The sequence below is a fragment of the Salvia splendens genome, chromosome 16 (genome assembly GCF_004379255.2).
Source record: "Salvia splendens isolate huo1 chromosome 16, SspV2, whole genome shotgun sequence".
In the NCBI taxonomy this organism is placed as follows: Eukaryota; Viridiplantae; Streptophyta; class Magnoliopsida; order Lamiales; family Lamiaceae; genus Salvia; species Salvia splendens.
The window spans coordinates 22,427,462-22,499,550 of NC_056047.1; the positions used below are offsets into that span (position 1 = coordinate 22,427,462).

Genomic DNA, 72,089 nt, shown 5'->3' on the forward strand with positions numbered 1-72,089 from the left:
ACTTGTTTTGAGCGATAAACCGATCAAGTAGTGTACATTTTACCCTTAAACCAATGCATGAAATGAGCCTTATCAAACTGCTCACACTTAAAACATACTTGTCCTCAAGTATAAAGAAAAAGAAAAGAAAAAGATAAGGCAAATTTCAGGCACGGTTTACTTATTTCACAAGTAAAAGAAAAAAAAACGAAAAGAAAAAAATAACAAGACCTCAAGATAAAAACACGTATTCACATATATATGCATTAAACCGAATAATTTTCCAACAATCATACCCGAGGTCGAGGTAAATCCATTTGTCAGTAGCTTGTGTTCCTTCTCTTTCGCCTTTGCTTGATCAATGTGTCAGCTTGTCAAGATTGCTCAATTTAAAAACCACTGTTGGATTCACTCAGTCACTCATTTCTCACAGAGATGTTAGGACTGTTCACTCGTTGTTTCCATAAATTTAATACCTTGAATCGGACTGCACAAGATAGTTCCTTAAGGTCTTTGTTTTGGGTTGTAACAGGGCTCAAGGGTAGTAACGTATTAGGGTAGGGTCCTAGGGGTTCTAAGTTCAAATATAAAATTTTAAAGAAAAATCACATGAGTCAAAAAGCCAAAGATTTGACTAAACTCGCTGGATCAGAATTGGGATATTTATTTCTTCCTCTTCTTGATGCTCCTTCTCGATCAAATTTCGACCTTTAGCCTTATAACTTTCGGCTTATTTGTTTACTTTTGATTTTCTGGGTCAGGTTACAACTATTTCCTGCCCTTTTCTTTTTCTCAACCTTTTCATCATTTTTTATATGATCAACCCGATTGTCTAACTTGATCAACCCGACTACCATTTATTTCGATCATTCTATTGTTATCCCCTTTTGTTTCCCTTGACAAACTTCATCTCTTCGACCCTCTTTTCTCGTGTGATATGAAACTTGTATTTGGTCTTAAGGCTTCAAAGAATGGGTAAGGGTGTTTGGGCTCAAAGTGGTTAACTAAGGGGTGCCTTGATTAATGAGGCGGGGTTGTGGAATCGAAGGAAGAAAACGGCTCAAAAGGCTAAGTCCTAGAGCCTTTAGTCCTTACTACTTGTGTAATTTTCATCTCAATATTAAAAGTCAGCCTCTCGTAAATTTTTTCTTTTGTAAAAATAGTAGAAAGTGTTCTACATTTGGCTTATAACTCACATATAGAGAGGCTTCACAATTGGTTTAGAAATTGAGCGTTTCCATCATACTTGCGTCGTTCAAATTGATCAAGTTTTTGCAATCAAGTTTTACATGTGAGCATACTGAATCCTTTTTCTAACTCTCCCAAAAAGTAATCAAGTCTTCCATTTATCCAATTTCATGCATATTGCCTATCTCATTACTATCTGGAATTTGTTATTTTTAAAATTTTTTTAGCATGTATGATTCTACTGTAACTAACCCGTCCCCCCTCCCCACTATATATGAACTCGTCCTCGAGGGACTGGATACAGTGGAAAAAAGGGTTAGGCACAGACGACGACACAACAAGGGAAACTTCTCACACTTAGACCTGATACTGGGTTAAGTGTGAGACAGTGCCAGCAATCAACACATGCTAATATAGAAAAAACATAACACATAGGCAAAACAGACAATAACTTCCATAAACTTCTCACACTTAGTCCAGACACAGGACTAAGTATGAGAACGAAGTCAAAAACACAATTTACACAAAGAAACAGGGTTAAGGGTGATACTACTGCCCTCTAGATTGTTGAATCAGGGGAATGTTGTGCGCCTTCCTTATCGCCTCCATTACACAGGCCTTCCTTATTGCCTCTAAGGTTTCGCGTTTATCAGAGCTCCTCCTCCTTGGTATTTTTATTCTTTTTCTCCTTCGTGGGGAGAAGCATGCTGGCAGCGTTAGTAAGCCCCATACCTTGGTTGGTATGGTGGCCCATTTTAGGGGAAGGAAGGATACTTTCTTCCCCCTTCCTCTTGCTCCCTTCCTCTGCTCTCACCTGGTTGCTCTCCACAGTCTTGCTTGCTTCAATGACTGCTCCGGTCCCTTGGTTTTCTTCTCATCCGCTTGCTGCCTTGAACCATCAGCTTCAGGAAGCAGCTGGTTCATTGTCTGGTGGCGTGTCCTTCTCGGGATGGAGTCTTGCTCTATAGTCGAAGAAAGGTTAAATTCTGCCTCCTTTCGTTGTAGAAGGAAATTACTGGAATGAGGCAACCCTTATGTTGGTGGTGGCGGAGCAGGGTCCTTAGACCGAGAAATTCTTAGGCGAGCTTTTAGGGCAGTGTAAATCTCCACGGGGTCAGCGCCGGTGGGAAAACGTCTAAGTACGAAGTCCACACGCCTTATGTCAGCCGGGTCCACATGGTGGAGCGGGCCGATGAATCTAGGAGGCAATAATGGGGTTCTGGTGGTTGGTGGACTGGATGGTAACAAGGACCACTGATTATCACTGTTGATGCCGGCTCCTGAAGAAAACGAGGATGTATTGGATGTCTCGAGTTGATTGCCCAACATTTCTTTCTGATTATGTTTGCTGGTGATTTGAATTTGGAGAGAATTAGATGAGGATAGCACAAAGGTTCTGAAGGTAGTTGATGGAAAGTGATATCCGGAAGACCCTTTTTATATTGCAGCCCCGACTGTTGAGATTTCTGCCTGTTTGAGATCTCTGCGTTTGTTCAGATTTGTGCGACTCTTCACGTGCAGGCGCACCTTTTTAGAGTGCCAGATGGTAAAGCTTCTCCGATACGCTTCCTTCCTCTCTCCAGGACGTCCTTTCATTTCAACAGTCGGCGCCGCCTGACACCTCTCAAATTACTGCGCACGTCTTATCTTCACCTGTTCTTATCAACTCAATCACTGCACCACCAATTAAATTCAAATTGCACTGATCACGTGGACCATTAAATCCCGATGAGAACTCACATAATTCCACTTGATCAGTTTCTTTCCTCCACGTCCGACTTTTGATTAACTAAGAAAAACTTAACACACTAAAAAAACTATTTACACTAACAAGGATTTGACCGGGTTCCCTTGGAATGTCACTTGATCAGATTAAGAGATTTAGAATTTGTCGCTTGATCAAGCAGACTATCCATGAACACCCGATCACTCCTTCTACCTGTTTACTGGCGTGAGCTAGGCATTGGTAGTGAAATATCGTTCACTACAAACGCCTCCATTCCGTTCCTACCGGGTAACTCGCTTTCCTCCAAACTGTCGGTCATTCCTGCGAACTTTGCCCTTTTAGGTGCAAGTTGCTCCCAGCTTCTCTATTTACTTTGATCAATCCTTCTTTCCTGGCAGATCCGCTGTCCCTCAGACTTCGACTTGATCAGATGCAGGTGCCCTTCAGGGAACTTGTCTGGAATCGCTTCCCTATTTTCTTTTTGCAGAATTCGGCGCAGGTGACCGCCTCTATGTTTTCACATCCTTTCCTATCAACTGCTTCCCACTCAAACTCCTGTAGAAGGAGTAACCATCTGATCAAATGCGGGTTTGATCTCCTCTTCGACGATAGGTATTTGATGGTCGCATGGTTTGTATACACCATCACTTTGGAACCAAGTAGGTGCTGTCTGAACTCCCCAAATGCAAAGACTACTGATAGCATTTCTTTTTCGGTCACATCATAGCTCCTTTGTGCCTGACCCAATGTTTTTGATGCGTAGAGGACAACATAACTTTTCCCCTGGATTTTCTGACTTAGTATTGCTCTCACAGCACAGTTACTAGTCTCACACATTACCTCAAAGGAGTGATTCCAGTCAGGGCCGCGTATTATAGAATAACTCATCAATCGATCTTTCAGAAATGGGAACGCGGCCTTGCAGACATCAGAAAATTTAAACTTTACGTCATCCTGGGGAAGCTTCGTCAGAATCTGGGCTCTTCCGGCGAAATCCTTGATGAGTCCTCCATGGGCATCAGCGTGCCTTAACAAGGCTCTGATCTCCTCCTGGTTAATAGGGTACGGAAGTTTTGCCACATGTGTGTGCCTTGCCATGACTGTTCGAGGGTCCGACCAGTTTGAACTTCGTTTCTTGGACATCAGCTGGGGTTGATGTTGGAAGAGTAGTTCTTCCTGTTTCTGCAATCTTGGTTCGACTGGTTTGTGATATGTCTGGCTGGACAGGTTCTTGAAAGCCATCGGCGATGCTGGTACGGAAAGTAGTTGCCTTGTAAATGAGGGATCCTTCTTCAGCATTCCTTTTAATGGGGCGGCTTGGTCAGGTGTTTTCTCGACCCTTCTTGGTAGAGTAATCTCTCTTGCCTCGGCTGGTTGTGACGGCTGGCAAAATTCCATAATTGCCCTTCTAATGGCTTGTTCATTCATTGCTCCAGTCATTGTCGTATCAAACCATTCTGCTGCATCTCTCTTGAGCTGTTCACCTTCAGCGGAACCAGAGGGTGGCTCTTTGAAGGATTCCTTTTTCGAATACTTCTGTTTCCGAGGGCTGATAGCGTCTACTGTTTGTATGCTCTCTCTGTCCTGCGGCCTTCTTGCAGCTTTATTAATGCCGACTGTAAGTCGCTCTCCTTTAAACTCCAGATTAATTGTCCCATGGCGGACGTCAATGACTGTGTTGGCGGTGGATAGGAAAGGTCTCCCCAAAAGGATTCCAATAGACTCCTCCGCTCATGGTTCCGTCATTTTTATAACAAAGAAGTCGGCGGGATACATAAATCTGTTCACCTTGACGATTTCATCTTCTAGAACTCCCTCTGGGTAAATGCAAGAACCGTCTGCTAGCTATATTTCCATATTGGTTTTGACGAGCTTAGCATTCTCCAGTTTCTTGTATATAGAATATGGCATAATATTGATGGAAGCCCCTAGGTCGCACATTGCGTGCTCTATTTGAACGTTTCTGATGGAAATTGGGAGCGTAAATACCCCTGGGTCAGTTCTCTTGGGAGGGGGGGGGGGGAGATCACCAGATTGGATCATACCGGTCACTTTTTCTGCTTCGACCCTCCTCCTCTTTTCAGCACCTTGTTCACAAATGTTAGACTCTTCTTTCGCTGTGACTTGATCAAGGGCGCTGGATTCAAGGCTTTTATTAAGACTGGTCCTTGGTGCTGGAAAACTTGCAGTCGAGCTCTGATAAACTCCTTCTGATTTCAGAGAGACTGTGTTGACATTCTCTCGATCTGCTGGAGGTTGCACTGTAGCCGGAATCTTTCCTTCATTACCTATCAGCTCGCCCAGTGACATGTCGACCTGAGATAACTGCTTTGTAAGCATTTCCAATGCAGCTCTCTGTTCTCTCTGGGCTTCCTGTATTTCTCGCACAGCATCATGGGGCTGGTGTGGGATCATCATATCCCCTGGACCTTCATTTTGCTGCCTGTTATTTCTCTGATTAAATCAGCCTCCCCCATGGCCTTGCTGGTAGAAACCGGAGGGTCCATACTGTCCTGGTTGGTCTTGGAAAAGATGATTTTGTTGGTTTCCTTGGAAATACTGTGGGTTCCCTTGATTTTGCTGGTTTCCTCTGTGGTACTGCGGAACATAACTCACCATTTAATTACTTGGTTGCCTTCCCTGGTTGCTATACTGAGGAGCTTGGTGTTGGTACCCCCATTCTCCTTCCTGTTGTCGTCTTGACCAGCTAGGCTGTTCTCCACTTGACCAGTTCCCTTGAGGTCCACTTGACCAACCTACTTGACCTCCCTGCATTCTATTCCCTCCAGTGTTTGGTCTATCCAGGATTCGAGCTGGCCAGTTGGACTGCCCTTCAGAGGGTTGTACCTGTTGTATCGCGGTTAGTTGTGGTTGGCTTTGATTCTGATCAGTCCATCTGAAGTTGGGGTGGTCCCTCCACGGAGCATCTCTCTGCTTCCCCTGGATCCAGTTGCCATTTGAGTTCCAGTGGCCCACGACATTTACTTGCTCCACATCAGGGGAAAACTCGCAATAGTAGTAGTGATGCTCTTCTGGTAGGGATGAATGCGGCACATACTGCGTTTCCTTTGGTGCAGGTGGTGGAGGTGGTCTGACCTTCTCTACTGCCTCCAGCAGCTTCTTCTCCACCTGCTTAAATCGAGCCTCCAATTTTTCATCGTTACGTGCCTCCGCCACGTGCACTGCCCCTCTTCTATACTGGCCTCGAGATGTCTCATACGACCGCTTAGCCTCGATCAGCCTCTCTAGTATATTTTTAGCTTGGCTAAACGGGGTTCTCGAGAAATCCCCTTGAGCTGCGAGGTTAAGGTCGTTTTTGCTGTCCACCGTAAGTCCGCTATAGAATATCGAGTAGATCTCCTGCTCCCCCAGCTTGTGGTTGGGGCATGCTTGAAGCAGCCCTTGGAATCTGTCCCAGTATTGACCGAGGGGCTCATCGTACTCCTGTCTGGCTTCGGTAATCTCCCGTTTGAGGGCCCTCGTCTTTGATGCTGGAAAGAAGCGGTCGAGGAATATCATGCGGAATTCAGCCCAGGTTCTAATGGATCCTTCTGGCAGCCTTGACAGCCAAACACCCGCATCGGCCTTCAAAACGAAGGAAATAGCCTTGAGCCTATACTCTTCGGATGTGGATCCAGCCGGCACATGCTGAATATCACAGTATCGGCAGAATTCCTCCAGAAAAGCGTATGGACATTCCTTCGAAAGACCGTAGAAGTGGGACAAAACTGCTAGTACACCCGATTTAATCCCGATGGTCCACATCCCCGGAGTAGCGGCAATGGCATGTGTGGGCTCCTTTTCATCATGAGCATGCAGAGATCCGATACCGGAGTCGTTAGCGACAAGGGCCATCTCTGCTTCTGTTCGTTCTGATGGTGGTGGTGGTGCGTTCTGTTCAGCAGCTGCTGCGGCTTCTAATGTTGCTCTGTAACGAGTGGTGACAACGCCGCCTTCCTAGACTCTCCAATGAGCGTTAGTCTCTCTGTATAGAAAGGGGTGATTCCAGTGTCCACCGCGTTGGTGCCTTCTCATCAACGGTGAAAAACAAAAATATGAAAACAAGGAAATAAGACTATATACACCTACGCACTACGCACAAACATAAAGTAACACCATGCTTCCCCGACAACGGCGCCATTTTGGTGAGCTCGAGATCGACGGATTGGAATTGGATCAAGTTATATGGATGATAACCGAGACGGTCGGATCAGTTAGCAAATTGTCATTGCCACTTAATCAAATCAATCCTCAAACCGACTCACGCATGAAAATATTTATAACTCTCAATTTTACACAACTTTAACAGTAAAACGGCAAGTTCGGGGTCGATCCCACTGATAAGTTGGTGTGTCGAGTGTGTGAGTAGTGAATAGGGGGGTTGGCTGCTGCCACGCTTTAACTTGGGAGTTTTTAACTATTGTCTTTACTGTAGGCAGAATTTAACTAGCTAGCTTGATCAATGGAACTTTAATTACTGGGTCAAGTGAATTGCAGTTAACAGCAGAAAAGTAAATGCGAGAATGTAAACGAAAATAACTTTGATTAAACTAAAAACTGAGTACAGCGTGAAAATTAAACTAAGCTAACACTTTGGAAGCTAAGAAAGCGGTAAGAACTGAGAAGAATCTCAGCGGGAAACTTAAGATAACGCTAACAGAAATGAGTATTCTGCAGCGCTCCCTTCGGTCGCCCTTTTAACTAAGCTATCTAAGCTAAGCTAGAGAACTGAACTAAACTAAGCTAGAGAGCTGAACTAAACTAAGCTAGAGAGCTGAACTACGCTAGATAACTAAGCTAAGCTAAACTAGACGGAAAGTAAAGTGTCGGATCCCCCTTCTTGTGGTGGCACATCATCTATTTATAAACTCGATTCGACTCCCAGCTGGATAACGATCTTGACAGGGAATATTCGCTCATTCTGAGAGTGAGCGACTCATTGATTGCTACGTGCTGTTCTTCTAGAATGACGATGCTTTTTGGTAACAGATTCGTATAACAGCTTCGTCCTTGCGTTCTCATATTCCGGCACATGTCCCCTTCTAGAACGTCGTCCTTGATAACAGAATGGTGCGCTATATCCAGCTCATTTCCTCACGTGTTCTTCTTCTAGAAGCCAGCGGTCCCCACCTAACTGCTTGATCGCCCCCCCCTTGATCAACTCCCCCGATTCTTGGCCCTTTTTCGCCTTTTGTACTTGCTTGATCAGTTCGGCCTTGCTGCCTTGGTCAAGTAGCATTTTTGCACATTTTAACACTTGTTTTGCCCGATAAACCGATCAAGTAGTATACATTTTACCCTTAAACCAGCATAAAATGAGCCTTATCATTAAGCGATGATGAACGCAGTGGGTGTTAAGTGGAGCCTCTGAAGTCTATTCGTGGCTATTGTACCGAATGAGTCGTGTCTTCATACATTATTTTCTCTTGAATGTTTCCGTTAAGACAAATGTTTTGAACTTGTGTTTCATTGATACTCTGATTACTCAAACTTCTGCATGTTCACATGACACTTAGATTGTAATGAGTTATTTCCCTTTATTTTAGTATGTCCAAGTATGACATTGCTTTGTTTCCTCTTTCTTCCTCACTTCTTTTATTAACCGTGCTTTCTATCCTTAGAAAGTACGGGCGTGACAATGTGTCGTGTATGCATGTGTTGATGTGTGTGTATATATGTGTTGGTGTTGGTGTGGTGTTGTGTGTGTACGTGTGGTGGTATGTGTGTACATGTGTGGTGGTGTGTGTACGTCTGTGGTGGTGGCGCGGAGCAGTCCGAGTTCAAACCCATTTTTCCGGTGATTCTAAAGTCTGATCAGGGCGTGCTACGTACCATTCTCTTCTTCTTTGGAAGAGCATCGTGTTGGTACCTAGATCATCTCAATCAATATTCTGTGAAGAAAGTTATGGCCATTCTATGAAAGTCGCGCAATGATGTCAAAGTGCTGAATTTAGGCTGAAATTCAGGGAGAGAAATAAACTATTACCTTGTGAATCCAAATCTTTTCCTTAACCTATGAAGCACGAAATTTCCAACTTGGAGGACTATTTTTTTTTACCAAGTTTTAAATCTTTTTCAAGCCATATACCCCATAGCCTAATTCATATTATTCACACATTCATAACCTCCAAAATTGGAGAGCCCCCAAGGCTTCTCCTCCAACCCTAATCCTTCATCTATCATTCCATCCACCATTCTTGGAGATTGGAGCAAGGCAAGAGAAGACTAAAGATTGCACAACAATTCAGCCTTGAGTTTTGTTTGCTTTTTTTCTTTATGTTTTGTACTTTAATTTGTAATTTTTGCTATTTGTCTATAAGTAGTTAAACTATAAGAATTCTTGGGATGTGTTAGACTATCTCCAACAGTACTGCTAAACTTAAAATGCAGTAGAATAATCCTTCCAACAGTACTGTAAAACCAATCCCATTATAGAGGTTTTTTTTTAAAAATACCTATCTTTAGGTTTGCACTAAAACTATATTAAAAAATCGAGGATGGGAACAATTTGAATCTCAAGGTTAGTGAGCTTCGACTCGGTAGTTTTGATCACTTCTGTCACACACCAACCCTTCTGATGAAAGTATTTATATTAAATAAATCCCTCATCATAAAAGCAATGAATACGCAAGTCTAATTCATAGAACACCTATATTATACAAGTTCAAACCAACACTTATCCGATACATATTTCAAAATATCCTGTAAAGTAGTGAAACCTTTTCACCACTCTATATACTATACATTTATCTACATGCAAAAAGACGAGGAGGAGAAGGTTGCCAATATGCGTCAGTCGCCGAACCTGATAACACATGGAGTTCCTATGACCCACGTCACTCAAAACTTTACTGTTATCTTATTCCTAAAAAATTTAGTGATTTATATGAGCCACAACTCAGTATATATAAATTTCCACCTTTAATCTCACATGATACAAACATCAAGCACATTCTTTTATTAATACATAAAATCAGAAACAATATATAACATAATTTAAAAACAAACCATTTCATATTCATATGCATATGCCACTCTATTCAATTTATTATTCTGCAACAGTCAAGCCTTGTATCTGCCCGGGATTCCTCTATGACCCGAAGGTCCCTCGTATTTGACCCGAATGCCTCTCTATAATTGGACTCATAGGTCCCTCTAAAATTTCAAATCCAATACAAGGCTGTCACAGATCCTCTTTAATCCAATGATTCACATAATCGGTATCATAAACATATTCTTTGCACCAATAACATATCCATATCATATTCCATCAAATTATCCAATATATCTAAACAAACATGTCCATTTCAGCAATCAAATATTCATATCATATTTGACCATCAAAATCAAATAATTCATAATCATATCAATTTCATACCATATAATCCAATAATTAACTCCAATTCAACATATAACAATCAACCATATAACACATGTAAAACTAAAAGTGTGATTTATACACACCTGGATACGATATGTTCTCTAATTGAGCTTATGATTCCATCTACTAATTTCTACTGATCTTGTTTCCATTTCCATTTCCATTTCCATTTCCATTTCCATTTCCATTTCCATTTCCATTTCCATTTCCATTTCCATTTCCATTTCCATTTGTTATAGCTCTCGTTCGTCCCTTTTTCTTCTAAGAACTTTTATTTCTGTCCTCCACCAAAATATATCACTCACATATATGTATAAAGTAAGTTTCTCTTCTGCCGACTTAATCTATGACTAAGCAGTATATATAAAAAAACTTCGACAATCATGTTGTGCATGATAATACATGCGTACATTATATCGGCAATGCAGTCGATATGCCACAAACGCGTTGGACCCCTAATTGCCGCCCATCGAGATTGGAGCACACCAAATGCGCGCTCCACGTCCTTACGCGCCGACTCCTGCCGTTCCGCAAAGTAGGCCTTCCTCTCATCGGATGCGCATCTTATCATCTTCACAAAGACGGGCCACCTAGGGTATATCCCATTCGCCAAGTAGTAGCCCATATCATGTCGGTTGTCATTGGCGACAAAACTGATGACCGGACCGACGCCCTGACACTGCTCGTTGAAAAGGGGCGACGAGTTGAGGACGTTGAGGTCGTTGTTCGACCCGGCTACCCCAAAATACGCATGCCAAATCCACAACCGATAATCAGCTACGGCCTCGAGGATCATCGTGGGATTCTTTCCCTTGTAGCCGGTCGTGTAGAACCCCTTCCAGGTAGTAGGACAGTTCTTCCACTCCCAATGCATACAATCTATGCTGCCTAACATACCCGGGGACCCATGCTTCTCCCCGTGCATTTGCATCAACTCCTGGCAGTCTTCGGGGGTAGGGCTTCGAAGGTACTGATCACGGAATATTTCAATCACGCCCTGACAGAAATACTTCATACATTCAAGGGCAGTCGTCTCACCGATGTGGAGGTACTCGTCCCACATGTCTGCCGCGCCTCCGTAGGCCAACTGCCTGATTGCCGCAGTGCACTTTTGAATAGGTGTGTGGCAGGGTCTGCCAGCCGCATCGTGCCTGAAGCGGAAATACAGATATCGACGCTCCAAAGCCTCAACAATACGCATAAACAGGGCCATGCTCATCCTAAAACGCCGCCTGAAAAGGTTGGCGTTAAACTACGGCTCCGGTGTGAAGTAGTCTTCATATAGCCCCTGATGTGCAGCTACGTGATCCCGCTCAATCACTGCTCGGCTGTGGACAACGGGTCGAGGTCGAGGTACCACCGGCTGCAAGGCCCTCTGTAATAGCCGGTCTATCTCACGGGACGTATTGGCCTCTAACGCTTCATTCATTCGCCGTTCGTACTCCTCAACATCCCCACCACTACTACCATCCGTGCTACTCATTTCGCGTTGTTGCCCTTGTACAGAAATTAAGATAGAGAGAATACTCTTTAAAACAAGCGGTGCAAATGAAAATGGCGTGCAAATCGAGTATACATAGTGTTTCGAAAATTAAATAATAATAATAAAAAAAATTCGCTCGCCGATCGCTCGCCGATCCGCAGCCTGCAATGGCGGCTAGCGGATCGGCGAGCGCATCGGCCAGCGCTCGCCGATTTTTTCGTCGAAATTCGGCTAGCCGGTCCGCTCGCCGCCATTGTGGATGCTCTTAGATTCAATATGCATTAGAGGGTACATAAGGAATGTACTGATGTACAAAATATTTTGGGTAAATTTGGATATACATTTAAGGAATGTACTGATGTACAAAATATTTTGGGTAAATTTGGATTTACACTGGAAGGAATCTGATCAAATACAAACTCTAAATATTGTACAAACTCCAAACTATGACCAGGACCGTTAGAAAATATCAACAGATGATAAAATAATAGCAATAAAAAATGTCAACACAATGTCAACAGTTGATGTTGTGTTGACATTGTATTGACATTGTATTGACATCAAAATCTTGAAATTTTACAATGTGTTGACCTTGTGTTGACGTTGTGTTGATACTATACTGAAAAGTTTGGAGTTTGTATAATATATGAGTTTGCATTTTATCACTACCCTACATTGGATAGTTTCCAAGTCTAGTTGGAATATGATTTTTCGGAATACCATGTGTTAAAATTTATTTATTAGATACATCAACTCATGATGTCATTTGGATGTCTAGACTATGGAAATGTTTTCTCAAAAAGATACGCTTCCCTTCCTTTTTAATTTGTCCCAAATAAGATGATAAATTTCTATTTTAGATAATTTTCTCTCTCCAATTAATACACATATACTTTTTCTCTATCTAATCAAAATATTCAACTCTCTTTCTCTCTTCAACTAAATACGTTAACCAACAACTCATAAAATCTCGTACCGACAAAGAAATGTACTCTCTTTGTCCCATTGAAAACGAAATGTTTCCTATAATGGAAATAACATCATCTCTATTTTTCCATCTCTCTTACTTAATTCTCTCTTCATTAACTCACAAAACAACACTATATAAAATCATGTGTCGAAAAACAAATGTTTCATTTCTAATAGGACGGAGGAAGTATCAGCTTAACCCGGATAGAAGGAGTATAAATAGTATCTGATTCAATACAACACAGATCGTCGTTTGATTTTTTTTCCCTCTTATAAATTTCAACAATTTCAACAAATGTTTCATTTCTAATAGGACGGAGGAAATATCATCTTAACCCGGATAGAAGGAGTATAAATAGTATCTGATTCAATACAACACAGATCGTCGTTTGATTATTTTTTTCCCTTTTCTTCACATTTGTGTTGTCTGTATCACAGTTTACTGTGCTAATTGCATCATTGGATTTAAAAAAATTGTTGTGTGAAACAGCAGCCCCTGCTGTGCTTGGAGCCACAGCAGGGGATCCAATTCCTTGATCCAAATATTGTTGTCAGTCGAATTAACTTAAGCTCCATCCATGAATCTTTCTATGTCTACCTACCAATATGCATCAGTTTTTAGAGAATTGGAGCACTTAAATTCTAGTTTGATTGCTAGTTCAATTATTTTGCTAAACATGTCTGTGATTTTATTCTAGTTGCATTTTTTTCATAATTAGGGGTGAAAAATCGTGCGGATTAGGTTGTTATCGAGTCAAGCTAATAACGACCCAACTCCATAGAGTCTCACCTAAACACGAACTCAACCTGCTATCCTTAAGTCCGAACACGAAATGAACCCATTAACAACATGATATAATATGGGTTGACACGACACGATAATGATCTGAACCCGATATTACAGATTAAACATAATATTACACGATTAAACCTAGTTTTACTTGATTTACATAATAAAAAATCATTTTTCAATATTTAAACCTGATTTACAAAAAATTAAATAACTAAAGTAAATAATTATTTAAAATAATAATAATAATACTCCTTCTGTACGCTATTAAGAGTCCCATTTCTTACCGGCACGGGTTTTAAGAAAAAATGTTAAAAAAAGTGTGTGAAAAAAAGTTATAGTGGAATTGGGATCCCACTTGTATATATTAGTTTTAATGAAATGTGAGTAGAGTGAGTTAGTGGAAAGTGAGACCATATTACCATTTATGGTAAAAGTAAACCGGGATTCCTATTCGCGGATGGGGAGAGTATTTCTTAGTGGGTTATCCGCATCCCTTCCGAACCCAACCTGGGCTCTTAACGGCCCAACCAACCCAATAAGGGACAATAGATCCAATAAGACAGGACCCAAACCCATTACTCCCTTCGTCCCATAGAAATAGGTCATATTTCATTTTTTCGTCCGTCCCATACAATTAGTCCATATCCATTTATGTCAATACTTTTCTCCTTCTCTTTTACTTTATCATTTATGGGTCTCACCATCCACTACACAATTTCAACTATTTTTTCTCCATCTCTCTTTCTTTACCAAATTATACATTAAAACTCGTGTCAACCCTAAATGACATATTTCTATGGGACGGAGGGAGTATTTTTATACGGATATTTGTGTTGGGTCAAAAATTATCAGCCCTAATGCTACTATGAATATATTTTCAATGCTACTATGAATATATTTTCACTGCAGAGTCTAACATTCAACATTTCTATCAAGGGACGCTTTCTGTAAATCTAGGACCGGTATGTGGTGTTTTGGGAGAGGGAGAAGAGATTCTTTTAACAAGAAAGTTGAAAAAAGGAGCATACGTGTGATAAATTCTTGGTTGGTTGGCAGAGTTTGCTTCATATTTTGTGAATCTTTGATGTTAGATTATTAGGAGAGTAGTCCCACTCTTCCAATAATTTGATATTTTGAATTCATTGACGTGCGAAATGTAATTCCAACCTTGATTTTTATATGTCTTTTTTATTGATTACTTGCAGTGTTATAATTCAAGTAGTTATACGAGATTGGATTTTGAATTATGTCGTGGGTAAGCTCCATCGATGGATCTAGTAACTATTCTTTATGTTAATTTGTAAGCATCTTGAATGGTAGGATAGCCGACTTAAGAATGTAAAGCTGTTCTATAGTTAAGAGTAAAACATGAGTGATGGACTCCATCATCACTTATTATGTCTATGGGTGTAGCAAGAGATGAGGTTGATCTATTGCGAGTTAAAAGGCTCCTACCCATTTGGTTTTTCGCTTTCTAATAAATTTTAAGTTAATAAAAACACTTTAGTGTAGTATCATTTGGTGTCAATGTGTCATGATGTGTTGAATACACTTTTTGAATAGTAATATTTTATGCAAAACATTCCATTTTCACGTTGAAGTCGAATCAACTAATACAGTTTTCAATTTTATCACCGACTACAAACTCTTTTAAAAATTACTACTAGTAGTGCATGGGCTTTGTGCACTTCGTGATGTCCAAACTTTCCATGTCCGATGTTTTTTTTTTCTTTTTCTTTAAGGCGTGCAACGAGCACTGGTCAACTTTCCATGCCCGATGTTTTATACCAATGCAATTCAGGTGATCTAGTGATTGAACAAGAAATATTTTACCAATTAAATTATGTACCTACAGTAGACCAGAGTAGGATTTATTTGTTAACCGGGAAATATTTTACATATTAAATTACGTGTTATTGTTAGTGTAGCTAAGAGCATAATATGTGTGATTGCCATATTTGTCAAATACTTGCAATTTAGCATAAGTGAGCTAAATCAAATGGAATCGAAACGTCGATACGCATACTTGATACATATGCCAAGTATCATTAGTTTGCCAAATTCGTTTCTGCATTCACCATTCCTAACTTGATTATGTCACAAATCATGTTTCATCTATAATCTTATTACAAAATAATAATCGATTTAACATTACCACACTGAGTTTGTAAACAAAATAAAAAGGAAACTAAAAATTAAAAAACAATTCGTAGAAGAAAGTGTAGTATACATGGGGTGTAAATGTAATGCGTTGTGGAGAAAGTGTGGAAAGGCAAAAAGAGGTGCCAGCTTGTTTGAAAGGGCAATGGGTGTCACGTTGGCAAAATTGTTATATTAATGTGCAAAATTGTTATACTTAAAATAGATTGTGGAGCGAAAATTCCTCCTAACCTTCACCCAAAATTGTGATGTTTAACCCAAAACAGAGACATATTTTTGAGTTTGATTGTTGTTGATCTGTCCCATGTGAATCTTGAAAGAAAGGAGAGATCAGAGATGTTGCAGAGAGCTGCGAACCATGCTTATTCCTGGTGGTGGGCCAGCCACATTCGCACCAAGCAATCCAAATGGCTCGAACAGAGCCTTCAAGGTCACACCCCTTACAATTTTATTACTATTGCATTTTGTTGATCATGATCAAGATAAATAGGATTTGTCGTTGTGGGGTTATAATCGTTGTCGAACTAATTTCTAGTGCTGAACTGTCGAGTCCGTCATTGTTAGTTTGTTTTAGGTCATTTTATAAAATCCTACTGATGTTATTGTTGCATCATTTTAGACCTAAAAACAAACTAAGAAGGGCCTTTGTTCTGTGTTATGCAATAAGATTGAGTTTTGCGTATATGTTGTTGCGCATGTGCAGACATGGAAGAGAAGGTGCACGGCATGCTCCAGCTGATCGAAGGCGACGGTGACTCGTTCGCGAAGAGGGCGGAGATGTACTACCGCAGGCGGCCCGAGCTCATCTGCGCCGTTGAGGAGTCCTACAAAGTCTTCCGCGCCCTGGCCGACCGCTACGACCTCTTGTCGAAAGATTTCCAAAATGCCAACCACACCATCGCGACTGTCTTCCCGGAGCAGGTCCAGTTTGGCATGGCGGACGACGACGACGTCCTCCCCAACATGCCGGACAACTTCGTCGTCCCGGAGATGAACATGTCCAAGATCCCCCAAGTCCCCAAGGCTCCCGTCAGAGACCTCAAGACGATCATCTCCAGGGCCTCCAAGCAGGTCCAGGCTAGGAAGATGAAGGCGGCTCACACGCGCCAGAAGCCGGCTGTCGAGTCCGGCCTCACCAAGGAGGAGGCTCTAGAGGAGATCAACAAGCTGCAGAAGGAAATCCTATCTTTGCAGACTTTGAAGGAGTTTGTGAAGAGCTCTTATGAGAGTGGGATTGGTAAGTATTGGGGGATTGAGAGCCAAGTGATGGAGATGCAGCAAAGGATTTTGAAGCTACAAGATGAGTTCAGTATGGATATCGTGATCGAGGATGATGAGGCTCGGACGCTAATGGCTGAGGCCGCTCTCAAGTCGTGTCAAGAGACCTTGGCCATCCTGCAGGAGAAGCAGGAGAAGATAGCTTTCGAAGCGATGGATGAGTACGAAAGGATTGAGGCCGCCTGTGAGCGGTTACAGTCACTTCGCGATAAGTACAGCCTTGAGCAAATAGATGGTGCACGGGATACATCACGTGAGTTCAGTAAAGACGTGGCTGCCTTGCTGCAGGAGACAAAAGAGCTCGAGGAGCTGCCCGAGAAGCTGGAGGAGACCTTGGACACGGCCTCGTTGGCTAGTCTCTCTGCCACTCAGCTAGCGGAAAAGATTGATGTTTTGGTGAATAAGGTGATCACGTTAGAGACGGCTGTGTCGTCTCAGACGGTTCTTGTGAACACGCTGAGGGCCGAGAACGACGACCTCAACACGCAGATCCGGAGCCTGGAGGAGGAGAACGAGAGCCTCGGCGGGGACACGCAGGGGCTGAGCTCCAAGGTCATCCATATGGAGGAGAAGCTGAACAAGGTGCAAGACTTAAATAAGAATGTAGAGAGCCGCAACACTACTCTTCAAACCAATTTCGCCAAGGCGAAAACCAGCATCAATACTCTTGCGGAGAAGCTCACCAGTTTCAACCCTGACGATGATCCCGAGCCTTCTCCTTCCGATGTTGTGACAAATGTCGATGATAATCTGTCAGGCAGTGTAGAGGATAAGAAACCGGCCGAGGATGAGATTCCCGACACTCTGAAGGGAGACGAGGAGGCCGGTGCAGATGCTGCCCGCGCCTCCTCAAGAGAATTTAGCAGTGCAGAGGATGATGGCGGTCACGCCTCAGAGACAAAACAAGGTAGTCTAAAAGAAGAAGCAAAAGAATTTAAAGATGTAAGAGAAGTAGCGAGCAAAGAAGAGGGAGAAGAAGAGGAAGAAGAAGAAAATACGAAGAAGATGCGAAGAAGTTTGACATCCGTCGCGCAAGAGAAGGAAAACAAGGAGAATGCGGTAAGAAAGACATCATCGTTCTCAGGGCGAAAAACGATGCAGAAGATACTCGAGGAGGAATACGAAAACTCTCCAAGAAACAAAGCTAGGGCGGAGACTAAAGATAAAGAAGAGGACGACTACAGCTGGCAACAGATCCTCCTCAGCGGAATGGAGGATCGAGAGAAGATCCTCCTAAAGGAATACACCACAATATTGAGAAACTACAAAGAGGTGAAGAAGAGACTGAACGAGGTGGAAATGAAGGAAAGGGACAGCCACTTCGACACCACCATACAACTGAGGGAGCTCAGGAAGGCCATCTCGAGACGAGACCAGGAAATCACGAACCTCCGCAAAAGGCTCAACGAAGACATCCCCGAACAGGACAAATTAGACAACGAGAACGAGAAGCGCGAGACAGCGATGGTGCACATGGCAAAGGGCCACTCGCAGTCGCTGGTGGAGAAGAAGCTTAGGACAGACATCGACGCCATCCTGGACGAGAACTTAGACTTCTGGTTCAGGTTCAGCACCGCGTTCCAACAGATACAGAAGTTCAAGACAGAAGTAAGGGACCTGGACGAGGAGATGGCCAAACTGCGCAGGACAGACCAGATGCAGGAGCTGAAATCAGAAGTGGTGCCAATTTTCAAGCATTTAAGGGATATACAGAGAGAGCTGACGGTGTGGCTGGAGCAGAGCGTGCCACTGAAGGAGGAGCTGAGGAGCCGATTCTCGTCGCTGTGCAGGATTCAGGAGGAGATCACGAAGGCGCTGAGGGAGGGCGTGGAGTGGGACGAGATCCGGTTCAGCAGCCACCAGGCGGCGAAGCTGCAAGGGGAAGTGCTGAACATGAAGCAGGAGAACGAGAAGGTGAGGGAGGAGCTCGAGGCCGGGCTCGACCACGTGAGCATGCTGCAGCTGCAGATAGACAAGACGCTGGGGCTGCTGGATCAGGAGTTTGAGATATCGAAGGAGCGGTCGGAGAGGAAGAGTAAGTTGCCACTTAGTTCATTCATTTTTGGGAATAAGTCTCAGTCGAAGAAAGCTAGGACTTCGATCTTCTCGTGCATGCATCCGAGTAGGAAATACCAGGTTCTTAGAGCTGGGATTCGGTTTTCGTCGAGTAATAACTCTTCTTCTTCTTCTTCTTGACTCTCCTTTTTTGTTTTCCTTCTCTACTCTACTTTGCTCTCTTGAACAAGAAATTCAATTTGTGTGTTTTACTTGACAAAACAAAAGTGCTGCCTACTTTTTATTTCTCTTCTCTGTGTGTTTACATAGTTCAATGGTAACTAATTCAAGTGTTTGCGAGTAATGTGGTAATATCTGAAACAAAAGTTTGGATTCGAGTTTATTGACCTTCAAATATATATTCCGTTCGTCTTTAAAAAATAGACTAGTGTTTTTTTGGGTCGTCCATAAAATTAGACTAAGAGTGTGTTCACCTTTAAAGAAATGGCAAAAATAGGGTGAAATCTGATCATTTCAAAGAGTATCCACTATGGAGTGGACATGGCTGGTGGCACCGCCACCAAAACTTATCCACAACCACAAATCACAATATTTTATCAATTGTTGGTATATTTTTGTTAAATTCGATTAAAAATTATCGGACGATAATAATTAGAAATTTCACATAAAACCAAATTTAAAACCAAATTTTCGTTGTATTATAAAAAGATGAAAATTATACAACGAAAATTATCGACATCACAAAGACAACACTGCATCAAACGCCGGATGTGCCCCATCCCCTACGTGCCCAGATCTCTTCAACCAAATCAGTCTGCAGTGTCGTATGTGCTATTTCCCTCCGCATATCGGTGAACCGTTGGATCAAGTATTCATTACTACGTGGTACACCCATCTGTATCGGCGCGGTGGCAACACCGTGACTTGAACTAGTACCCTCGTCCGATGTCTAGCGCTCTGCAACAAATACTTTATCATCTATTATCATGTTATGCAATATGATACATGCATACATGATATCGGCGACATCATTTTCGTGCCAAACTCGTGTCATGCACCGTATGATGACCCATCGCGCTTGGAGCACACCAAAAGCTCGCTCAACAGCTAGCAGCCTCTTGACGTTTTGCGAAATAAGATTTTTTCGACTATTTAGGAGAAAAAATGAAAAAAAATTAAAAAATTGTCCGAGGTTGCAGTTGTCGGGCCCTGCTATAGGTCGTCGCAGTTAAAGCCACGTCCTCCACCCCATTGCCCCGTCCCCACCACCTACCCGGCGCGGATGCGCCCACCCCCACCCGCCCTGTCTGCCCTCGTCCTCCACTATGAGGAGGCGCAGCCGTGCCACTTCCCTCGGCGTCCGCCGTGTCCACCCATAGACCTGTTCACATGAATTAGAGGTGAATTATTTCTTTAATAAAGGCTAAGACTTGCTATCTGCATTGAAAATTCTACCAAGAATTGATGCTGAAATTCCAAAGTCACCCTTAACTTTCCATCTCTTCTTCCTCTTACCCGTAGTGAATTTTGGAGAATTTTGGAAGGGGCTAACTCCGTCCTTCCACTTTGAAAATTAATTCAAGAACCCAAAAAGTAGATATTGTTTGGCCAATAATTCAACTCAAAACTAGCTAACCCAACAAAGGTGCCAAGATTTAATATGTGGGCCACAGTACTCCATTTCTTGACGAATTCATTTCTTGGATTTATTAGAATTGGGAAATTGGAAATGTGAATAGTCTAAATATTGAAAGTTTTCAACAAATAATAATCCTACATATAATTTATGATGTTAATTCTACAATCCACTAACACTTATTATACTACCTTTTCCCATGTTTTTGTTAATTTATAAATTGCACATTAAAGCTCGCATTATTTATAAGTTTGTTTATTTTTTTGAGAATGGGGGAGTTTTTATTGGCTATAAAAAAACTATAATTCATGAATCATAATAAAACTTTTTTTTTTGCATTGTATTATTTTAATTTTTATTTATTTAATAAAATTATTATTGCACTTTCTCTGCCCGTATTCGTGTCGAAATTTTAATTCCGTAATTGCTTATTTGCGAATTTGTGAATTTTTATTATTGTACTTGTCCGCTGAGAGGTCCTAGTGTTGTCCACTATTATGTAGTGGGATATCCTAGTGATGTGGCAGTGGGGTGGAAATTCCTAATGACGTGGAAGGTGTTTTTGGGAAGTCCTAGTGCTAGTATGTGGGGAAGTCCTTCATACTAAGGATGGTATTAGTACTCCCTATTAAACTTGTTTGATTAGAAATAAGATTTAATTTGGATTGGTAAAACGTTAATTACCATTGCTCATTGATTGGATTTATTTAAGCTAAGAAGAGTATTCATGTCAAATAAGGGCAATAATGTCAATTTAGGTATTGCTAATGATACGATTATAGATTGAGTCGTGCCCTTGCAATTGAGGTACAACTCTCAGACGAAATCAAGGTACAACTCGACGAAGACTGCAACTGAACCATGTGCTACGGCAACGAACGACCGCCGACGAGAGATGACCTCTTCGAGGCGCCGCCGCCGCAGGAGAACGAAGACAGGGTGATGGCGGTGGAGAATCTGAGGGATCGTCTGGCGGAGACGGAGGCACGGCTGGAGCGAGCTAGGGCGCGGGAAGCGGAGCTCAGCTGCTGCCTCGATGAGATGAAAAAGTTCGTCCGCGTTATGGAGATCCTCGAATCCTACCTCCGCCGCCAGTACGCTGAGCAGCAGGATCGCCTCGCGCGCTTATACTCTTCTTCTTCTTCTTCTTCTTCTTCTTCTTCTTCGCTTTTGGTACCTTCGAAATAGCTGTTTTTTGCTTATTATTATGCAAAGAAATTAGGGATTTTTATCATAGTGGAACTAGTTTGGCTATGTATATTTCGGATATGGTGTTTAATTTGATGTGAATATCTGTTTCATTGATGGTGTTTGCTAAGCTTAGAAGATTGAAATTGGAATTAGTTTTTTTTGTTTGTTTACAATAGGGCATTCGTTGATTTGGGGATTTCATGTGGCTTTGACATAATTCTTGTTTCTTTTCGTTTGCATTTGTGGAGAAAGAATCAAACTTGCTTGTATTACTGACAGAATTTGAAGTATGGATTAGTTTACTCTTCAAGAAGAAGCTCATTGTTACATTTTTGTGGCCTCTTTGAGATTTCTCAGTGTTAGTATTAGCAGTTTATATTTTCCCAGCTTCGTATATAGCTATGCCAATTCTGCTGAGGCCTCCTCTTATACGTGTGTAGTGGAAATGTTTCGAGCATTTGTGAAAGATATTTTGAGTAATTGAATTCGACTTGCCTGGACGAGATGTTGAAAAAATGATGGTTTGATGTGTTTTTAGTGGAAAATGCATTGCATTGATGTTGCTATTCTGGAAATAATGCACACTGATCTCCTCTGATGATCCAAGGACATTCAATCACAGTGACAGATTACACAAAAATGGATTACTTCATTCTGTTGAAGTGTTTGTGGTTCCTATTTAAAATTATAAGAGATCTAGCTTCTAACTTCTACTATATAAGTTCAAGTGATGAATGTCATGCTTCAAATATAATGCTTGTTGTGGGATCCAGAAAAGAAGAAAAAGATATATCATGCCTAACTCTGTTCTCTCCGTTTTGCGTGTTCCTTCGTTGTTTGTCTAATATACATGTAGGGGTTTTTGCCTAGCTCCCATCAAGGCATATATCTTTTGTTTCTCCAGTCCTCAATGAGAGACCGCAGAGTGTGATTTGGAACTAGGAGCTTGTGCTTCAGCTTTAAGTTAGTCATCGGTAATGTATCATGTCCTGTTTTCAGCCACTCCTCAATGGCTTCCAATTCATAGGAAAATCCATCTGCAGCAAGATGTGGATTCTGCATCACTTCCTGCAAATGAGAAGCAGTGAGAATAATGAAAGAGTATGGATTCTATCAAAGTGTCCGATTAGTTAATGGCATATTTTACCCGATAGATCGGACAAAAGAAGGCTTCAGAGACATCGCACGAGTCCTCTGCTCCAGCAGCCTTTTCACAAGGCACAAATGACTCACCGTTGCCGACTAGCTGGTCAGCTCTTCTCTTTACATCATTCATATCTGTTACCAACATTGTTGTGATGAATTCTTCAGCTATGCAGTTCATAGACAAACACCTCGTTGCGATGCTGGAAAGTTCAATAGCCAAATCCATCGGCCATTCTCCAGCTGTACGATCCAAATTTTCAAAGGCTGCAGCCGGTTCCCCTATGACACTCCGGTAATTACCTGTCAGAAGTTGCAACACCAAATTCCCAAAAGCCCGGATGTCTAATGTGATATCAGCTTTGTTGTACGACCAAGGATACTTTAGGCCGTATATTTTTGCAACATCAAACCTATCCAGGAGAATCTTGGAGGGTTTCAAGTTACCATGGGCAATTGGATTAGGCTTGACCTTGTGAAGGAAACCTATAGCCGAGCAGATTTCGGCTGCAATACGTACCCGAGCATGCCAGGCTAGAGTCTGGTGGTGCTTTCGTTTCCAGCTTCTTCCAGTTGAAAACAATGCATCATGTAAGGTACCATTGTGCATGTACTCATAAACAATGCAGCTCCGCTGAGAGCAGAAGCCGATCATAGCTACTATATTTGGGTGCTGTACTTGACTATGAAGTTTCACCTGCGATTCGAAGTTAATCGTTAGCGTCATTCCCATGAAGTAATTTCTTTTATATAATTCTGCAACTCTGCTCTTTTATATGTCACCTTGTTTGTGAAATCTTCCAGGGACCGCTCGTCTGCTGGATCATGCAATTTAACAGCGACCGCTAATTGATTGATTCGTCCCCTATACACATTCTTCCCACGACATACAGAGAAGTCTTCAGTGGCAGCTATTATTTCTTCAGCAGAAAACTCTCTGAACCCGAATCCAGGGCCATTCGATCTTGATACTTTTGCTATTGCATCCTTTTCTATGCAGAACTCAATCCTGCGCTGTAAGACATTCTTCTGCTTTCTGAGCTCCTCGATTTCTGTAACCATTTGAGCTCTTATTTCGACTGCATTCTCTAGCTGAAGGTCAGCACCTGCTCTAGCAGATGATGACTGATGATGCTTCAGGGAGAGTTCCTTCTGAAGCTCAACATTCGAGCTGAGCTTGCTTCTTTTCTCGTGCAGTTCGCTCTCAAGTTCCAGTATTTCCTCCCTCGTGCTGCCGAGTGTTTTGTTGAACTCAACCTTGTTTACGATTTCTGCCTGGATGCAGGTCTGAAGCTCCTCAGCCTGTGGAAAACATAGTAGTTTTGGTTCTGAATGATGGAGTTACAAGTACGATTTGGAAGCGCAATTTTACCTGTGCATTGCATACGATAATCGCCCTTTTCGCTTTCTCGCGCCTCACTTTCGCATTATTTGCTATCTTTCTGTTCAGCTGGATCGTGCCTTGTGCATCCCGCATTGTGCGTTCGAGAAGCTCGATTCTCGCTGCAGCGTCCTACATAATTTTTAAAATATGATTTTTATAAATGTGATAATGAGATACCAGAATTATGAATACCTAACCACACACAAGGGTCAAAAAAGGAAAAAGAGATTGAAGGTACAAAGTCAAAAAGAGGATAGATCTAAAATTATTACCATATTTTGTGGTATGCTTAGTTGTGTTAAACAACCTACATCCATCTCTCCTTCAACTTGATGCAGAAACACCAATTCATGTGCATACTGCTGCATTTCATCCCTGCAGTTTTCCCACCGGGCCGGGGCAGACGTGTCTGTAAACCTCCTCGTAACACCCTTGTCATCTTCCTCATCTCTCAAAACGACTCTCTGGCCTTGGCATATCACAAACACCTCGCACGATCTAGGCTTATTGTGAAGGACATAGAACGTCCCACTTATTGCCCCCCTCGACTTCCTACATACAACGCGACGCGCCACCTATAAACACACAAAAAAAAAGACGAAGAAGAGAGAGCGAGCGAGAGTGTTTTACGGTGAGGAAGCCTTGATGAAGGCCAATGAGAGGACTAGTTTGGATATCCCAAGGCTTGAAATGGCTTCCACTATTTGCTTGTGCAAAGGCTTCTCATCATGTATCTCCATTTTCATCACTTCTGCCTCAACCTACCACTTCAAATAATCACTTCAAAATATATTTGTAGAAGAAAAAAAAAAGAGGAAATTAAATGGAACCTTGCCGCAGAAGGCTATGTATTGAGCAAGGATTGCATCCGTCTTGGCTTCCTCGGTTTTGTCGAGAAGCTTCAACTTGTCCTCGCTGACTGAGGTGCTCCGGAGCTTCCCAACTGCGAAGGGGAACGGGGATTATGGTTAAGGAAGAGATGAAGAATGAGTAAAGTATATCATACATGGCGTGCAGACGTAGTTTTTGTAAGAGGCGTTTGGTGCATGAAGGATGAGTATTCGGATCCGATGATTGGCCCATCGGCACAGCGCCCACTGCAGCGTCGAGAAGCCGTCCAACGCATCCGTTCCGATCGCAACACACACTTTCTCCATCTCCACCTCAATCTAATCTAACATTGGCCTAATGAAAATCATTTGTGTAAAAAGATAAGGAAAGGGTGGACTTTTTTATTAGTACTTGTTTGATTTTAACTTTTGTTAGTGTCGTAAGTTAATCAAATACCCACATACGGCATCAATTCGTGTTTAGAAATTGGAGATATGACTTGATCACGGGGATTTTCTTGGTATATTCTCTGACTTGGAAATATTATAACAAACCAAAGTTATACATTTGTTCAAAGGAATGTACGAATTTACACAATACTATTCCTTGCCTTTATGATAAGCTTTTAATATGTACTTGGAGGGATGTATTCATATCCTAACTCTAAATATATGTAAAACATAAAATACTTGTCAGTATATTTGATCTTGTAATATAACGGTTAGATTAATGTCACATGTCATCTAATAATGTAGCTCGTCTAATAATGTTTTTAGTCTAATAGTGTAGATTTTTAGTTTAATAATGTAGGTCGGCTAATAATGCAGGATTTTAGTCTAATAATATAGTTCGGCTATTATCATCATAATCATCCAATTCAAGGATCGTGATTTGTGCTATGTTTTACACTAACAAGGTGTGAGGACCCTAAGGGTGTCCACTATAAGGCGGACACCCCAATAGCCCCGCTCCAGTTTTTTTGTCCATAGCCCCAAAATTTTGTTTCCGCCACTATGGTGGACACTTCCAATAGCACCTAAAATTTATAATCAATTTTCATTTTAAAATGTTTTTAGTTTCAATCAAGTAAAATTAAAATCATCGCAATATAAATAATTAGAAAACGAGGTAATTGGAGCCGAATATTCGTTGTATTTCAAAAGGGTAAAATTATACAACGAATATTTAAAATAAAATACAACTAAAAACTCCGCCACCGTCTACTCGGTGTCGGAGTCAACTTCCTCGTCTTCTTCTTCTCCTCCCCCTCCTCCTCCTCCCTCGCTGCTGCCGGACGCGGTTTCCCCAGGAGCATCATCAGCCAACCCTAGCTGACGCTCATACCGAGTGATGAGCTTCTTGTAGATGTTCCTAACGTACGGGTCATCGGTGGCTAAGTATTTGCTGCATACGTCCTGCAGTTGTTGCATCAACTTCACATCTATGTTATTCCCCAGGACCTCGTGGGGACCTTGCACCATGTGCTGTGGGATTGGGGCGGGCTGGGGGATGCGAGATCCAGACGCGGCCGACGTTAGGTGGGAGGCACTTCTAGCCCCTCTGGCGCTGCGGATAGAGGCCTGTTGTCCCGGGGGCCGTCCTCGCCTAGTGTGTGTAGCGGTTGGCTCTTCGACTTGCTCGTCGGGCTGCTCGAACGAGTGCGAGCCGCTTCCGCTGCTGTAGTCCCCGACAAGGTTGTGCCTTGTATGCTTCGGCCCAGGAGCTGTATTGACCTCTTGCACGCAGATGGCCTTGAATTTTGGACAATCTGCGAGGACTAGATACTCCTCCCACATTGTGAACTTCGACCAGCCATCCGTGTTGTATTGGCCCATCGACAAGGCCATCACGTCTGTCTCGCTTCGACCACTCTCAGCGTGGAGAAGGTTGTTCTGGTATATGCACGCGAACCGCTTGGTAGGCAGCAGACAGAATCCTACCCCACTTTTTGCGGATCTATTCTGGGTCGCGCTTATCGGCGCCGTCGGGTTTGAACTCGTCGTATGCCATCATGATGCCCCTCCAAAATCTCCCCTCGATCTGATCGGTTCCCACTATGGGTCTGATGTGATGGCATCCGACACCCTCGCCACGGCAATTGACTCCGCTTTGGTGTAGAGCTTGCCCCGTTTGGAGCCAGAGCCACCGCTACTAGGGGTGGGTCGATACGAGATATCGTATCGAAAACGTTGTATCGTATATCTATCAAAAATATCGATATGAAAAAATTTCATATCGTTATCGTATTGAAAGTTTTGATATATCGAACTTTCGATATGGATAATATCAATATCGATATCGTATCGAATACCTGTATATCGAAAATTACAATTTCAAAACTTAAAATTCACACAAAAATTAATAAAACTTCAACATAATAAAATTAATAGTGTTCTTATCTCCATAATCAAAATACAACACAACCAAGTACAATTAAATGGATTTATATATATTTATAATTTTAAATTTTAATATGTATTGAATTTCAATATGTTTCGATATATACGATATATATCGTATATTCGATATAAAACGATATATCGCGATATAAGGAAATTCATATCATTATCGTATCAAAAACTTACGATACGGTATCGTATCGTATCGAAAATTCGATAATTTTTCGATATTTTTCAATACGATACGAGCGATATATCATTTTTTCGATATTTTTCCCCAGCCCTAACCGCTACCGCCGACGCCACTACCCTTGCCACCGCCGCTGCCCGAGCGGCCACCGACGCTGCTCGAGCCACGGCTGCCGCCCCTACCGCCACCACAGCCGCCACTGCCAGAGCCTCGGGTCGGAACGGGCGTTTCCACCCTTGCTGCCGGCGTATCCGGGACGCCGGAAGTGAGCAGACCCATCATAGTATCCAGTGCGTCTTGATCTGCTTCGGTGAAAGGAGATTGGCTGGATTGGAAAGGGGACTCCGGACGCGGCTGGTTAAGGGCGTCGAGGTTGGGTCTGTAATCTCCAAATGCGGAGCGACTCAGATTCCACTGAAAAGGTGGGGGCGTTGGAGAAGACCTCCACGACTGAGATGGAGGAAGGTTTGGACTCGATGCCCACGGCAGGGGAGATTGACTCCAAATCCACGGCTGGGACGGAGCCCCGCCATATCTCGACGGCTGAGAAGGATAGCCGCCATATCCCGATGGCTGTGAAGAATTGCAGCCATAGCTCGATTCCTGCGAGCCGGGTGATTCGTCGTCGCCACCGTGCATTTTTAGAGAGTGAAAGTGTAGATAGTGAATGGAGGGATTGTATGAAAATGGTGAAAAAATAGGTGGTGGAGAGTGGTATTTATAGAGGTAAAAAAAAAAATTTGCACCGATGACCTCCGGCGTGCCTACCGCCGGGCACTATGTCCTCGCCCTCCTTTCGCCTGATGCTCGTCCGCCGCCTACCGCCCCACTGTTCCTCGTCCGCCCCGGGGGCGGACATCGCCGTCACTATAGACCACCCCGAGACCGCCCCAGCCGGGGCTATAGGCGTGGCGGTCCCATAGTGGACACTCTAATATACCAGTATTTACAGAGTTGGATATAATCACCAACTATTATCACCAAAAGAATGGCTAAATCCAAATACTACTCCCTCCATCTACCATTATAGTCTTGTTTTAACTCGGCATGAGTTTTAATAAATATGATAAATTTTATTAAATGGAACAATTGATAGTTTTTGAAACTTATTTGTCATTCAAATTTTGAAAAGCGTGGAAAAAACTATAATTAGATTGCAATTCGTATTTCTATGAGCAATTAACATTTTTAAAATATTATTTTCGAAAATATTAAGTAAAGGTAGTAGTTAGCATATTCTTGATGTCGCTTTCGCATGGGATTCAAAATATCACACCAGTTGATTAAGATATGATAGAAAATTCTGTTGTGATCGCTCACCAAATTCTTTTTAGAAATTAGTTATTACTCCCTCCATTCCCAAAAAAATATGCACCGTTTCCTTTTTAATCCGTCACACAAGAATATGCACTATTTTCTTTTTAATCCGTCCCACAAGAATATGCACTATCTAATTTTGGAAAGTCTTTTCCCTCTAATAAGATAAGACTCATTCTCCACTAACACTACTTTATTTACTTTTTCTCTCTACCTCTCTCTTACTTTATCAATTTTACATTGAAACTCGTGTTGACTCCAGAGTGCATATTCTTTGGAGATGGAAGGAGTAGTTTTCAACACCTACTCTTAACTTTAAGTAATTAGTAAACGGTACACAAAATATGAAAAATATAGATTTTCCATTCTCTTGCCACGGATTTTTGCTTTCGCATGCACGGGCATGAATAAATATAGTAGTACTATGAGACAATCATTTAAAAAAAAAATACTCCTAATAGATACTCCCTTCTTAGAAATATAGGTTAACGCTTTTTAGCACAGATTAAAAAAATACAGAGTATTACTTGAAAAGTTAATAAAATATGTGTCATGTATTAATTTATTATGAAATATAAATTTAATGAATTAATGTAATATAGGTCATATTTAAAAATTTACAATAAAAGAAAAAAAAAATATTGATAGACATATTAAAAAATAAATAAAACATTTATTGAAGAGAGTAGTATAAACTAAAGCACTGTTTGGTAGTTATATTACAACTAGATAATGAAATCTATCCGGATTTAGTTATGTGTTTGGTAGCTACTATGTTACAAATCTGCATGACTCGTGCTTTGTATCCTGCTCGGACGAAGCCGACTCAAAAGCATGTGTTTCAATAGCAATGTAACTACCTCATTTCCTAAGTTACAAATCTAAACTACCTAATTAGTTTTTGAAAAAAAATACAATTTTACCCATCAATTTAATACACAGCCATATATTGGGAGATGATCAAAGTATAACTAATATTAAGTGTATAACGGCAGAACAAATCTCAGCCATTAGATCAAAATGATCTAGTTCACTACATAGGTGATTTAGTTCAGTATATAGGTGATTTAGTTCACTACAGGAAGGAGTGAACCAAAACACCATTATAGTGAAGGATTTAGTTCACTGTAAAGGCGTTTTGGTTCACTCCTTCCTGTAGTGAACTAAATCACTCTTATAGTGAACTACATCGTTCTTATAGTGAACTAAATTCGTGTTTTCTAGTTATGCATTTAAGTATTGGTTTCTCTAGATCACTACTCGCCATATACTAGTATATATTTATATACACTATATTTTATACACATAAATACTTTAATTATATTTCAATATGATAAATAATAGTTAATGATGATCCATAATATAATAAAACAAGAACTAAATTATATAATTATCCATATAATTAATGTAAGCTGAGAAATGTTGTTTCCATAAGAATGACACGAATTTTAATAAAAAATTGATAATTTAAGTAATAAAGAAAAAAGTAATTAAAATAATTATTTTATTAATAGTGTAATGTGATGAAATCAATTTTTAAAATAAAAAGTAAATTAGTTTTTTAATGAAGGGCTAAGATTGTAAAAAGAGAATATATTTGGGAACGGCATGAGTATATCTTTTTGTTGCGAATATGTAAAAGCACATCCCATAATTTGATTAGGCTTTTAACTTGAATTCAGGTGGTAGCCCAGTTCAAGCCCAATGTTTTTTTACTTAATAAATGCTCTTTTCGTGAAATTACAAAATATGGAGTAAATAGTTTTGTCATTTGTGTTTTATTTGTGTCAAAGAACAGATATATTCAATATATGCAATGCGCATAATATGAGATTTAATATAATACTGCAACATAAAATAAAATCATGATTAGATAAACGCGTTTTAATCAAATTTCATGGTTTGTTGGATGAGGATGATAATTGACTAATTTTGATTTAAACAAATAGAGAAGTATTGTTGAAAGATTGGATTAAAAAAACAAAAGAGTAACTTCCCATATTTCGTTATATTTGGTGTGTATAAAAGTACTCCATTTAGTATGAAAAATGTTGGCAATACTAGAGTTAACTTAGTATTTTAAAAATAGCAACTCTTTCCAATTTAGTCTATCTCTTAAAAATAAAAACTTTCAAACTTTCTATTTTGGGAAATCTTTAAACTCTTATAATAATCCGGAGGTATCAAAACCAAAAAATTCGAGTACCCGAACCCAAAATCTCAAAAATATCATACTCAATACCCGACCTGTATATGAAAGCGGGTACCCTAATACCCGATGCGGATACCCGAACCCAAGTAATCGGGTACCCATAAACCCGAAATTATTATATTTCAAATATATTCTATATATATCAATTATTAAAAATAACACAATACTATTATTTATTGACTATTATGAGTATTAAAATTTTAAACTTCAATTTTAATGCTTTAGCTTACTCCGGATTATGATTTTACGACCCTAATTTTAAATGTGATTAAATAAGTTTATCCTAAATTTACCCTACGGGTCATAAGCCCTATACTAAATAAAAGTATATATTACAAATACATAATCAATCGGGTTTAATCAGGTACTAGTCGGGTACCCTAATACGGGTTGCGGGTACCCTAAACCAGAAAAATCCGGTGGGCGGCAGAAGGCGAAAGGAATTCCAAATTCTTCCACGGGTGGGTGCGACAGAAGCGGGTGGAGTCCCGGATTCACGCCATTCAGGCAGGAGGACAGACTCTCACGTCTGAGGAGGATATCAGACAGTCGGCAGTTAGCTTCTTCCAGCAGCTGCTCACGACCGACGCTGAGCACTTGGAGCAGCCGGACCTTGATCTATTGCGCAGTCTCCCAGAGTCTGTGGACCGCGAGGGCCTCTGTGCTGTCCCCGGCTCAGATGAGGTGAGAGCGGCGGTCTTTGGAATCAGTGGAGACAGCGCCTCGGGTCCGGATGGTTTCTCGTCCCTTTTCTTCCAGCACTGCTGGGACATCGTTGGAGCAGATGTGGTGGCAGCAGTGGAGGACTTCTTCTTAGAAGCTTCTATGGCCCGCAGCTTCACAGCCACGACCATCATACTCTTGCCGAAGAAAGCAAGCCCGAAGACTTGAGCGGAGTACAGGCCGATTAGCCTTTGCAATGTGACCAACAAGATCATCACCAAGATCTTGACATCGCATTTGGCGCCATTGCTACCCGTGGTACTGGCACCGAACCAGAGCGGTTTTGTCAAGGGTCGCTTGCTTAGTGATAATGTGCTCCTGGCCCAGGAACTGATTCACGATATCAGCAGGTCGCTCATTCAGAAGGAAAACTCGCCTAATCTGGCCCTCAAGCTAGATATGGAAAAGGCCTATGATCGAGTGCAGTGGCCTTTCCTCCTCGTGGTTCTTGAGAGGATGGGATTCCCGCCAGGGTGGGTGAGTATGGTCAGCCGATGCATATCTTCTTGTTGGTTTTCCGTGCTTGTGAACGGAGCTACGACAGGTTTCTTCCATTCCACGAGGGGACTTTGCCAGGGAGATCCGTTATCGCCCTCGTTGTTCGTGCTGGCAGCGGACTACATTTCGAGGAGCTTGGACAGGCTCGTGGCCACACATCCTGACATGGCCTATAGATGTGCTAGACGCGCTCCGGTCGTATCCCATCTGTCTTATGCCGATGACATTGTCATTTTCGTCAGGGCGCACAGACAGTCCGTGGAGAGGCTGGTCCAGTGTCTGGAACACTATTCCGCTGTTTCGGGTCAGATGGTGAACAAGGGAAAGAGTCACTTCTATCTCTTTGAAAAGTTCGACTCTTGGGCGACAGAGGTGGCACATGCGAGTGGTTTCCAGCAGGGATTTCTCCCTTTTACCTACCTAGGAGTGCCTATCTATAAGGGGGGGCTGAGGGTCGAGTACCTGTTAGATATCCGACAGAAGATGGTGGACCGGATTCACAGCTGGTCGCATAGACATCTTTATCTTGAAGGTCGCCTTGCTCTGATCAAGAGCACCCTTGTCACTATCCCCCTTCACATCTTCCAGGTCCTGAAGCCGTATTAGTATTGGATGAAGGATTTGGAGCAGATCTTGGTCAGGTTTTTTTGGGGCACGGTTGGGGAGCATAGGAAGATTCACTGGGTTAGCTGGAAGAAGAAGATTTGCTTGTCGTTGGATGAGGGAGGCCTTGGCATTCGTCGTTTTCGTGAGCTCGTCAAAGCTTTCAGCATCAAGCTCTGGTGAAGATTTCTCCTTACTATGTGCAAATACTGTTTCCATGCTGGTCGTGCTTTTATTTCTCCTTACTCTCCGCATGATAGTTCTATTTGGCGTCGCCTCACTCGTATTAGGGGGCATGTGCATGGTCTCATTAGATGGTTGAAAGAGCAGGTTTGCGTATGTGTCGTTCAAACAAGGATGTATCCTACTGATCATGATGAAACAATCCCCTGCTAAGCCTAAACCTGGTATCAATAATTCATCAACCCTCTTCTACTGGGTAGTATAGTAAAGGTAGGGGTCGAATTCCACAAAGATGGTGACGGTTGGAGTGATTGTGGTGATATTCTGGAGGGTTTGGTTAGCTACCACGCTTGGGTTGAGTCTCTACCTAGACAAGAAATTGAAAGTGGTATCCTACTGGCTAGGGGTGTGAAAAGATTCTGATATGCAACGGTGTACGTAGACATGGTGAAACGGAAATATTTGAAAAGTACTGAGTTTCTATTTTGGGCTAAACGGAATATCAGAAGGTAGTGGTAGTTGTGGTGACTAGGCTGACAGGTCTGCAGGGTATAATTAAAAGTGAAGGACGAAAAGCAAAAAGCATTTAAAAAGCAAGTGGTCCCCAACATTTGATATGGACATCATCTTCTTCAACGAACACAAACTAAAATCAGAAAACAAACCAGATTCAGCACCATTAAAACACAGATTAATAACTCATGAACTCAGATCCACAATCAAAGATTCCAACTCAAAAATCAAACATCGAAATCGAAACTCTGCCTACTGGTCAACATGAACGATGATATGAAACAATCAACTGAACCTCGCATGAAACTATCTTCAACGCAATCAAACAGAAAACAAACTCGCTAACTCAGAGAATTTAACTACTAGACTGAAAATTGCAATTCAACACTAGTGATAACCGAAAACGCTAGATCTACACTAACTAGGCAGGGAAAAGAAATCGGCGATGTAAACTGAACAGAAAATAGCTTCATATCATCAAACATGTTCGGATCTTCAAACGAAGTACTTCTAAGCGGCGGAATTCAAAAGCAACAAAGCATCCAGTGTAAAGAAAAGAACAAGCAATTTAAACTACGAAAGCGAAATAAAGATTGTTTCTGCCACTCCGGGCGATGGAACTTCTAACTATGATCTTGCTGACTAAGATGAGAACGTCTGGAACTCCAGGAACTTCTGGAACTCAGGTGATCATTGGTTGCGGCGAGGAATAAGACTATGGACTGGGCTGAAGGACTGAACTACCGAGAGAATTCTACCTAAGAGTGATGATGATGAATGAGTGCCCTCCTCCTCTTTTTCTCTCTCCAAGTGGCTTCCTTTTATAGGGAGGCTTACCCTTGATTTTAGGGTAAAACCTCGTGGCGAGATGACTTCTTTGCCCTTAATTGTGGTTGATCAGTCCCAGCTATCCTTCTTCTCCATCTCGAGCCATTTTTGCATGCATGCATACTGGTCAGTATGTAATCGTTCTGACGCCCTTTTCACCTGAAGTATCTGAAGCTTTGCCTACTGGCTAGAACACTCAACCTGCACACTTTTGAGCAACTGTTTTGCAGATATAATCAATTATGCATATCATACTGACCAGTAACCAAGGCTTAGAATACGACTTATCAATGGTCCCTAGGCGAAGGGCGGATTAGTTTCTGGGATGCGTGTGGTCGGGGATCGCCCCCTTAGGACCTATTATCCGCCCGAGACTGATCTTCCTGCAGCTGAGGTCTCTAGGTTCTGGCATGATCATACTTGGCATTTTGAAAAACTGCATGATTATTTGGCTTTGTATGGTGTGTCTTTGTATTTGTTGGATTCTATCAGGGCTGTTCCGATTGAGGTGGGCAGGCGGGATGTGATGCGATGGAGCCTGACATGCGATGGCGAGTTCTCGACGGCCTCAGCTTGGGAGCTCATCCAGACACAGTCCCCTAGACATTTCGGACTTCGCATGGTTTGGAATGCTGGGCTGACCCCGACTATCTCTGTCTTCATCGGCGCCTCCTCCTCCAGAGGGTCCCTGTTAAGTGTTATGTTCAGACCCGTGGTATCTCTCTCGCTTCTAAGTGTCTGTGTTATGTCTCTTCTTTTTTAGTCGAGTCTTTTCAGCATTTGTTTGTGTCGAGTCCTCTGGCGAGATCGGTTTGGGATTACTTCGATGGTTGGTTCCCTTACATTAGCACACACATTCACACGTGCACCGATATTGCACATAGATTAGGTTTTTTGTGGAGGTCCTCTCACAGGACCACTGCCTTGCACATCAGCTTCATTATTCCTTGTTTAGTATACTGGTTTATTTGGACGGAGAGGAATAGCTGCAAGCACCGCGGCATTTCTTTTCATTCTTCCCATGTTATTTGGCAGGTTATTCGGCATTTGCGAATCTTGGTGGCGGCGGGTGTGCTTCTACCCCCTCATTGGCGCGGTTGCACTCCGGCTGTCGACTTCATGCCTTCAGTTCCTCCTCGCTGGCGAGTTCTGAGGTCCTTGAGTGTGCTTTGGCATCCACCGGACGACCCTTGGGTGAAGCTGAACACTGATGGAGCCTTTATCACCTCGACGGGACAAGCTGCGGTGGGGGAGTGGTTCGTGGTTCAGACTGTTCTCTCTTGGGTGCCTTTTGCATGCCTCTCGTAGCTGTGTCGGCCTTTGAGGCGGAGCTTTTTGCTCTTCTTCACGGGTTGACAATGGCTATGGAGTTCTCATCGCAAGTTTGGGTAGAGATGGATGCAGCAGCAGTGGTCGCGATGTTCACTTCAGGACGCGGGGGAGCAGCGATGTGAGACATCACATGGCTCGCATTCGCACTTTGCTCTCACAGCTGCAGGTTAGGTTCTCTCACATCTATAGAGAGGGCAACCGGGCAGCCGATTTTCTGGCAGGTAGGGGGGTCTAGACCCCTGCCATCACCTTCTATGATGCGGAGTCAACACCTTCTATGGACCAGTTGGGTTATCCGAACTTCAGATTCAGATATCGAGATGGATGACTTCTACACTTGGTTCGTGGTTTTGACTTATGGTTTTTTATTTTCCCCTTGGATTTGGCCAACCCCTGGTCATCATCCTCGTGATTATCATGTTTTATGTTTCTTTTTCTCTTTAGATCTCTCGATTGTTAGATGGGTAGTACCCGGTCTGTGGGGATATCATAGTAGCTTTGTTAGCTCTTGTGATTTGTATCTCTCGTGCGGACCGAGTCACTTTTGAACTTGGTTGATGTATGTTTCTTGGATGTTTTGATATATACAGGTTGGGGGTCTGCCTAAACCCCCCGCCGTGATGGTGTTTGAGGAAAAAAAAACTACCCGAACCCATAATTTCGGGTATCCAAAACCCGCCGGGTATTGGGTCAGGATCGGGTATACCTGAAACCCGAGAACTAAATTTGCAACCTACCCTGTACATCAATTTAGTTACCAATTATACCATTACAATAAACTGAACCCAACAATCCACTAATATTAATTATATTACATTTTCTCTTCCTCCCTCTTACTTTATCAATTTTTCTCTTCCTCTCTTTTACTTTACGGATTTTTTTTCTCTTCTATCTTATTTTACCAATTGTGCATTAAAACTCGTGTCATTTCAAATGTTTCTATTTTTAAAATACGGATGTAGTATTGAATTTTGTAGTTATGTATGTAAAACATAAACCATAGTACTATATCAAAGTACTTCATCCGTCCAACAATAAACATTTCATTCTGTCATTTTCATTCGTCCATCAATAAGAGCATCCACATCCATGCTCTTGCCAAGAGTACGGATGTGAGCTCAGACCCACCTTTATGCATTTTTAATTTCATGCTCTTCCGCAAGAGCACAACACTCACATCCATACTCTTCCGTAAGAGTATGCTCTTACACTATTTAAGGGTCACACCATTCTATGATTAAATTTAAATACTTCAATTGCTAAAAACATTTCCACAATATTAAAATGCATTAAAAATACTCGAAATACTATTACAAATTACTAAAAAATAAAAATTAAATAATTAAAATTCTAAAAAATAAAAATTATATAATTAAAATCCTAAAATTGAGATTAAGAGAGTTGTTTGGTGTAGTGGGATTTTTTGTGTTGAAATGAGGGTATTTATAGATAAAAGTGTGAATTTTGGGTAAAAATAATGAAAAAATAAATTAAAAGTGTAGAAAAACAGATATATTTTATTGGAAAGTGGAATTTTTTTATTATTAAATCTGAATTTTTCAGATTTTTTCAAATTATTTTAAAAAATAAAAAATGATAAACCAACAGCGAACCTGAGCATGCCACGTCGGCTGCTCGTGCTCTTGCCGCCGGCACCACCGTGCTCTTCGGCAAAGAGTGCAGCGGCAAGCACGGACGTGCTCTTGCCGTCGGTAAAAGCACAGCTCTTCCGCAAGGGCACCGTTGCGAATGCTCTAAAAGTCTCATTTACTTTTTGTTATTTTTAATAATAATCCATTAATTTTATTTAACTCATATTTCATTATAAAATTAATACAGCATAAAAATAAAAACCTACATTCCACGGTCCTTTCTTATCCATTTTCTATCATATTTCTAAAACTCATGTTATGCCTAAATATAGATTTGTAATAATGGATGGAGGGAGCATAGGATAATAACAGAGACGGAGGAAAAGAAATAAAATAAAAGAAAATAAAATTTAAATAACAACAGAGACAGAGGAAAAGAAAATAAAATAAAATAAAATAAAATAAAATAAAATATTTAAAAATATTGAAGGGTGAATGAAGAGCTCTGGCATGGATGCTGACATGGCAGAGATATGCTAGCAAGCATGAGATAAATACTAAATATGATGATAATTTAATCGCATTATAAACAAATTAAACTTTAAAATAATTAATAATAAATCTTAGTAGTAGTATTAATAATGCTAACAATAATTAATACCAGAAGGAGACAGAAGTGCACGTGCGCCTCTCCGCAATCGTCGAGATATTTGAGTCAAAAGATGCCGCGCACGTGCCTCTAGTCAAACGTCAAAAGCCAGTGATTGCATTGCACGAGTCTATTTTCCTTTTATTCTTTCCTGTTGTGTTTAAAATACTCCATTATTTAAGTATTCGTAAATTTTAAATGTGTATAAAATATTTCAATAAAGGGGAAATTATTAGACTCCTAAGTCTAGGATAAGAACGATGAGCTGGATCCGTTTTTGATTAAAAATACGCCCATTCATTCACATTTGTTTATTTAATTAAATTTGTAAGTTGAAAATATTGACTATTGTAAATCGTGCTTTGCATGCTACCATTTGAATATACTCCTTATAAATATAAAACCTACTTCAAACTATCTGAATAATATTAAAATTAATTATAGGTTCTGCAAAATTTTATAACTTTTGCTATTTTTACTATATAATATTATTTTTATTTCAGTAATATAAACCACGATTTGTTTTAAAATGGGGGGAATTAAACAACATTAACGAAAAATGTCATATCATTAGAAGTATAATTATTTGTTTTATGATAAAGGATTAATTAAACCATAACAGCCACACTGATAAGGCTCGTTTCGTGCATCTATTTTATATATAAATTCTGTGATTACTACAGTGCTAACATGCATTTATAAGTCCAGGTGCTTGAAAAATCTGCCAGACCCAGGAATGAAAGACAATTGCCGGGGCAGAAGGAATAAAGGAGAAAAGTGAAGAAAAAGAGTGAAATCCGCAAGGGCACAATCGTCAAATCAGGAATACCGCTGCCCTAGGGATTTGAGCCACGCCTATAAATACCAGGAAGCTTACGAAAAAAAGGGGATAGAATTTTTTTAGTTAGAGAATTTCCTTGGTATTTTCGGCTCACTTTTCACTCACTCACTCTCGCACTTGGTTCAATGGAGATCTGGGGTAGTTAGTTGATGGTTTTATCTTGTTCAGTTGAAGGTGTAACACCACTCCGAGAAGGAGTGAAGAAGCAATTTTAATTTCTCACACGTACTTTTGTCTCGCCGATTTCCTTGTCGGAAATTCAGCGATTGCTTTGTAACTCGTTTCAGCTTATGCTTAATCTAGTTCCGATTTCTGTTTTTGTTTGATCTTTATGTTTACTGCTCTGTTTACTGAATTGGATGCTTTTCGCAATTGATTTGTCGATCAGAGTTGAGATCGGTGTTGATCGGAGTTGGTTTTCTGAATTGATATTGAATCGGAGCTGAAATGATGTTGGAAATGGTGGATCTAGTTTGTTTGGTGATGATTCTGGTAGATCTAGCTTAGATTCTGTTAATCGTTTGAATCTAGAATACCTGTGTTCGGATCTGCATGGAAAACCCTGTTACTGCTTGTTTACTTAGCTCAGTAGTTTAGATCTGATAGTTGTTAGTTTAATTGAAGTGTTCATCATTCGATCTGAAGTATGCTCTGTTTTCATGCTCTATTTTGTTCATTTCGTGCTTGTTTGTTGGAGAAGATGAAATCATTCGGTAGTTGTAGTCGCGTTACTTTAGTTTGTTAGTTGCAGCTTTTGTCAGTACCTAATTAGAGTAATCTGTTTTGCTGTTTACTTTTGCTTACCTTGTGTTTGGTTAATTTAGGAAACTCTTTTACTTGACCCATGAAGTTTGTGAATGCTCTCAAGTTACTTTCGAATACGAATCATGCATGCAATTATGTTTTACGTACTTTCAATTCTCCAAATCTGGTAGTTAGAATAGACTAGATTTCATTTCCCAGGCTTAGTAGTTAAAACTCGACCCTCATGTTGTGTGGTAGCAACCAAACCCCTCCAAAAGTTCTCTTGATGCATTCCGACCCTTCCATCCTCGTGGATTCGATCCCGACTTCCCTATACTAACCAATAGTGTAGAGGGTTGAGGTTTTGAGGCGAGATTGTTGCAACAACGTCTGCATTTGGAAAGTTCACGATCTCCTAAACCCTGTGCTCTAGCGAATCCTCTGGACCTAAGAATTAAGCACAAACACAAAACAACATCAACACATCATTTCGCTCCTCAAATGGCGCCATTGCCGGGAATGGATGGCGTTATTTATGTTTGCATCTAGAGATTTTTGGCGTACATAGTTTTCATTCGTTGTTTTTCATTTTCTTTTCAGTTTATGAGCAAGAGCTCAAGGTCAGGACACAGGAGTAACTCATTTGGTTGGAGGGAAGCTCGAGCTAGTTGGCAGATTAAGAAGACAGTCTCCCTTGTTACTACCCGATCTGGGTTGACAACAGGAGATCCAGTCCAGCTGAGTTCGGAAAGTGACGATGATCTAGTCTCACCCGTTAAGGAGGAAGTTGAGTCAACTGCAGACTCAGACGAAGGAACCGTCAGAATGGTAGCTGAACCAGACAACTATCCAGAGATCGGCTCGCTTAATGCTCATTTGAACGAATAGCCGGCACAAGCAATAGTGATCACCCAAGCTCAGATATTGATAGACATCAAGACCAACGTACTGACGGTCATGCCACGTTTCTATGGCCATAAGATAGAATGTACCTATGAGTTTCTACACGAGTTTTGCAAGCCCTGCAGCATTCAGAAGAGGCCACCTAATTCGACCGAGAAGGATTATAGGTTACGTGCTCTACCTTTCGCACTGAAGGGGGTGGCGAACACATGGTTACTGAGGTTGCCGGAAAATTCTATAAGCTCGTGGGCGGATTTCAGGCTATTGTTCTTAGATTACTTCTTTCCATCGAACAAGACGTATGCAATCAAGAAGGAGATTCTGGAATTCCGACAAGATTATGATGAGGCGTTGAGTCAGTATTGGTCGCGTTTCAAGGGATTGCTCGATTCATGCCCCAACAACCGAATGTGCGAAGCAGAGGTATACAACATCTTCTATGAAGGGGCGAATCCAGAATCCAAGGATTTACTAAACTCTTACCAAGAAACGAGTAAGTGAGGCCCGAGAGATTTTAGGCAGGCTAATCGATGCTGAGAAGGCTTACGACTCTACTCGCACCATCCTTAAGAGGGGGAGTGTAGAGGCGGTGAACGTGCAAGATGAAGACTGAATAGATGCAATGATAGATAAGCTGGAGAAAGCAATTCCGATTGCCTTAGGGAAGAACAATTCCCCAGAACCAGGAGAGAAGGTTAAACAACTGCCAGGTCCAGAGGAAGTGTACCAATGCTATTGTCAGCAGAACGAGGGCGATGGCCAAGCTTAAGCAAACGCCATGGGAAGTTGGAATCCCAACGGAAGTTGGAACCCAGGCAGACAAATGGATGCTCCCTGGAGGGATCACCCAACCTTCAGATGGTCTAACAATGATCTGAATCTGCCACCCCAACAACAAAGCAACAACTATTCAAACCCTCAGGAGCGACAACAGAATTGGGTAAACAGAAATCAAGAGGGAAATAATTGGAGCAATCGGCAACAAAATGACCATCCTAACTGGGCAAACAGGAATCAGAACAATCCAACAAGTTCATATGTACCACCACACCAGAGGAATTACCAAGGTAACACTCAGAACTCTCAGCCCAACCATCAAGGTCAACAGGGGCAGAATCAATATCACAACACGGGAGGTCCAGGGAACTTCCGGCCGCATCATGGACAAGGCTCAAACCACCCTCAAGGGACAAACACCAGCCAGCAGAATTCCAGGTAGCCGAAAAGCATTGACGAGATGGTGAGCGATTTGGTGAACTCACAACAGCACATTCAGAACAACATGCAGTCCAACAATGACGTGGTGCATAAGCTTCAAGATGCGCAAAAGGCAGCCATGGACATGTTAGCGAAACAGCTCTCTCAGATCACGACATCTTTGAGCGAGATGCGTGGGAATGAAGGAAGAATTCCTGCCTCGGTTAAGCCACCAGAAAGGGCGAACATCAGCCAGATAACCCTGAGATCGGGGCGAGAGTATGATGGTCCAAGTGTGAAGAAAGATGGAAAGTCCACTCTAACTCCAGTGGAAAAGGAAACCGGAACAGAGGATACCGGAATAGGGGAAGCTGAAACAGGGGAGGTCAGAACAGAGGGCGATGACCAGAGTACGAACAGTGAGAAAGCAATACCCCGAGCAGCTGATCAGCATTTCCCAGGTCTAAGAGTAGAGACGGAAGTGGAAGAAATCAGGAGAGACATGAGAAAATCTTCCAAGGGAAACGTTAGCAACAGTGAGAGGCAAGTGAAACCCTTTCCCCACATGGAAATTCATGGAAATTTTCGGGAAGCTGGAAATTAACCTACCGTTTCTCCAAGCTCTAAAGTTGTCCATCTTCAGTAAGTTTATCAAGGAGTTCATCACTGGGAAGACCAAACCCAGCGGTAAGATTGTGATTGGAAAAACTGTGTCTACAGTGATTCAGAAGAGGATAATGCCTTCTAAGCGTACTGACCCAGGTATCTTCACTCTCCCCATCTCAATTGGGAACATTAATGTAGAGCATGCCATGGGGAGAAGTTTACCTTTAACATTGATGAGGCTATGAAAAAGCCATTGGATATAGAGAATATGCATGCTGTGGATGTGATTAACCCCCTGGTCCAAGAATTTCTTGAGACAGAATTGATGCAGGAACAGGTGGGAAATTCAGAATTGAGTCACTCAATTGACAAGGAAGTGGCTAGCTGGTGTGAGGCAGTCAACACACTGGGAATGACGGATGAAGAGTTAGCAGAAGCAATTCTGGGGTTTTGCAAAAGTCCTGAAGTTACCATGTCTAAGGAATTAATCTGTGACACTAATGGGGAACATTTATAAGCACCTGAAGGATTAATTACCAAGGAGCCAAAGAAGAAGCCATTACCCCTGGAGACAAGTGCGACAAAGAAGGAACTGAAGACATTACCCCCAGGCCTCAGTTATGCTTATTTGGAATAGAACGAGATGTTCCCGGTAATCATCAACAGCAATCTGACTCGGAAGCAGGAAGAAGAGTTACTGGAAGTGCTCAGGAGGAATAAGACAGCCATAGGATGGACTCTATCAGACCTGGTGGGGATCAGTCCCGATCTCTGCATGCACCATATTCGCCTGGAGGATGGAGCCAAACCTCACAGAGACCCACGGAGGAAGCTGAACCCGAATATGAGAGATGAAGTTTTAAAGGAAGTACTCAAGCTACTTTCACTAGGTATTATATATTCTATTCCAGACAGCATATGGGTAAGCCCGGTCCATATGGTACCTAAGAAGTTAGGCATCCAAGTGGTTACAAATGAGAAGAACGAGTTGATACCCACAAGATTAGCGACCGGGTGGCGGATGTGCATAGACTACCGGAAACTAAATGAGGCTACGCGGAAGGACCATTTTCCGTTACCATTCATAGATCAAATGCTGGAAAGATTGGCAGGCAAGAAGTTTTTATGCTTTCTGGATGGATACAGTGGACACTTCCAAAATTACGTTGATCCAGAAGACCAGGAAAAAACAACCTTCACATGCCCGTTTGGGACGTACGCATATAGAGGAATGCCCTTTGGATTGTGCAATGCGCCAGGCACTTTTCAGAGGTGCATGATGAGTATTTTCTCAGACCTATTGGAGGAGTGTATCGAGATTTTTATGGATGACTTCACGTCTACGGGAATTCTTTCGAAGCTTGCCTAGCCAATTTGGATCTAGTATTACAGAGATGCAGAGAGAAAAATTTGGTGCTTAATTTCAAAATGTGCCACTTCATGGTACATGAGGGAATTGTTCTAGGACACGTGGTCTCGGAAAAGGGGATTCAGGTGGATAAGGCAAAGGTGGATGTGATCTCAAAACTTCCGTACCCTACGAATCAGAAGGAAATAAGGGGATTTTTGGGTCATTGAAGTGCTGATAGAAAAACTGTGTGTGCTTTTATGCTAGGTCAAGTTTCTCAAACCAGAGAATCCGCTAGATCACAAGGTCTAGAAACTCGGAGGATCTCAGAAGTCTCAATCGTTGAACACACAAATTCCGCATTCAAGACACTCAACCCGCTATACTATGAATTAGTACAGGGAATCAAGGATCAATCCCACGAAGATGGACGCGTAAGAAAGCATTTAGAAGACTCTGAAAAGGTGAATGGTTGCTGCCACGCAAACTTGGGTTGAGGTGGAACTATTACTAGACTCAGGAATTAAATCTAACACTAGACCTAGGAAACTGTAAATATTATGCAGGCTTGGAACATATTTCTAACTACGAGATATCTAACTAACTTCCTCGACCGAATAATCGACTACCTAATATAGCTAGAAAGAAAGCGAGTAAACAGTGGAGACCATTTTCCAGAAACAGCAAGTACGGATGAAAAACTGCAAATAACAAACTACGAATTTAACTAACAACGATATGCATTCCTTACCTGATTCAAACGTGAACATGAAGAAAAATAGAGCAGATTTCCAGATTCAAACAGAATGTAAAAGTTCGGAGGTCGGAAACTTGCGATTAGCTGGAAGTTAAACAGATCTACATATACTAGACGGAAAGAAATAAAAATACGGAAATGAGGCATCCAACCACGACTACTCTGTTCACATCCACACGTCGGATGCTCAATCCACTCCGGATCCAAGCAATCCAAACCTAACTACAACCAAAATCAACTCCATAAACTCCAATTCAGCAAATATATTCCGATCAACAACAATCGTCAACGATTCTACTCCAATTCAACAAGCAAATGCGAAAAGCACCCAATCGAGTATATGACGACGAACTCAAAAATAAACATCATTCATACTCAAAATAAACATCGCCATTTCAGAAAACAGAAATTGCATAAAACCTGGTTAATTTGACAGAAAAACAGAGCCGAGCTTCGAACAACGAAGCTCGGTGAAATTCACAGCAACGGAAATGAAATGAAAGCGGTAAATTGTATCTTCGCCCTACGCAAGGACGGTGTTACCCAACAACTAACAGAAAGTGAAACCCGAAATCCCCTACAACTCCCTGGACATCCCCCCAAGTGTGTAGAAGTAAGTGAGCTAAAAGAGCCAAAACCCCAGCGTCTCCCCTCCCCAAAAAAAAGGTCTCTATTCTGACTGCATGTTCTTGCTCTTATGTAGGCGCGGAGGATCTTCTTGAACCATATTTGTCCTCAAGTATAAAGACAAGAAAAAAGAAATAAAGCGAATTTCAACGCATGATTATCCTATGACCGACTTTACCTAGACCTAGACATACTACAGACTCACAAAAAGAAAATAAACACTTAAAGAAAAACACAAAGGCACGAACTAGTTTCAACTTTTAGGCAGCCGTCCCCACAAGCTTAAGGTCTATCCGATTCGTCTACAGTCTCCAAATCCGCCCATTTCCTTCCTCTACTTAATCGGTTCGTCAGTTCGTCAAGATAGCCTATCGACTTCCCAATTGGTGGATTCACTCGATCGATCATTCCTCACCAGGGATGTTAGGATCGAATAACTCTTAAGTCAATGGTACACCACTGATGCGTCGGGTTAGGGTGAGATCTTTTAAGCTTCGATCTCATCCCTTAAGCTTCCCCTGGCCCTAAGACGGCTTCCCTTTTATCCACCGGCGAATCTGTGGCCTCCGGAATCTCTACCAGATCTACCATCAATTGTAGCCCACAGCCCTTGAGCACCGAAACGTCCTCAGTAACGGGGGCCTCTCCCCCTTTAGACAAACCAGGGGTCCCCCCTCGATGTAAACAGGGGTTTCCCCCTCAGCAAATAACCGGTCAGAAATAAGGGCTTCACTGCCCACGAATTTTTCTGGGGTTTCCCCCTCAGCAATTCTTTCATCAACAACAGGGGTTTCCCCCTCCGAATCACCAAATAACCCAGGGTCCCAGTCACAACACCTTCCGTAATAGGGGTTTCCCCCTCAACAACCTCTTCTGTAGAAACAGGGGTTTCCCCCTCAACAACCTCTTCTGTAGAAATAGGGGTTTTCCCCTCAACAACCTGTGCCGTACTCGATTACCAACCGCCATGCGCACGAGTTCCACGGCCGGACCACCCCCGCCTTCCTGTTCCTCACCTACCGCTGCGTTTCTCACTGGCGCGCTGGTAGTCGGTTCGACTTCTGCATTTACAATCGTGGGTTGGGATGTCGAATCTTTCGGAACCACCAGCGATGGTGGTGCTGCGGTCGTTGCGGCGGAAGGTTTGTGCTGCTCCATCATTGCCATGAAGAGGGAGAAGGCCTTCATTGCCTCCTCTGTACTTCCGAATTTCTGCACCAAATCTGACATGAACGCCACACACCGAAATCGGTGGATGTGGTGGGGTTCCCTGCTTTGGATGTGTTCTTCATGACCTGAATCTGCAAATTTCTCAAGAACTTGGGTGAAATTTTCGATTAGGGTTAGACAACTATGGGTATAGCGAGGGAAACTTTGGGGATTTTTAGAGTGAGAGAGAATTAGGTTTTTGGAAAATAAAGGAAAAAGGAAGGAATTAGGTATATTGAGTAAGGATGGGAACGGTTGCAGGCGGTTGCAGGCGTGATGTAAGCAACCGTACGCCTTCCCATTAAGTGAAAATTTGAAATTCAAAACTTCACCACTTCCCTCCCAAACTAAAATCTCTCTGCCCCATGTAAACGCTACTCTCCGCAATACCATATTTAGGAAAAACAAAAATGAAACGCCAGACTTCCAGGTCAAGGATTCACATGTGACAAAATAATTTCCCTAAGAAGTCTAGTGTTTCGAAAATATTTTTGGAAGATTAGATTTTTTTCTTTGTTTGGTAATTTTTACTATTTGAAAAGCAATTAAACTATTTACACTTTCAATTGAGTCCTCTCGAGATCCCCTGGTTCAGTGTATAGATTGAAAAATGCATCCCCATTTACCTGACCCAGGAATTCATCGAGAGCACTTACTCTCTAGACCGATTATGCGATATTAGAGAGTGCGCGTAGTGGCACTTCCTCCACCACACACAACTCAGAATTATCCCTAAAATCCTTTAATCGATGACCATTAACTAGGAAAGGAGTAGAGTTTGAGGCACTTCCCTGGATTTCCACAGCTCCATTTGCTCGAAGGCCAACAATTGTGTATGGCCCAATCCATTTGGTCTTTAGCTTCCCAGGCATCAGCTTGAGCCTAGATTGGAAAAGGAGGACTTCTGACCTACTTGTAGTTCCTTGACCCGGAGGTTTTTGTCATGCCAGAGCCTCGTTTTCTCTTTGTACCACATTGCAGACTCATATGACTCCAGCCTTAACTCTTCCAGCTCTTGAAGTTGCAATTTCCTCTCTTCCTCACAAGACTGAGGTCTCATATTGATCTCCTTCACCGCCTAATATGCTCTGTGCTCCACTCCCACGGGCAGGTGGCACATCTTGCCAAACACCAACCTGTAGGGCGACATCCCAATAGGCGTTTTGCATGCAGTCCTATAAGCCCATAATGCATCACCAAGCCTCTTACTCCAATCCTTCCTTGACGAATTCACCGTCTTCTCCAATATTACCTTGATCTCCCTGTTTGATATCTCTGCATGTCCATTAGACTGAGGATGATACGGAGTTGAAAGCCCGTGGTGGACTCCGTATTTCCTCATCAAAGCTTCTATGGTTCGGTTACAGAAATGCGTCCCTTGATCAGATATAATAGCTCAGGGCACACTGTATCTGTTGAAAATGTTAGCTCTAAGAAACTTAGCCACCACTTTGGCTTCACAAGACGTGGTAGCCTTGGCTTCTATCCACTTTGAAACATAATCTACAGCCACAAGGATGTATGTATTCCCATATGAAGATGGAAATGGACCCATGAAATCCTTCCCCCAGACGTCAAAGATTTCGTAGACGATTACTGGGACTTGCGGCGTCTCATCTCTACTTGAAATTCCTCCAGTTTGCTGGCACCTCTCACAGTTCTGGCAGAATTCAAAAGAGTCCTTGTGTAATGTAGGCCAATAAAATCCACTTTTCTCGCAGTTTTTCTCCGCCCAAAATGACCTCCACGCGCTAATGCATGGCAATGATTAAGCACATCCCTCTGTTCTCATTTGGGGATACATCTCCTGATTACCTGGTCAGCTCCCATCCTCCATAAATAAGGATTGTCCTAGAAATAATACTTCACCTCGCTTTTAAGCTTCATCCTCTGGGCCCGAAAAATTTCTTGTGAACTGGGCACCTCTCCTGTGACCAAGTAATATGCCAGGTCTGCGAACCATGGTTCAGCGTTTAGCTGACACTTCCCTTTCTCAGCATCCCCTGGACCTGTTATAGCCATTATTTCCTCCCAACTGATATGTCTAGGAGATTCCTTCATGCAGTATAAATGTTCTTCTGGAAACTCGTCAGGTATAGCTTCCTCCGTTTCTCCCTGGAAAATCCGACTCAGTTGGTCAGTCACTTTATTCTCTGTCCCCTTTTTGTCTCTAACTTCCCAATCAAACTCTTGCAAAAGTAACACCTAACGGATTAACCTTGACTTGGATTCTTTCTTCGCCAGCAAGTATTTGATAGCCGTGTGGTCGGTAAAAACTATCACTCTCGACCCCAGTAAGTATGGCCGAAACTTCTCAAATGAATAAACGACTGCCAGCATTTCCTTTTCCGTGGTGTCATAGTTTTTCTGGGCCTGGTTGAGTGTCTTCGAAGCATAGAAGATCACGTAACTTTTTCCATCGACCCTTTGACCTAGTACCGCCCCCACTGCGTAATCACTTGCATCACACATTATTTCAAACGGCAGATTCCAGTCGGGTGCCCTGATGATAGGGGCAGATACTAATTTGTCTTTCAATAGTTGAAAAGCCTTCTGACATTCTTCGTTGAAGAAGAAATCAACATCATTATGCAACAAATGGGTGAGCGGCTGAGCAATCTTCACGAAGTCCTTTATGAATCTTCTATAGAAACCTGCATGCCCTAGGAATCCCCTAACTTCTTTCTGATTCGTAGGGTATGGCGATTTCGAAATCACATCGACCTTTGCTTGGTCCACCTGTATGCCTTTCTCCGAGACTACATGCCCCAAGACGATTCTCTCGGACACCATGAAGTGACACTTTTCGAAGTTTATGACCAAATTCTTTTCCTGCCATCTCCTCAATACTACGTCCAGGCTAGCCAAACAGGACTCAAAAGAGTTCCCATATACGGTGAAATCATCCATGAAAATCTTGATACAATCCTCCAGTAGATCTGAGAAGATACTCATCATGCAACATTGAAAAGTGTCTGGCGCATTGCATAGCCCAAACGGCATCCTTCTATAAGCATACGTGCCAAAAGGGCACGTAAATGTAGTCTTCTCTTGGTCTTCGGGATCTACATAGATCTGGAAGCATCCACTGTATCCGTCGAGGAAACAAAAATATTGTTTGCCAGCTAACCTTTCTAACATCTGGTCAATGAAGGGTAGAGGGAAGTGATCCTTCTTCGTGGCCTCATTCAGCTTCCTATAGTCGATGCACATCCTCCATCCAGTCACAAGCCTAGTGGGCACCAATTCGTTATTTTCATTCTTGACAACCTGTATTCCTGACTTTTAGGGCACCATGTGGACTGGACTGACCCACTCACTATATGGGATGGAGTAAATGATCCCTAGAGAGAGCAATTTCAATACCTCCTTCAGAACTTCCTCCCGCATGTTCGGATTCAGCTTCCGTTGTGGATCTCTACAGGCCTTAGCTCCTTCTTCCAACCTGATATGATGCATGCAAAGATCCGGACTGATCCCTACTAGGTCTGAAAGAGTCCATCCTATTGCTTTCTTATTTCTTCTGATTACCTCAAGTAGGTCTCTTTCTTGTTCCTTGGTCAAGTTGTTGTTGACGATGACCGGGAAAGTCTCATTTTCTTCTAGATAGGCATACTTAAGGCATGGCGAGAGAGTTTTCAGTTCCTTCTTGGGGGTACTTGTTTCCTGGGGCAAAGGATTCTTTTTTGTAGCATCTGTTGTCATTCCCGTCCCAGACCCGGAGGAACATTCCATACTAGCCACCTGGGCTGATTCCTTTGTCCTGGCTGACTTTGGATTTCTACAGAATTCTGATATAGCTTCGGCTAGCTCCTCATCCATTAATTCCTTCGTGTGCATTGCCTCATACCAACCAGCTACCTCTCTGTCAATAGAGTGACTTAACTCTGAATTTCCGATTTGTTCCTGCATTAACTCGGTGTCAAGATATTCCTGGACCAGAGGGTTAATAACATCGATAGCATGCAAATTTTCAACATCTAACGGTTTCTTCATTGCTTCATCTATGCTAAATGTATATTTTTCCCCATTATAGTCCAGGCATATTATCCCATCAAACACATCGATAATGGTCTTAGCGGTACGCAGAAAAAGTCTCCCTAAGAGCACGCCGCTAGACTCAGCAGATTCATTACCACTCATTCTAATAACATGGAAATCGACCGGATACAGAAAATCATGCACTTTGACAATAACATTTTCTAAAACTCCCTCGGGACAAATGCACGACCTATCCGCCAATTGGATCACTACTTTTGTGTCCACCATTCTCACTCCTACCAGCTTTTTATATATGGAAAGCGGTAAAACATTTATCGATGCCCCTAAATCACACATTGCACGCTCAATTCTAACATCACCAATGGAAATGGGTAAGGTGAACATACCTGGGTCAGTGCGTTTCGAAGGCATCCTGCTTTTCTGAATCACTTCTGATACGTTCTCTCCAATCAAAATCTTCCCACTGGGCCTTGTCTTTCCAACTATGAACTCCTTGATGAATTCGCTGAAGACGGGCAATTTCAAAGCCTGTAAGAACGGTAGGTTTATCTCCAACTTTCCAAAGATATCCATAAAATCCACCGGTTCATCTTTCTTCCTCTTAGCCTTTCCTCGGTGCGGAAATGGTTTCAATTGTTTCCCTGGTCTGGTAGATCCTTCAGCTGTAAACTCACCCGTTCATTTTCTCACTACCTCGTCCTCCACTTCTGGCTCTGGGTCTAGGAAAAATGGTTCGGCCATACTTGGTAATGGTTTCTCCAGATCACCTTCCCGAAGGTCATCTATTCGCCGAAACTCTATGCTTTCAATTTTTCAGACTCAGGAACTAGATCCTTCCCCTATTTGCCTTTCACGAGAGGTGTTTCTTCATCCTTCCTCATCACTGGACCTTCGTAACCACGACCGGATCTCAAAGTGATTTGGTTGATATTAGCTCTGTCGGGTGGCCTTACTAAGGAAGGAATCCTTCCTTCGTTCCCTCGTATCTCGCTCAAGGAAGTCGCGATCTGGGACAATTGTTTGGCCAACATGTCCATTGCTGCCTTCTGCTCTAACTGAGCGTCTTGAAGCTTATGCACCACGTCATTGTTAGATTGCAAGTTGTTCTGCATATGTCGTTGCGAACTGACTAGGTCATTCACCATATCATCAATATTCTTTGGTGGCTTAGAAATGGGTTGGCTGGGACTCGGTCCCGAACCCTAGTTCGGTCCACTTCCTTGGTTCTGGCAAAAATCCCCCTAACTTCCTGAACTGTTGTTGTACTGATTTCCCAGCCCTTGGTTCCCCTGGTAAGAAGGTTAGGAATTTTGATAATTTCCTGGGTAACTCCTTTGATGTGGAGGTACATATGAGTTCCCCTGGTGGTTTTGACTCCTGTTTCCCCAATTCGAATGATCTCCCGGATTCCGGTTGCTCCAGTTGTTCTGCCCCTCTTGATTTCTTCCCGTCCAGTTAGTCTGCCTTTCTGGTTGATGTGCCAACTGAGCGTTCTGTTGTGGGGATGGCTGGTTCGGATCGTTGTCAGACCATCTAAAATTGGGATGGTTTCTCCATGGTGCATCCATCTGTCTCCCTGGATTCCAAATTCCATCTGGATTCCAACTCCCCATTATTTTAACTTGGGCCTGGTAATCTCCTTCTTCAGGACCATAATATTGCTGGGGTGGAGCTTCTCCTAGACCTGGAGGCTTTTCTTTTTCTTGTGAGGCTGGTCGATTAGTCTTCTCGATTGCATTCAAAAGTGCTTTCTCAAGCCTATCTATTCTTGCCTCGACTCTTTCATCATCCTGCTCTCTCAGCGCATTTGCTGACCCTCTCCTCATAACATTCCTCAGGCTGTCGTACGCCTTTTTGGCCTCTATAAACTTCCCCAAGATCTCTCTCACTTCACTTCCCTTCTTCTTCGTAAAATTTCCTCCACTCGAGGAATTCATCAAATCCTTTGACTCAGGGTTGGCTCAATCATAAAACAAATAGTAAATCTCTCCCTCGATCATTCTATGGTTCGGGCAAGTATCCAACAATCCTTTAAACTGCGACCAATACTGACTAAGAGACTCATCGTACTCCTGCTTACACTCCACGATTTCCTTCTTCAGAGCGTTGGTCTTGTTTGAAGGGAAAAAGTAATCCAGAAATTCCAACTTGAAATCTCTCCATGTTCGAATTGAATCCGGAGGTAGCCTCAGTAGCCATGTGTTAGCCTCTCCCTTCAGGGCAAATGGAATTGCACGTAGGCGATAATCCTCTTCTGTTGTATCGTTGGGCCTTTTCTGAATACTGCACAGCTTGCTAAACTCATTTAAGAACTCGTATGGACACTCGTTCCTACGTCCAGAGAACGTCGGTAGAATGCCTAACACATTTGTTTTAATATCGATGGCCCTCTGACGCGGATTCATAACTATAGCCTGGGCTGGCTCACCATCTAAGTGGGCAGTGAGCGAACCGATCTCCGGATCTGGGTCGACTACGTGTGCCATGTCTCTGATCTTTGCCTTCTCTGTATCGTCGTCACTTCCCGAACCAAACGGAAATGGATCTCCCATAGATAATCCTGATCTGGTGGTGACTGTAGATACTGTGTCCTTGACCTGCCAAGTGAACCGATCGCTCCTCCACCCAGATGAGTTACCCCAGTGTCCAAGCCGTGAGCCTCTGCTCATAAACTGAAAATAAAGAGAAAGAAAAACAAATCAAAACTATATACGCCAAAATCTCTAAACACAATCATAAACTACGCCATCCATCCCCGGCAACGGCGCCATTTGAAGTACAGATAGAAATACTGTGTGTGCTTTTATGCTAGGTCAAACTTCTCAAACCAGAGAATCCGCTAGATCACAAGGTCTAGGAATTCGGAGGATCTCAGAAGTCTCAGTCGTTGGACACACAAATTTCGCTTTCAAAACCCTCAACCCTCTATGCTATGAATTAGTACAGGGAAGCAGGGATCGATCCCACGAAGATGGACGCGTAAGAAAACATTTAGAAGACTCTGGAAAGGTGAATGGTTGCTGCAACGCAAACTTGGGTTGAGGTGGAACTATTACTAGACTCAGGAATTAAATCTAACACTAGACCTAGGAAACTATAAACATCATGCAGGCTTGGAACATATTTCTAACTACGAGATATCTAACTAACTTCCTCGACCGAATAATCGACTACCTAATATAGCTAGAAAGAAAGCGAGTAAACAGTGGAGACCATTTTCCAGAAACAACAAGTACGGATGAAAAGCTGCAGATAACAAACTATGAATTTAACTAACAACGATATGCATTCCTTACCTGATTCAAACGTGAACATGAAAAAAAACAGAGCAGATTTCCAGATTCAAACAGAATGTAAAAGTTCAGACGTCGGAAACTTGCGATTAGCCAGAAGTTAAACAGATCTACATATACTAGACGAAAGGAAATAAAAATATGGAAATGAGGCATCCAACCACGACTACTCTGTTCAGATCCACACGTTGGATGCTCAATCCACTCCGGATCCAAGCAATTCGAACCCAACTACAACCAAAATCAACTCCATAAACTCAAATTCAGCAAATCTATTCCGATCAACAACAATCGTCAATGATTCTACTCCAATTCAACAAGTAAATGCGAAAAGCACCCAATCGAGTAAATGACGACGAACTCAGAAATAAACATCATTCATACTCAAAATAAACATCGCCATATCAAAAAACAGAAATTGCATAAAACCTGGTTAATTCAACAGAAAAATAGAGACGAGCTTCGAACAGCGAAGCTCGGTGAAATTCACAGCAACTGAAATGAAATGAAAACGGTAAATTGTATCTTCGCCCTACGCAAGGACGGTGTTACCCAACAACTAACAGAAAGTGAAACCCGAAATCCCCTACAACTCCCTGGACATCCCCCCAAGTGTGTAGAAGTAAGTGAGCTAAAAGAGCCAAAAACCCCAGCGTCTCCACCCCAAAAAAAATGTCTCTATTATGACTGCATGCCCTTGCTCTTATATAGGCCCGGAGGATCTTCTAGAAGCCTTTGCAGATATCTCAGTTCTGCCCTTCAGCTTCGCTGCTTCCTCCGTCTAGTCATTTTTCTCCATATTGCTCACTTTTATCGCCGATTCCCTTCGCCATGCAATCGTCCTTCTTTCTTTCTGGACCTGGTGAAACTTTCTACACACCTGGCTTAAACAAATGTGTTAGACCCCGTAAATGCATAATTTCAACCCCTTAATCAATGCATGAAATTAGCCTTATCAGTCATGCTGGATTCTACCGGAGGTTCATCAAGGACTTTGCAAAAATTGCACAACCACTTACTCGCCTCCTGCAGAAGGACGTAGACTTCAACTTCTAAAGGAAAGACTTGTATCAGCCCCTATCATTATCAGCCCCTATCATTAGAGCTCTAGATTTAAATTAACCTTTCGAGGTAATGTGTGACGCCAGCGATTTCGCGGTCGGAGCAGTCTTAGGTCAAAGAATTGAAGGGAAGAGCTACGTGATTTTCTATGCATCCAAGACCTTGAATCATGCCTAGAAGAACTATGACACTACGGAAAAAGAGATGCTAGCTGTCTTGTATTCCTTTGAAAAATTTTGGCCATACTTGCTGGGTTCGAAGGTAATCGTGTTTACCGATCATGCAGCGTTAAAGTATCTACTGGCAAAGAAAGAGTCTAAGCCACGGTTGATCCGATGGGTGTTGCTACTCCAAGAGTTTGATTGGGAAGTTAAGGACAAGAAAGGCACTGAGAACAAGGTAGCTGATCATCTTAGCAGAATTTTCCAAGGAGAAACTGAAGAGGCTATATCAGACGCGTTCCATGAAGAACATCTATACTTCACAGGGGAAACCTCAAGCCTCATTTATTGGGATAAGGTAATGACCGCGACTGGAGCTGGAGTTTCTGACGAAGGGAAATACCCGTTGAATGTGGAACCATGTTTCGCTGACCTAGCAAACTACTTAGTGACGGGGGAACTGCCCAGTACTCCAAGTATTATTCCCGGGCCCAGAGGATGAAAATCAGAAGTGAGGCCAAGTATTATTTCTGGGACGATCCGTATCTATGGAGAATGGGGTCCGACCAAGTAATCAGGAGATGCATCCCGGAATGGGAGCAGAGAGACGTACTAGACCACTGCCATGCATTGGCGTGCGGTGGGCATTTGGTCCAAGAAAGACTGCTCGGAAGGTTTTAGACAGTGGATTCTATTGGCCGACATTGAACAGGGACGTTTACGACTACTACCAGAATTGTAATCGGTGTCAGCAGACTGGGGGAATTTCCACCCGAGATGAGATGCCTCAGATCCCAGTGATCGTCTGTGAGGTTTTTGATGTCTAGGGGATGGACTTCATGGGTCCATTTCCATCCTCCTATGGTAACTCTTACATTCTGGTGGCAGTAGATTACGTATCGAAGTGGATAGAGGCTAAGGCAACTGCCACATGTGAGGCAACGGAGGTCACTAAGTTCCTTAAGGCAAATATTTTCAGCAGATATGGGGTGCCAAGGGCAGTCATTTATGATCAAGGAACGCATTTCTGCAACCGGACGATGGAAGCGCTTATGAAGAAATACGGAGTACACCACAGACTCTCCACTCCGTATCATCCAGAGAGCAACGGTCAAGCAGAAATCTCCAACAGAGAGATCAAGGGAATTTTGGAAGAGACCGTAAACCCATCGCGAAAGGATTGGAGCAGAAGGCTAGATGATGCGCTTTGGGCCTATTGTAGTGCGTACAAGACCCCCATTGGTATGTCGCCATATAGACTTGTGTTTGGAAAAATGTGCCACCTTCTTGTTGGGATAGAGCATAAGGCTTATTGGGCAGTCAGAGAAATGAACATGAAACCTGAGGTCTGCGAAAGGGAAAGGAAACTGCAAGAGCTGGAGGAGCTGAGACTCGAGTCTTATGATGCCGCAATGTGGTACAAAGAAAAAACCAAGTTATGGCACGATAAAAATCTCCGGACGAAGGAACTGCAGGTTGGGCAGAAAGTACTCCTTTTCCAGTTAAGGCTGAAGCTCATGCCAGGAAAGCTGAAGTCTAAGTGGACAGGACCTTACACCATCGTAAGCCTTAGAGCCAACGGAGCAGTGGAGATTCAGGGAAGTATTCCTAACTCTGTTCCTTTTCTGGTCAATGGTCATCGAGTCAAGAGGTTTAGGGATAGTTCGGAGCTGTGTGTGGTGGAAGAAATTCCACTGTGGGCAATCCATACTATCGCCTAAGAGATTGAAAGGTTTAAGTATTCTTTGGGAATTCCTTGGTTAAAGAAATGACATGGAATTTGAAAATTTTCAAGGCAAAACCAAATTCCCAAGAATACTTAAACAGTTTTTGTACATATTGTAAATATTCATTTTTGTGTCTCTTAAGAAAACCCAAACAAAGAGAAAAATCTTTTAATCTAAAAATATTTTTGAAATATCGAACATCCCTTGGAAGGTCAGTTGAACTTTAAAATGTGTTTTCTATCTTATTTCCTTGACCTGGGAGTTTGGTACTTCATTCTTTTGTTTAATGTTGTTTTTAAGTTGTGCAGTTGAAGGACGTGCATGAATGCGGCAATTAAAGATAGGGGAGAGTAGAGAAAAAAGCGGGAGTTTGGGTGTTTGAAATTTAAAATTTTTAATAAAAAGAGGAAACCGAACGGTCGCTGATGTCATCGTGCAACCTTCAGTTTTCCTGCAATAAACTCCTCTCTTTTTGTTAACTCTCTCTCCCATAATCCCAAAAAGAAATCTCTCATACGCTACAATTCTTCTTTGCAGAAAACAAAGGAAACCCTCGCCGCACTACACCTAATCGCGATGAAGAACCGAAATATCCCTACCCGGCCCCGCCAGAAGCGTGCCAGATCACAAAGGGAGACAACATGGGAACCGTTAGCAGCGGCGGCCAGACGGATTCAAGAGGAATCGGGAGCCGTGGCAACTCAAAATTCAGGCCGGGCCACCTCTCCAACCACCCCTATTGCGGCTACGACGGCCGATAATCTCAGTTCAGAGGAGATTATAAGGGAATTTCTTGGCAGATTCGGCCAAGGCGTAAACGCAAGTGAACTCTTTGCGCGAATGGCTGCAGCTTGTCAGGAAACCGAAACCCTAACCCCTTTAACAATTCCTCTAAGACCCCAAACTTTAGTTGAGACTTCCACAGCCCGAGCGTTGGACTCACGGCAAAATGCCTTCATGTGTTGGGAGCAGAAGGTGTGGGAGTCATGGTAGAAGGTACATCTGGTAGGGAGTCAACGGGTAGAGGCGATACAGAGCCAGAGGAGGCAGGTGTGTCGGGGAAAAACGGACTGGACGAAGAAGAAGAGGTGAGGGTCGATGAACTACAGGTCTTGTTAGAAAGAATGTTAGGTAACCCCGAGGACACAGAATCGTTGACTGGTCTGGGTGGGGCTGATCCTCCAGTGAGAGAGAAAGCAGAGGTGATGGTAGAAACCGATATCGTTATTCTTGATGATACGACATCCGACGAAAGGGAAAACTCAAGGGATGAAAGACTGTTCAGAAGGGGGCAGAGAAATCTCAAGCGTGTGGAAGACACAGCTGCAGAGATAAAGGGGATTTGGATGAACATTACTCTTCGGAGCGGAAACTAAAAGCGAAGCAGGTGGCTGAACCCACTCCCAAGAAACCCCGCCAAACACGTGATGGTTTGGAAGTCCAAGCGGCTAACCCAGAAGCGCTCATGGTCCCTTTCGACCAAATGTCTGAATCAGAGGTGTCGTGGACAGAAGATGAGGATAACCCCCAAGAAAAGGAGGGGACATCCGAAAGATTAGAGATCCTGGTGACAAAGAAATTACTGTATGATATGGCCAGATTCGAGGATCCCAAGCAGAGGGCAGCGTATAAAGGGCGGCAGACTAGTGGGAAGATGGCTAAGTTGGGAAGGAGGCTGTGTATTGAGGACCTAAAGGATCTCGGTGTGGATGTCAAGTTCACTCAATACTTTGCGCGAATTGGATTTCAGTGGCTGAGCGTTTCTACCGATGAAGTACCGGTAACTCTCGCTCGAGAATTCTTTACAACCTTTACATTCAAACCCATTGAAGACCCAGATGCAGATTATATCTCCTTCCGACTGTTCAACCAAGAATTTTTATTGAGTATTAGGGAGTTTTCCCTCCGGTTGGGCCTCTTCACGACAGATGCAGATGAAAAGGGTGAATGGAATGAGAGAGCTATCGGCCCACCAAAGAAGACGAAAGGATTCAACGTCGATGAGGCCTGGAAGATAGTGGCCTAGGGGAGAGGGGAAAGGTTCGAGACAAGCGCCTCAAAGGGAACACACATCCATGATCCCTCCCTCCGATTAGCCCAGGTCTACATTAGATACAATCTTTTGGGACAAGTTGGGGCCACGCTCACCACACCGGAGCTCTATTTTATGTGGTGTATGGTCCACGGGGTCAAGGTGCATTTAGGCTATTGGATAGCCCATGCTTGTCATACGGTCCGGACCCATCCTGATCGCCACTTGTTCACATGTCTCCTGCTAGGAGCATTCTTGAAGCGAAACATAGTGATGAGAATTGCTGACACAGTCACTGATCTTCCCATGTGTGACACATCAGGGAGTTTCGACCTCCCTTTCTTCTTTAACAAGGGACTCACCCTGCTTAAGGATGGTGAAGTCAAATTCTATGGAGATGGAGGTTAGGAGGTGGTAGCTGTGCAGCAAGACAGAGAGGAAGAGGCATCAACGACAAAGGACAGTGAGGATGACTGGAGAAAGCGAATAAGAGCAATGCTGATCAAATTGGGCGAAGCTGCTGATTCACAGAGGCACATTAGTGAGGCTCAAACGAGGAAGATGACCCAAGCCATTGAGGTTATGTTAAAGATGATAGATGTGGTCGAACGCCGCATCCCCTCAGTTCAGTCGCCTATCGCCACCCCTGATCAGCACATGCCTGTTCAACCGGCCGGTCCACCCAAACAGAGTAGAAGGAATACAACCACAACGACACTACCGAGAGGAGCACCCCAGAAACCTGGACTCCGCAGGGGCCAGGGACAGAATTAATCAGACCCCCTAAGTAACAAAGTAATTTTTAGTTTCTGTTTTTAGTTTTAAGTCTTTTTCAGCTTTAGTTTTTTAGTTTGCATGTTAGGTTGTTCATTTTTTTATGCTCTCTCCCACTTAGGCCACGGCTTGGCCTAAGTGTGAGAAGTCTATATGCCTAGTATGTTTTATTTTTCTGTGTTTTCTTGCTTATCTGCTCACACTTAGCCCATTGCTTGGCCTAAGTGTGAGAAGATTGTTTTGTACATGTTTTGTTTTGTTTTGTTTGCCTTCCTACACTTAGCCCAACGCTTGGTCTAAGTGTGAGAAGTTTATGCCTTGTTAATTTCCGTTTTCTGTTTGTGTTGCCACTAACTGCCCTGCTTTTCACTTCATGAGGATTGCTTAGGGACAAGCATAAATGAAGTGGGAGAGGGAAAACAGTTAGTGCAATTAGTGTCTTGTACATATTCTATTAGGTCTAAGAGTTTTTAGTTTTTTTAGGTTTTGTGTTTGCATAACTGGTATAATAAATAGCGAAAGCCCCTTAGGGAGAGTAATTGAAGAGGAAATACATGCTGATTTGTGAATCTTTCTTCCTTAATAAATCTAAGTCAATTGGAAGAAGTAAAGACGATAGAAAATACCTGAATTTAAGATTACTGTGAAGCCCTCTTAAAAGTGAGTTATGAACCTCTAGTAGAACACTTTCTACTAAACACTAAAAAAAGGAGAGAGATGCTGCCATTGATGCTAGAGGAGAAATGACATAGATAGTAAGGACTAAAGGCAATAGAAATAACCATTTTGAGCTTTATTCTTTCGAACCTGCTGAACCTGCCTAACTGGAAAGGCACCCCTTAGTGAACTCTTTGGGCCTGTACGAAAATGAATTTATTCGTTGGAACCTTTAGCCTTCATGTCATGTGAACAAAGGGGCAGGATGGAGTAGCTCGATGGTAGGGGTATAAGACAGATTGAGAAACAAAGGGGAAAAGAAAAAAATATGTTAGAAATAATAAACGGGCAAGGAAAGTCATAACTTGACCTGAGAAAAAAGTTAGGATATGGGTAGGAATAAAAAGATATACATGTTACCAGGCCCAGTGAAAGAAAAGAGAGTTGGAAAAATGGGCAGGAACAGTTTTACCTGACCCAAGAAAAAAAAAAGAAAAAGAAAAAAAAAACGGGCAAGAAAAAAATTGTAGCCCAGAGAAGTAAGAAAATAAGGGTAAAAGGCCAAGGAACATCTCTATAAGAAAGGAATGATAAAATCATATACGGGAGTTGTTGCTAAGCTTTGTCCCTGAGTTCACGTGTTCGCGTTATATTTTACTTATACTGTTGAACTTAGATCCTTAGGATTCTCACTAATAAACACTGTAAACCCCTAGCCCCATTACAACCCAGTGAAAGACCTTAAGGAACTAATCTGTGGCATCAATCTTAAGGCATCAATGGTAAGGCAGAATGAAGAGCTTATGATCATTATGTCCTTGGTAAGGAATGAGTGATCGTGTGAACCTAAAAGAGGCAAAAATTTAGGCTATCTTGACGAACTAACAGCTTGACTAGATAGAAGAAGGGATGGGGAAGAATCTGGGGCTGTAAATGCTTGGATTGACCTTAAACTTGTGGGGATGGCTGCTAGAGAAAAATACCAGTTTATGCGCTTCTGTGTTATTTTTTTCTCTTTTCTTGTGTTTTCTGTGCGTTTTCTTTTTCTGTGTCTAGGTCTAGGAGTTTTCGTTTTTTTAGGATGGTTAATAGGGGAGGATGCATTGAAACTTGCCTTATTTCTTTTTTTCTTGTCTTTCATACTTGAGGACAAGTATGGTTTAAGTGTGAGCAGTTTGATAAGGCTCGTTTCGTGCATCTATTTATACATAAATTCTGTGATTTCTACAGTGCTGGCATGCATTTATAAGTCCAGGTGCGTGAAAAATCTGCCAGACCCAGGAATGAAAGACAATTACCAAGGCAGAGGGAATAAATGAGAAAAGTGAAGAAAAAGAGAGAAATCTGCAAGGGCACAATCGTCAAATCAGGAATACCATTGCCCAAGGGATTTGAGCCACGCCTATAAATACAAGGAAGCTTACGAAAAAAAGGGGAGAGAATTTTTTTAGTTAGAGAATTTCCTTGGTATTTTCGGCTCACTTTTCACTTACTCACTCACTCACTTGGTTCAATGGAGATCTGGGGTAGTTAGTTGATGGTTTTGTCTTGTTCAGTTGAAGGTGTAACACCACTCCGAGAAGGAGTGAAGAAACAATTTTAATTTCTCGCACGTACTTTTGTCTCGCCGATTTCCTTGCCGGAAATTCGGTCATTGCTTTGTGACTCATTTCAGCTTATGCTTAATCTAGTTCTGATTTCTGTTTTTATTTGATCTTAATGTTTACTACTCTATTTACTGAGTTGGATGCTTTTCGCAATTGATTTGTCGATCGGAGTTGAGATCGGTGTTGATTGGAGTTGGTTTTCTGAATTGATATTGAATCGGAGTTGAAATGATGTAGGAAATGGTGGATCTAGTTTGTTTGGTGAAGATTCTGGTAGATCTAGCTTAGATTTATGTTAATCGTTTGAATCTAGAATACGTGTGTTCGGATCTGCATAGAAAACCCTGTTACTTCTTGTTTACTTAGCTTAGTAGTTTAGATCTGATAGCTGTTAGTTTAATTGAAGTGTTCATCGTCCGATCTGAAGTATGCTCTGTTTTCATGTTTTGTTTTGTTCATTTCGTGCTTGTTTGTTGGAGAAGATGAAATCATTCGGTAGTTGTAGTCGCGTTACTTTAGTTTGTTAGTTGCAGCTTTTGTCAGTAGCTAATTAGAGTAATCTGTTATGCTGTTTACTTTTGTTTACCTTGTGTTTGGTTAATTTAGGAAACTCTTTTATTGGACCCAAGAAGTTTGTGAATGCTCTCAAGTTACTTTTGGATACGAATCATGCATGCAATTATGTTTTACGTACTTTCAATTCTCCAGATCTTGTAGTTAGAATATACTAGATTTCATTTCCCATGCCTAATAGTTAAAACTCGACCCTCATGTTGCGTGGCAGTAGCCAAACCCCTCCAAAAGTTCTCTCGATGCATTCCGACCGTTCCATCCTCGTGGATTCGATCCCGACTTCCCTATACTAACCAATAGTGTAGAGGGTTGAGGTTTTGAGGCAAGATTGTTGCAACAACGACTGCATTCGGAAAGTTCACGATCTCCTAGACCCTGTGCTCTAGCAAATCCTCTGGACCTAAGAATTAAGCACAAACACAAAACAATAGCAACACATCATTTCGCTCCTCACACACTTACTACACATTTATGATAAAGGATTAATTAAACCAAAATCCTGTAATTAATACTTGTACGAGGATAATTAATAAATTTAGGAGCATTATAAAATAGATGATATTTCTGAGTGGTAAAATAATTGTTCAATTTAGTAAAGTTAGATTTGGGTCAAGCTGTCTATGATGCAAATTATATATACTTGATTAGTTTTATTTATTTATTTATTAGTTAGTAGTACTTCCACTATATTTTAGCACTAACACTCCCTATGTGTATATATATATTAATACATACTCCTTTGTACACCATGAATTTTTTTGCAATTTTAGTTTGCCCATGATTTATAGAACCATTTATTTTATTCCATTTTTAGGATGTGGATCCCACATCCCATCAACTTTTTACATTCACAATCTAATATAAAACTAATACTTTAAATGGGTCTCACATTCCACTCACTTTCTCCCTTTACTTTTCTTCACAAAGTCAAACAATTTCTTAAAACTCGTGTCAAGTCAAAATGACACTTTAAATGATGGACGGAGAGAGTATATGACACTCAATAGTTAGTAGTACTAGTAATTATTTGCTTCATTCCATATTAATTGAGTCATTTTTTTATTTTGGGAAATTTTAAAATAATTGAGTAATTTCTATATTTGACAAAAAGTAACTCTTCATCTTACTTTATTCTCTCTTCATATCTCTTACTACTATACTATACTTTATTCTCTCTTACTTTATTCATCATCCACTTAACATATTATTCTTAACTTCTGTGCTGAAAATAGATGTCTCTATTAACAAGGAACAGAGCGAGTAACAAATTTATTACTTTCAAAGTTGAGCTCCATTTCCATTCAATGTATTACAACTTGTAGTACTCCATAAGAGAGCATCCACAGTAGCGGACGTCCGCAATTGCCACGAATGCGACGGACACGGACGTCAGGGGCGGATGAGAGGTTGTCCGCGGGTGAGAGCGGACGTCCGTCGTGACGTCCGCTATTGTGGTGACACGACGGGCGTCCCATTTTCCTTTTAAAAAAAAACTCTATATATACGGCTCGTTGCAAACTCTATATATACGATTTTTTAAAAAACTCTAAGGCATGTATTATCGTCGAAAATGAAAGCCTAAAACAAAAACATATCATACGGTCGGGCCGGGGGCACTCCACGCCCCCGGACCCCCGGCAAGGGGGCGTCGCCCCCCTTGACCCCCTGACCCCGTTCGGCTAGCGGCAAACTATACAGATTCAAGGCATAACATGTACTTTGTTTGAATCGTTTTTTGGTTTGGTATGAGTTTTTTGGGTGAACTATGTATTTTTTTAATTTAAATATGTATGGTTTTTTTGAAATAAAATTGTTTCATTTTTCCCGTATTCCTGTCGAAATTTTAATTCCGTAATTGTTAATTTGTGAATTTTTATTATTGTGCTTGTCCGCCGGGATGTCCTAGGGGATGTCCTCTATTGTGCAGTGAGATGTCTTTATGACGTGGCAGTGCTGTAGAATGTCCTTATTACGTGGCATGAGGTATTTTTGGGATATCCGTCGGCTTGTCCGCCTTGACATCCGTCCTCTATTTATGGATGCTCTTATTAATTAAATGGGCCAAACTAATTTGATCTGATCAATTCCATAGATATTCGTTTGTGCTCCTGAAATTAATTTATGTAATTAGATAATTCAACTCAAAATATATATGTAATTACGGACCAGATATTATCACAATTCTTATACAATAAAATTAATTTATTCTTACTATCTTTATCTGTTACAAAAATATACTAGCAGTAGATATTATTCGGGACATCATAAATTACATATATAAAACCATATACTCCCTTCGTCTCCAAAGAATATGCATTTTGGGTTCGACACGAGTTTTAATGTAAAATTGATAAAGTAAGAGAGGTCGAGAGAAAAAGTAATTAAAGTATTGATAAAGTATTCTCGTGGGATAGAGGGAGTAATATTTTGAATATAGATCTAATTCTATAGTTGTGGAGTATTAATTAATGTTATTAACTTCAAAATCTTCGTTATATAATACTTGTGATCGAGTCCTATCATGCTTAAACTTTTAGGAGGGTAAGAGCATCTGTAACACAAGCGTTGCAAGCGTCCGACTCCTATCTCACGGAGATTCACACAAAAGAGGGAGGGCGGCGAGGTTGTAACACCCCGACTTTCTCAACCCGTTTTATTATGTCCTTGAATGGACCGTCGTTTGTGCACTTATAAATTTTTTCGACCTTGTTTCTCTTGTCGAGAGAAAAGTTTTACTTTTTAGCAAAACAGTTATTCCTTCCTAGCCCAATTCGAAACCCATTTGTTTAAGCCCAAGTCACGTACTAATATTTTTCTAGCCCTACTTGTGTTGACGTGAAAACCGCATGTATTACTCCTCTCAACAATCGGTTTGGCCATGATATGCATCGCCAAAAAAAAAAAAAAATAGGAACAAATCATCCCAAACCTTTCCCTTTGTTCATAAATCTGAATAAACTCTAAATAATCTTCACAAATCAGTTTCCACTTTTTCAGGCACGATATGGTGGGTGGAGGGTTCACGATATATGCAGTTAGTGGAATTCATTATATGTATACACCTAAACCCAAAACCTAATCGGAGACGTTTTCAAAATCTTTTCACCTTTCCTTCAAAATTTAAAGAGAAACCGAAAGGTGGAGGGTTCATGTTGCAACAATGGGAAATCGGATTATAGGAACTCATCAGGTAGAGATAGAGACTAAATCCTACATTCGGGGAGGCGAGCAGCAGCGGCTGTTCGGCGGCGACGACGATGACCGAGCGAGTAGAGAGAGGAATACGTCGGCGGTGTCGATCATGCACCGTGACAGCAGCGGCGCTGCGTTTTGATCGAGTGAAGTGCAGCCTTACCTTCGACCGAGAGAAAGAAAGAGACGGGCGTGGAGGTAGCAACGACGGAGAGACCGGGCGGGTGGTGGCGCTGTGGAGAAGAGAGCAGCAGCAGCAACAACGGGCAGCAAGGGCTGACCGCGACGATGAAGGACTCACTGCTGGAACGCGATGGAGGATTGGACGGCGGCGGGTAACACCGTGAAAAGACGACGGACAGAACGGGGCTGTACCTCAGTAGTGGATGTATCACGACGGCGCTGCGAAACTCCAAGCTGCTGATTTTTCAGAATGGGATAGTAGCGATGCCACGTAGGAGGTGTGCGATGGTGAAGGCAGCGTTGCAGCTCGCACGCCAGTGAATTTCAGAAGTGGCGGTGAGCGTGAACTTAGAAGAGAGAGAGAGATCACCGATGGAGTTGAGAGATGAGTGTCAGGATTGAGTTTATCTGATTGGAGAATAGAAGTGAGTGAGAGCTTGAGAAGAGATAAAGTCAGTGACTTGATTTTCAAATTTGTAAAGAAGAGCTGAGATTTGAGAGAGGAAGAAGACGACGGAGGGGAGAAGGAGAAGAGATTTGGGGGTTTCAAATCCCATTTCCTTTTTTGGGGGTTTCAAATCCCATTTCCTTTTTTGAACTTCACGTGGGAGAGAAAGAAAGAGGTTGGGCCTTTCCTTTTCAAACTAATAATTTATAGATTTAGAGTGATAAAGTATTAAGCTAGTGGCTATCATGAAATGAGCCGATGGAAATAAAGGAGCTATTCGGGATAGACTAATCAAACAAATTATTGGGCTGATTAGAAGCTTCACCAGACGAGGTTTTTCATATACGCGTTTCGGGAATGGAACGAGAAGAAGAGTTAAGGCTTTAAACGATCGAGGTGGGCTTTCGAACTAAAGTGTTTTCAAGAGCTTTCCTTTTAATATATCGGTTTGAGCATCATGTTATGTGCGATTTATTTATTATATTTATTCCAATGATGATGCGAGATATGTGATCAAAGTGAAAGTGTTGTTGCGCATGTTATGTGGTGCTATGTTTTGATTTATTTTGTTGATGTGATGTGAATTGATGCTCGACCTTGACAGAAAAGTGATTTATGTTTCAAATACGTTTTTTAGGAAAATAAAGTTCGCAAAGGGAATGTCATGCCATGTTTTTGTTTTGAGAAATGTCTATCTGTTTGTTTAGCAAGGGAGTTGTCCCTACTAGACCTATTGAAATCGAATTCTGGTCTGACTAGGGAGTGAGTCCCTACTTAGGCTAGTGTACACCAACGGGGATCGTGAGCGATCTTTTGGGTCGGCCGGTCGAGTGATTGAGTTTGCGGCCATATTCTCGTTTCACATTATGTTGTTGTTGTTGATGTTGATGAGATTGATGTTGTTGTTGATGATTGCTTAGTGGGGAGTGAGTCCCTACTATGGGTTTAATCGAATTCGGGTCTTAGCAAGGGTGCGTCCCTACTAGGACTAGTGTATACGATGAGGACCGTGAGTCATCGAACGGGTTGGCCGGTTTTCGTGCTCGTGGAAAGTGCCCCCCTTACACGACACCCTAAGGAACAGATATGACAGTTTCTTAAATAATTCAAGGAGAAATGGTTATGTTTTGAAATGATAAGGAAAAAGGATTTGAGGATAAGTCGAAAATTTGTGCTTTTGAAATATTTTTAGTGCTTCACGGCATTTTAAAGTTAAACCTGAAATTCACTCAATGGTGGCATGGCATAACTGTTGTTTATAAAATTATTTTGGCATTTGTCCACTGAGTGCATCAAGTACTCAGCCCTGCATTTCTTTTTAAAAAATGTGCAGGTTGAGCGTGACAGGTGCGGTGGGTGTTGAGGAAGACCGTTGAAGAAATTTAAGTGTTTAGAATGTGTCATGTCTTCACACGTGGCATATTCCTTCTCTCAAATGGTTCCGCTGAATAGTTACCCTTCTTTTGAGTTCTTGTATCACTGAGATAATATTCATTTTTGAGTTGTTGATTGTTGAGATACTCTGATTTTATTCGAGCTATTCCCATTTGTTTCGAGCTATGGTCGATTTGTGTTATTTTCTCCTTTGGAAAATTGAGCTATGGAAGTGTGATGATATTTATGAGGTGCAAAGTATGATGCGTTATTCTATGGAGTGTTTTATACGAAGGATGAAAGTTGATGCGAAAGTACGTTTTAGTTTTGAGTCAAAACTTTTACTTTAAAAGTGAGATGTGGAAATTTTTTGAGGAAAGTGTGAAAGTGTAAAGAAAATTTTGTTTCAAAAGTTTTGAATAAATGTGAAGTTCAAAAGTGTTTTGCTTTGGGATGTTAAAATGTTGTGTGTTATACTTGTTATTTGAAGTATGAATGACTTTAAATGTGATATTTGTTGATCTATGAGGTGGTGAAATGTGTTGTGAACTTAGAGTGCCTAAGACTAAGCCAGATGGAACGTGCGCGAACCATAGTTGTAAGTTGACAATTAATGTATCACTTTCCCGAGTGACGAAAACGAAATTGCTCCCAGTGCGAATTGAACCTTAGACCTCCACGAATGAGAATCTGAAAGTTTGGGGTGAACCCCCACACATGGCTCTTTGTAGTTCGTCCGTGAAGCTCACTCACCTCCCTTGCGAGGGAGCGTTTTTTATTTGATTTTAAAATTATGTATATTTGTAAATAAATATTTAATTACAATAATTGATTTTTATATTAAATTTGTTTTTTATTTATTAAATTTTTTGTTTTTAAAATTAAAAATTATAAATCAAATTTTCATTCAACTCCCTCCGTCCCATAGAAATAGATCATTTGAATCGGCACGAGTTTTAATGTGTAATTGATAAGTAAAAGAGAAGGAGAAAAAGTAGTTGAAATTGTGTAGTGGATTGTATGGCTCATAAATGATAAAGCTAAAAGAATGAGAAAAAGGTTTCCATAAATGGATATGCACTATTTCTATGGGACGGACGAAAAAGGAAATATAGCTTATTTCTATGGGACGGAAAGAGTATATTTTTTCGATTTTACTGTTTTTTTCATTTTCCCTTTTGTGGACTTTTCTTTTTCTTACAGCATGTTTATATTTTGTTATCATGTAGATTTAATTTGAATAATGTTCATATTTGTGATTTAATGTTAATTTAATTTGAATATTAATCTAATTAAAAGTAGTTTGCATGTGAATATTTATTTAAAATAAATATCATATTTTAATTAAATTGAAAAAAATAATTTAATTAAAATAAATGAAAATTAAAGTAATGAGATCTAGGAATAGTTAAAGAAGAGATGGTAGATTGTGGGTGCTATTTCTTGAGTATAAGAAGGGGTGTGGATCCATGTATAGGAAATTGATACTAGCTACCTTCGCCATTGAAATATAGAAACTTTTGAAATGACACAATCGAGTTTGAATGCATAATTAGTAAAATAAAAATGAAATTAAAAAAAGGGATTAAAGTATTATCAGTGGAGAATGTGTCTCACCTTATTAAAAAAAATTAAAACAAAAATTATGGAAAGTGTCTATTTTTAATAAAAGAATTAAAATAGAAATAATTTATATTTTTAAGGCCGAAGATATTATATTAAAATTAGGGATGTCAATGTAGCTCGCAACCCGTGGGCTGGCCCGAATAGCCCGCCAAATTTATAGGGTTAGGGCTGGAAATTTCTAGCCCGATAAAATTAAAACCTGATTAGCCCGCACCCGATTAACCCGCGACCCGTTAGGGCTAGACCCGAAAACCCGATGGCCGGCCCGAAAACCTGATAAAATTTCTATTATTGTATTTTTTACTCCTAATTCGACACTTCATTGATTAATTTTAGGGTACTCAATTTTATAATATAGATAGCTACAAAAATAACTTTCAATTTTATATTAAATATACAAATTATATATTGAATTTTTATTAATATAATAATTGATAAATAAATTAAAAACTTCAAATTCACTTAAAAAATATTTATATTTCTAAAACATGCATTAAAATTTCACGAAATATCTCAAATATTAGTATTTGATCATGTTTATGATTGAGTTTGATCATATATCTCAAATTTATCATAATTAAATATTTTACATTTTATGAATATAACTACTTTTCATCATTATTTATTGGATTGATCGCATGTTAATCTTATCGGTAGCAACCCGATTAACCCGCTGGGCTACCCTGAAACCCGAGCTTTTAGGGTTAGGGTTGATCTTTTACAACCTGAAAGAATTCACAACCCGATTAGCCCGCACCCGATTGACCCGCAACCCGAGTAGGGTCGGCCCGATTGACATCCCTAATTAAAATGATAAGAATTATGGATGATCTATCAAACTAACTAATCAACCTATATACTCCATGACTTTATTATCCTTAAAACCTAAATTAAACCTCATATGATTGTATTGTCCTTAAAATATGAAACCTCTCTACAGATTCCTTAATCAATTTATTATATAACATTTGCATTTTATTTTTTTATTAGTTGGTCTATAGAAACAAGCAGGCTCTAATATTTTTTTAGGGATATTGATTCTTAAAATCATAAATTTTGGTCAATTTTAGAGCATCCACAACCGTGCTCTCGTCAGCGAGCACAGTTGTGGGCTCGGCCCCACTTTTTCTGTTTGCTCTCTAGCAAGAGCACAACACCCACAGTTGTGCTCTTCCGCATGGACGAGCACAATTCAATTTAAAATTCAATTAAACAAAAACATTTCCATAATATGAAAATTCATTAAAAAACCGAAATAACATTACAAATTACAAATAAATTTAAAAAGACATAATTAAAATCCTAAAAATTAAAAATTACATAATTAAAATCCTAAAATTAAAAAAACCACTACTCGTTGCTGAATTTCGCTCACATGTATTTGATTAGGTCTTCTTGTAGCTCAATGTGGGTTCGGGTATCGGCACGATGTTGTTCGTAGTATTCTTGTTCTTCGCACTCCGCTTTCGCCATAAGATGGGTGAAATCCATTTGAGGTTTTGAGTGAGAGATGAAGGTGTAGATAGTTTGTATGAGAATTATGAATGAGAGATGAATGAGAGATGATTTGAAGTGATAAATGGATGATGAATGTGTGTATTTATAGATATTTTGGGGAAAAATAAAATAAAATAAATTCAGAAAAACGGGCAAAAAACGGCCATATCTTTGGGATTTGGAATTTTTTTTAATCGATTTTTTAAATTAAATACATAATTTTTAATAAAAAATTCAAAGGCAACGACTATGTCGTTGCCCAATCGCTGCTCGCCACGTCGCTTGCTCGCTGGCACGGACGTGCTCGATGCAGCGAGCAGCGCGAGCGCAGCGGCGACGGTTCCCGTTCTTGCCAGCGGCACGGACGGACGGACGCCGTCCGTCCACCGTTGTGCATGCTCTTAATTTTATCCACGAACTTTGAAATTGGTCTTAAATATTACTCCATCCATCCTATAAAAAATGTCACATTTGTGGGACGGCACGGATTTTAGGAGGTTTTGTTTTGTGTGTTAGGTGGAAAGAGAAAAGATAATAATAACATTTATAGTATTGTGAGAGGGAATTTTTTCTATAATTGGAAATGTGACATCTTTAGTGGGACAAACTAAAAAAGAAAATGAGATATCGTTTATGGGACTGAGGGAATATAAACTTTACATTTTGTTTGTTACTTCTCACAGCATGTCAATCACCATATCCGATTAATTCACGTACATTTTTTTAATCCTACTTGGCATCACTAAATCAATGTAGTTTTCTAGTAACTTTTTATCCTACTTGCCATAAACTTAGGGGTGTTCAGTTTGCAAGATTGTATCCCGCATTAAATATGTAGTGTGTTTTGTTTATGAGATAACTCAATCCTAGATGGATAATCAATTAGTCATAGCTAACCCTATATGACTAAAATAATCTCACAACTTGATCCTAGATTATATTTCGATATTATTTTATCTAGAAAATCGAACACCACCTTAAAAAGTGGTCAAAAGTATCATAAATATTTCATGATTGTCCAATTAGAATAAGTTTAGTCGAAGATATCATGTTTGAACTGAGTTAAGAAATACTCTTTATGTCCCACTATAAGTGAGTCATTTCTTTTCGGCCGTTGTTTTGCGAAGATGATAATAAAGTAGTTAGAATGAAAAAAGAGTAACGTAAGAGAGATAATAATAAAGACGCGAGTACATAAGTACAAATGTATAAATTCAAACTGCAATTGCAACGTTTTTAAAAAATTTCAGCATAGTATTCCTAATACCTGTTCAACTGTAGTCTTTGAAAAAGTCGATCATATAATCATTTTAATTTCCCCTCCCGTATCAAAAGAAAATAAATTCTAAGAAATAAAAAAGAGAAATAGAAAATATCGTAATTTCAATATAGCTTAAATAAAAGAGAGTTAATTATTGTGTATCCTTTTTTAACAATATTTATTCTTACATT

The 72,089-nt window shown here is 41.4% G+C and overlaps 4 protein-coding genes and 1 long non-coding RNA gene across 7 annotated transcripts; 4 read left to right on the plus strand and 1 right to left on the minus strand.

Moving 5' to 3' along the window:
* Positions 1–16,015: 16,015 nt before the first annotated feature.
* On the plus strand, positions 16,016–19,153 carry LOC121770362 (kinase-interacting protein 1-like). Its single transcript, XM_042167102.1, has 2 exons — positions 16,016–16,109; positions 16,383–19,153. The coding sequence occupies exons 1-2, from the start codon at positions 16,016–16,018 to the stop codon at positions 19,151–19,153; spliced, it is 2,865 nt and encodes a 954-aa protein (XP_042023036.1).
* A 2,256-nt stretch (positions 19,154–21,409) lies between these two features.
* Positions 21,410–22,129, plus strand: LOC121772225 (protein SKIP34-like). The gene has a single exon (XM_042169237.1). The coding sequence runs from the start codon at positions 21,471–21,473 to the stop codon at positions 21,795–21,797; it is 327 nt and encodes a 108-aa protein (XP_042025171.1). The 5' UTR covers positions 21,410–21,470; the 3' UTR covers positions 21,798–22,129.
* A 300-nt stretch (positions 22,130–22,429) lies between these two features.
* On the minus strand, positions 22,430–25,667 carry LOC121772224 (putative U-box domain-containing protein 50). Of its 3 annotated transcripts, none has more exons than XM_042169236.1 (8): positions 25,334–25,665; positions 25,158–25,270; positions 24,958–25,078; positions 24,600–24,879; positions 24,316–24,456; positions 23,727–24,245; positions 22,948–23,640; positions 22,430–22,868 (listed from the first exon to the last, which is right to left on the minus strand). In XM_042169236.1, the coding sequence occupies exons 1-8, from the start codon at positions 25,408–25,410 to the stop codon at positions 22,677–22,679; spliced, it is 2,136 nt and encodes a 711-aa protein (XP_042025170.1). In that variant the 5' UTR covers positions 25,411–25,665; the 3' UTR covers positions 22,430–22,676. The 3 variants fall into 3 exon arrangements, with proteins under 3 accessions (XP_042025170.1, XP_042025168.1, XP_042025169.1); XM_042169234.1 differs by having other exon boundaries at positions 24,958–25,088; XM_042169235.1 differs by having other exon boundaries at positions 25,158–25,667.
* LOC121772227 lies at positions 23,540–24,794 on the plus strand. Its single transcript, XR_006044289.1, has 4 exons — positions 23,540–23,679; positions 23,748–23,959; positions 24,141–24,561; positions 24,666–24,794. It is a non-coding gene; the product is annotated as an uncharacterized LOC121772227 (long non-coding RNA).
* Positions 25,668–40,739: 15,072 nt separating the features above from the next.
* Positions 40,740–41,454, plus strand: LOC121770363 (activity-regulated cytoskeleton associated protein 2-like). Its single transcript, XM_042167103.1, has 2 exons — positions 40,740–41,178; positions 41,315–41,454. The coding sequence occupies exons 1-2, from the start codon at positions 40,740–40,742 to the stop codon at positions 41,452–41,454; spliced, it is 579 nt and encodes a 192-aa protein (XP_042023037.1).
* The last annotated feature ends 30,635 nt before the right edge of the window (positions 41,455–72,089 follow it).

Coding starts and splice junctions, on each gene's coding strand:
- LOC121772224 (XM_042169234.1), bottom strand. CDS start 25,484: ATGGAGAAAGTGTGTGTTGCGATCGGAACGGATGCGTTGGACGGCTTC. Junction 24,246..24,315: donor TTATCGTATGCAATGCACAG/GTAAAATTGCGC, acceptor TGTTTTCCACAG/GCTGAGGAGCTTCAGACCTG. Junction 22,869..22,947: donor TCTTTTGTCCGATCTATCGG/GTAAAATATGCC, acceptor TCTCATTTGCAG/GAAGTGATGCAGAATCCACA.
- LOC121770362 (XM_042167102.1), top strand. CDS start 16,016: ATGTTGCAGAGAGCTGCGAACCATGCTTATTCCTGGTGGTGGGCCAGC. Junction 16,110..16,382: donor GCTCGAACAGAGCCTTCAAG/GTCACACCCCTT, acceptor GCGCATGTGCAG/ACATGGAAGAGAAGGTGCAC.
- LOC121772225 (XM_042169237.1), top strand. CDS start 21,471: ATGTGCTACGGCAACGAACGACCGCCGACGAGAGATGACCTCTTCGAG.
- LOC121770363 (XM_042167103.1), top strand. CDS start 40,740: ATGCCACGTTTCTATGGCCATAAGATAGAATGTACCTATGAGTTTCTA. Junction 41,179..41,314: donor AAACTCTTACCAAGAAACGA/GTAAGTGAGGCC, acceptor ATGCAATGATAG/ATAAGCTGGAGAAAGCAATT.